Genomic DNA, 62,865 nt, shown 5'->3' with positions numbered 1-62,865 from the left:
TATTTTGAAGGACAAAAGGTTAGTACATACGTGTAGGAACCATTATGATATATGCAAATCAGCCTTTTGTCGCAATTGCAACAGGATTTAAATAGGCTTCTCATCTGGGGATTGTGATAAATTGGGAGAAGTCGAATCTCATCCACAAGCAGAGATATAATCTGGGCATATTGATAAGGACAGCCTCAGCGAGCCTTTACATCAGATGATAGAATGCGTATGTTCAAAGAAGTAGCATGACCGCTTCTGTCCCAAAAAGTACTTCCAGCTCAGCTCTGGCTAAGTTTTCCCCGCCACTATTCCTCCATAGGAAAGTTCATTCAACACTGGCACCTCCAGAGATCCCTTCAGTTGTGTTTGAAGGATAACTGATCAGCCTCCTGAGATCCCTCAAACTATCCTATTCCAGTGACACAGGTAAAATGAAAGCATCTACTGTACACATCAACATCCTGGAAATGTAAGCAGTGTTTCTAGCTCTGTAAGCATTCCAAGAATGTTTGAGGAGGCACTTGGTAAAGGAGGTCCTTGGGTTACGAAAGTCTTGAGTTACGACGATTCGCCGTAACAAATGGGCTCTCATATGGTACAGTATATAGAAAAATCATCGTAATCCAATTTCAAGTTATGATATTTGGTTCATTAATACGATGAACTATTTGCCAATGCGGAGAACAGCTACCACTGTTGCCTGGCCACAGAATAATGCATTACTCATCGCTTTAACTTTAGTTTGTCATCTTTATTTATGATATGCATTCAGGATTTCAGTGTTGCTCCTTAGCAGATATTTTTGTGCCTTTTTGTTGCTGTGCATCATGTCTGGAAAGTGTAAGGGAAACTCTTCTGATGGCAGTACATCCAAGAAGAGGAAAGCCATTATGATGAAACAAAAAGTGGACATAGTGAAGGAAAACGAAAAATGGTAATAAAGTTAAGGAATTGTTTTACAGGAATGTATTACTTATTATTTACAAGTACTATATTAGTGTAGATAGACTACTATGCACGATACCGTAATCTATGAATGGTAAGGGATTGTTTTCTCTCTTCATTTTTTAAAGTAGGCTATATCATACAGTGTATACAGTACTGTATGTATGTATATATGTACATTATATATGTATGTAAGTACAATATGTTATGTATATAAAATCTGACTTATGATGCATAATAAGAATAGATCTCATTCGTAACTCGAGGACCTGATTGATGAGCAACAACAGCTCAGTAGCAGTCTATGTCAACAAGCAAGGGGGGACGGTTTTGCAACTTGACAAAGCAGATGCACCTCTGGGTGGTGTATCATGTGGCAGAGCTGTCAGCCAAGTACATTCTGGGCAAGAATAATGCATTAGCACATGTTCGGTCAATGGGCAGGTTGATTTTGGAGTGGTCCTTCAGCTCCTTAGTTCTGGGCCCTGTAGTGGTGGCTTTAGTAGTTGTTTAGCTAGCCCAGCTCCCATACAGGACAGGAAGCATCTTGTCTAAAGTAATGTGTTTCATGTACTGTAAGTCTGGAGGAAAGGTATAATGACTAGCTCTTCTGTTTCTTCTTTCTTTCTGCTTTCGTACCATTACATGCTGGGTCTGACATTGAAGCTGGCAGGCTACATTTCTGATCATCGTTATCAATAGATTGGATTTATAAGAAGCTGTCCTCCACCATCTTCCCTTTATGTGAGTGAGGATGGTTAAATGGATACCTTTATTGGCCATATTACGCCAATTATTTTATTGCAGACTGTCTCTCCCCCTCAGGGTAGAAAGATTCAGTCATCGACAAAGTATCAGATACTAACCAAGTAATACCCAGGCCCTATCAGCATAATCATCCCTATGATGAGATGATAGGAGGTTGCTGGAGTTATCGCGCTCACTCCTGAATGGGACCAGGAAGGCTGGCATTTTCCAGAGAATAAAATGAACCACAAATAAATTAGCCTACCTACTTCAAAAGATGAAACTGTTTGTATGCACGTAGGAACAAATAACAAACATTTTAAAGGTAACCGAAGGTCAAGAATGAAGTTTATGAATGAAAAGTGGGTGGCTACTTTTGCCAATGTGAGCTCACCACCTATCGTTAAATACCTTGCTAACAATTTCAACAGCTGTTCCAGCTTAGCTGAAGATATTCTCTATTTTAAAGAACTCGGGTTTGTCTAGCCCAGTGAAATACAAATTTCTTTTAAAATTTGTCTCATATGAACTTTGTTCATTTCACAAGAAAAAAAATATATTTTAACAAGTGAATAAGTTTCCTTCAAATCTTGAATCTTAACAATAAATGTTTTCTCTTAAGAACTACTTGATTTTTATGAAAAATAATAACTGCTATATAAAGTCCATTATTTATTATCTCATAATGAATTCAGTATTATTAAAACACCTGAACAAAGTGTTAACAGTACAACTGAGTTTGAAATCTGAACTCGTCTGATTTCCCTTATCTTTAGTAGCTTCATTATTGTATGTAAAAATGGTATAAATCAAAATCTACAATGTTATGAAGCTTGAGGTATGCAGTTTACAAGTCAGGAAAAGTTTTCTCTATTTTGTAACTTGAACCTAATTTTCAAGAATTTGTGTTTGACATACCAAATTAACAAGTGCTAGAAGGATGAATCTCACCTGGAGATTGATTTTAAAAATGGAAAAAATAACCAATTACAAAAAAGAAAATAGAAAGGCAAATAGAAAGAATATCACATTTTATAACTGTGCTTTAAAACACTAAACAAATTTCTAATTTAAAAATACATGTACTTCAAATTAGCTGCTTTGGAAATTTTACAATACTGTGGTACCTCGGAGATCAAACATAATCCTTACTAGAACTGTGTTCAAACACTGAATCAATTTCCACAATTAAAAATTAATGGAAATAGCATTAATTGATTCTTCACCAAGTGTTAACATTATCTAAGTACAGTAGCTGAAAGCATCTATACAAATAATGCAATACTGTACAGCACTAGATTTCAGTGCAGTACAGAAAAATATACTTAAAAACAAGAAAAGTTATAATTGATAAAATAAATGAATAGAATAAATTACCACTGTACTTGACTTTACTTGTAGTAAGGATAAGGAATGGCTTGAGTGGAAAGTGGTGTTAATATTGCTTAAAAGAGGTTCTTTATTTTTGCCTTTTTCTGGTACTAACTGTCCAAAGACCTTTTTACTAAAGACTGATCAACACAAGATAGTTTCTGCTTGTTTTTCTGAAATGACTGGATGTATTAGTAAAATAAAAAACACCTGCTCTGCAGGCTACTGTCTTGTCTGTATAACTCAGCCCATTTTGCCAGCACTTACCATTGCGTATGGACAGAAAAAACACCAAATTATATGAAATTAATGAAAAGGTTAACAGAAACATGTTTTGCAGTCCTGAACTGGCCAATAATAATACGTAAATTGGCTCGGTTGAATATGTCTCAGTTCATACAGGTTCTATTAAGCCGTTTGACCAAATTTTTATTTTATCCATGTTAGAAAACTTTCTTGATCACCAGATTGTTCGAGTTCTGGGACATTCAATCCCCAAGGTACATATTAATGTATGGAGCTAAATAAATATAGTAACAAATAAATTTTTGTCTACAAGTTGACATGTCTGTAATGAAATAAAAATGAAGTATCATTATCTATGTAGCTGAAAACATCTGTACAAATAAAAACTTGCAAATGCATGCATTACATGTATCTTCCTTTGCTCTTAAATTGCACAAACCCTTTTTTAAACATAAAAAACTTTACAGTATTGACTTGTTCTCTTCAATTAGAGCATTGCTGCTTTGCAACAATTGCAACATCACCATAGTGTTGTCATCATCTAGTGAAACACTTTATATTTTTGTATAAAAAAAAACAATCTTTAACTGCCCTACAAATCTAGAAACTCTTAAACAACCTATTATACAACAAAAGATAAACATTTCATAAAATAGTATCAAAGAAAACAAGTATATCCAAGCTAAGGTTATTACCATTAAACATTAGATTGTCACTATATTGTAAGAGAGGCCTATTCCTATTGAAAGGTAAGTGTAAAAGGGAAAATTTTAGTTTCAGGGTAAGCATCAGTATAAAACCAGGCTCTCAGAGAAAAGCATTATGAACATCAGAGTTTCATAGAAATAATATGGATATATCTCTTTCCATTTACAATATCATTTTTAATGCTGATATAATAAATGCTATGCAGACTTAAATTGGAGAACAAACAAAAATATAATTCCTTAAATCCCTGATTTATAAACTAACACATGTAGGCAGAATTTCCTCATTTCATAAATACAAACTACAGCATTGCTTTCCAATACCCTTTTATGACAAAATTTTCAGACAAAGTTTAGAATTCTGTACATTTTCACGAATAGTGGTTGAAGTTACCCCATAGAGCCAACCTCCCATTTGATGATTACTTTTTCCCTGCACTTTCAGAACACAATACAGTACAGCCTTCAAGTCCCACAAAGTGATAAAAGGGAAGCTTCCAGTGATGTAGAGGGCTAATGTAAAGTCCCACAAAGTGATAAAAGGGAAGCTTCCAGTGATGTAGAGGGCTAATGTGAAAGCCTGGATAACGAGAGAGTTTTTTGTAGAGTGGGTAAATCTGGAAGAGAACCACCTCCCTCTGAAATGTCTGCTGGTGCTGGACAACACCCCTGCTCACCTTCCTGACCTCGAGGATGATATCCCCCCCAGAATATTCCTTTATCAAGGTTCTCTTCCTTCCACCTAACACCACCCCTCTCCTCCAGCCCACGGACCAGCAAGTGATTTCGAATTTCAAGAAACTCTATACGAAATATCTCCAAAATCACTGACAGCTCAAACCTCACCCTTCGTTAATTTTGAAAAGAGCATACAGATATTTAGATATGCCTCAGATTCATCAATCAAGCTTGGCAGAAGGCTTCGAGGCGCACCTTGAACTCTTCATGGAAGAAGCTGTGGCCTGAGGTCATCTGCGCACGAGACTTCCAGGGATTCTACATAGGCCTAGCTGAAGGCAAAGCCAAAACCATTGACGATCCTGAACCTGTCCTGCAACCTGAGGTTGAGAAAATAGTTAACCTAGGTAGGTGCAGGTTCCTGAACATTTATGAGGACAACATTAATGAGCTTCGTGAGGACTACCAAGAGGAATTTATGACGGACGACATGAAGGAGCTGGAGGCCATGCAACTGGACGTCATTCACGAACAGTTCTCTAGCGGTGAGGAGGAGGACAGAGGTATGACTACGACTACGGCAGATATTAAGGAGATGCTATCTTTGTATCATACAGTGGCATATTTCATAGAAAAGAAACACCCTGAAAAGGTTCACACAGGTCATCTTCTTGTGCAGTTTAAGGACATTTGCCCAAGTTATTTCAGGAACATTTTAAAAAGTAGGCAGAAACAATCTTCCTTGGATCGTTAAACAATCTTCCTTGGATCGTTATTTTTCAAAGAGGCCAATAGAAAGCCAAGGTGAAGGTCAAAGTGATCCGAAAATAAAGGAGATGTGGAAGTGGAGAAGAAATTGATGAAATATAGATACTGTAGTGCAAAACATAAAGTGATAAAAATAAATAAATTAGAAAAAAAGCAAAAATAATTCAATTTTAAGTGTTTCATAAAGTTGTGTTAATGTTTTCTGCCATTTGTTAATGTGTTTCCTAAGTTAAGTGTTAATATTTTTTACCATTTGTTAACATTCTCTTCCATTTGCACTCCTCTGTCGCCACTTTCGCTTTTAGATATCACCTCGCTTGAAAGGTAAGGTTCCACATTTTTGTATTATTGTTTTTCATTTATTATTACATTATGCTCTATCTACTTCATTTACAGGTATTAATGGTTAGGTATATGTATTGAATGATTCAAATGTATTTGGCTCTACTGTATTTCATTCTAGTTTTATCTTTACTGTATTATAAAATTAAATGTGGTGTTTTCAAAGGGCTTGGAATGGGCATTGCTGCTTAAAATTGTGTGATTGAAGACATTATCTATTGCATAACAAAACACGCTGATGTTTTACCCAACCTTTCAAGGGGCTATCGTTGATTTGCAAAGTTAAAAGGAAATTATCTTATGAAGAATAAAAATTAGCAGCCTGCACCACATGCTAGGGGAAAAGAAGGTAAAATGACAGATAAACTTAGCAATTTAGATATGGACTGTTAGCACAGTAAGAGCCCTTGATCTTCAATGAACTGAAAAATCTTGATTAAGATAGCAATTGAGCTTTTAAGGAGGTCACTGATGGAGCCAAGAAAGCAGGAACTCAAACGCCTTACTGAAGAAGAAAAGGTACATTTTTGCTTGTAGAAAGATGAATCTAAAAGGTATCCATGGTTCCCAGTAGATGGACAAATAATTGAAGTGAGGAAATTTAATAACCTTACACTTCCAACTGCATGGTCTAAAGTAGACTGAGTTTACGGTATCTGTCAATAAAATAATTTGATTCATTTGACGAAAGTGTTACTTAGTCAGTAAATTGATGAGTTGCAGTCTCAAATAGGCCAAGGAAGTAGTACACTTCTTGGATGATGAAAGCTTACATTCAATAGGTCATTGCCATTCATAAGCTTGGGCCAAATCACAAGCAGATGAGTGTGGCATGAGAAAAATTGGCCACTATTTCTGTCATGTAGTCTTTGTGACTGTAAAGGTCCTTTATTAGGATTTGTACTTCTACCACAGAGGATCTTGCAGTTATTTACTGCATGGTATATATTAATTACAGGATGTAGTCCAGATGGATTGGAAGCCCATCACATGGCTTCCGTTACAAGAGTTCCTCTAAAACCTTATGTTATATGGAAATTTTGTTCATCTTCCTTCAACTGGTTGTTAAGAATCTAAGTAATAGATAAAAAGGGATTTTGATGAAGGAAAAATCTATTTCTGGGCGAGGCACCTGTGTCGCCAAGTGAAATGCTCCTCTAGCACCATTTCTAAGGCTTAGTTATTGCTGAATATACCAGAGAAAAAGAGATGCATGGAATGCAGGGAATAAACCTAGCTCACTCACTCATTGAGTGTCGGTGTAGAAAACTGGGGTGTGATTGAACCACGACCATAGATCCCTCACCAATTAGACTTCTTCATCAACATACCCTCTCTCTACCCCTACATCTCCCCACCCCCCATCCACATTCCTCTTCAGCACTTGCATTGGTCAGAAGTGTTTACTTTTGGCTAATGCAAATAAACTCCAAGTGACACAAGATGCTCTTAGCCACATCCCCATACCAACCTAGGTCATTGGAGAGGTACAGAAAAACTGATATATGCAATATATCAGTTCAAGAAATCATATTCATTGGTGGCAGTTTTTGGGGTGTAATCACGAACATTCTGTGAAACTATAGAAATGCAAGTAATCAGTGACAACCTAGAATACTGATGAGTATTTCTCATTCTGTAAAACTCTGCTTTGATGGTTTATTCATTCGTGTCAGTCCAAGATGTACACTTTAAGACTCCAAAAGAGTTCCCGACTCTATAATAAAAAATGTGTGATGCTATAAATAGCCATTGTAAACAATAGGCCTACTACCGAGATGAGAGAAGATCAGTACCCAGTACCCAGGATTAATCTTCGTATAGTTTATACATTGTAACCATAAAGATGTACAGAACAGTGATGGATTCCTTCTTAACTGAGATATGAAAAAAAAAAAACATTAATATTAAAATGAGTTGAACATTTGACAGCAGATACCAAAGGGAGCATATCAAGAGTAAAATGCAGAGAAGTGTAGCAAGGAGTGGGGGTTACTGCAATGAATAGCCCGTATTGTTTAAATGTACTACACAAGTTAATGTGTAACTAAAATTCTCCTAAAAGAGAGAAGATAACCAAAGGGTTGTCTTGTAAAATAAAAACAGTATTACTGATACTCACAGCAAGCTTTAATGGTCTGGAGCTAAGGTAATTAATTCTAATATGGCCCAAACAAAATAAATTAAGAGTAGAGGTTCCGTACAAAAACAGCTTTCTATGAAAACCATCAAAACAAGAAGCTATGTATCTGAATGGCACTTCTTACAAACATAAAGCAATCAATGCTCAAGCATAGAAAAGAACAAAAATTAGTTCATGAGCCAGGTCAAAAGGAAAAACAAAAACAGATTGGCAGTATAAAATTAATGCTTAGATGCAGGTAAAGTAAGAACTATTCAAGTTTTTAAGGGAAATTACACGTATGTCCACAGGCTTTTTTTTTTCAATTTCTGTGGATAGAAACAACCAAAGAAATAAAACTAAAAGACAGCACTGATAAAAATAGCAAAACACACAAAAGAGCAGAGCCTTGTGATTTGTAGATGAAAAAAAAGCAAAAATTCTATTTATGAAAGCAAGAGAGAAAGGAACCACCTCTAATGAAACTGTTTAGAATTCTGAACTTAGTCTGATATGCTAATAATAGCAAAGATGCACATGAAATACAGCTGTAATGTGCATGAACCTATTATATTCAATGCCTTTTATGATTTATGTGACCAGCACTTACTGACTAGGTTAGTTTTACTGATAAAAGTTATAATAATAGATGAACACTGTAGATCAATACTTCATACTAAAACAAAAATTATTCATATTTTCAAAGCTAAATTGTCCTAACTGATTATCCAAACCAGTGAGCTGCCATGCACTCCCTAGTCCACTCAGTTTGGCAAACCCAACACCAATGAAAAGCACAAGAAGCGCGAGTACACACCATATGCATGCAACCGCCGTCTCGTTCCGTTGGTGTTCTGCATTTTGGACAAGGTTTAGTAGTAACACGTATTGCTAATGACGAAGCTTCATCCCACCTTGAGCTTGCTGCTCTTGATGGGTCTACGTTAAATCCACTACTATTTCCAACAGCAATGGGGCCATTTCCATCTTCTGGGTTACATTCACCTATGTGATATCCCTGTAAACATAATCGACAAAACACATACCCACATCCATTGAGACATGCAACTCTACGGCAATCTTGGTCAGGAATAATACCTTGTCCACACCCAGGATAAGGACACAACACACCACCAAGTGCCAGAACTGCTTCCTCTGCACCAAATCTTTGATATCTTTCATAATGATTATCACCCATTAACTTGAAATGATGAACTTCACGAACAAGTGAGTCAGGACAGCTGATTGGGCATGATAATGTATATCCAATTGTAGGATCATGCACAAATTGACGTTCATTGAGTCTTGACACTGAAAATGTTACAAAACAATCAAGGCACATAACATGAGACTCTTCACATTCAAAGACTACAACTGGAGACGAAACATCAGTACATGCTAAGCATGATACAGCTGGGAGATTAGCACGTACTAAATACAAGGCAACAGCCGTATCATCTTCTCCACTAGTCTCATGGTCTCGACACTTGAAGAAAAACTCAGCCTTGGAGCCATCACATCCTAATGTTTCACATGTTGCTGTAATCTGAAAAAAAAATGTAATGTACTTCACTAATGACAAGAATCCTAATTTCAATAAAAAAAATTCTTATTTCTATATTCACCTGATAATCATATTGCTTCTTCTCCAGAAGCTCGGTTTAATCGACATTTACCCGTAAAAAAATCTTTAATTATAAAATTTTCTGATTTTCTTACCTTCCAACAAACACATGCCTAGCAAAGGAAGAAACCTTTAAGTGGTAAGTGGTAACTGACGCACCAGTATTTCTTTGTCTTGTACTTCGGTTTCTCAGTCATGTACTTAGATATTACCATGCATTAATATGTCTTCACCTGGTTTTGTTAGCAATTAATGCATGGTCTGAACAGAAATTGTTTCTGAGAGATCATGATCCACATTCCTTTTTGTGTATCTTGTTTGGAGCTATCAATGATTTGAATAACTGTTGTGAAAACTGTTTCCCTCACGGTACCTCTCACGGACATGTATGTTTCAATGGTTTCCGATCAAGTTACGGTTGAAAGCGCAAAAGGAAACTTGCAGTTAGTTCAGGGAAAAAGCCAGGAAAGACTAGGCTACTTGACTACAGCGGGATGACGACGATAATGATGGGCCTCCACCTTTAGACAATTCTTTCAATAGTGATGAGCTTCATAAGCTCTTGACATCACTAGCTTCCTTTGTTTAAGTTCAAAAGTCCAGTGAATCTCTCTTAAAAGCAGTAACTCTGGTCCTACCTGCTTCATTGCCAAACCTAATCTAATTCCCTAAGTTGAGACTAATGTTAATACTGTTTCTTTCAGTAAGGGTTCTGAAAGTTCGTTGCACAGTACAGATTTGAAAGCCTCTCACAGAGCCTCAAATTCTTTAGATAATTGTGCTACTAAACCATTGCAATACTGCAATCCTAGTCACTTTACAATACAACTGAGTTTTCAGGCAGAAGACTGAGTGGTTAGTTTGGATCCTAATATTCCTCTACTCACTGAAGTAAGCACTCCTAAACTATATCGTATTGCATCGATGGGTGGCGTAGCATATTGTATGATTCCTTTAAATCTTGTTAGGGTGAACAGAGTTTCAACTAAACTCAATATTTTGTATCATGTTTTGGATGGCAGTGTGTTCTGTTTGCTTACAAGCTCAGCCACTAGCTCATCAGGGGTTAACTCAAGAAGGGTAAATGTAGGCGCTTCAACATCTGCTGATGAAACGATTCCTCTGAACACATGAGGGTATGCACAGCATCCTCTATATCCACTCCAGCTGTGAAAAAACTGCAAAAATCATCTGATTTTCACTCAGTTAGATCTACGATACAGAAAGATGAAGAGTAAGAAAATATGGAGACCAATCTTAAAAGACGACAAATTTGGGAGTTATTTGTATTTTTCCTAACTATAAATACCCGAGTTCTTTACATACAAATAATTATAACTGTGAAGTTGGAACACTGCTATAAAAACTTTTAATGAGCTATCAACAACCATTTGTGTTGCTACCAGTCAGTAGCGAGGAAGCACCACCTCCTCACTCACTCTTTAGTACACCACTTTGATTGCAGATGGACCTTCTGGAGATAGTTGATGGCTGGTAAATTTATGTAAAGAACTTAGATTTGTATACAGTAGTTAGCAAAAATGTTATTTTCCTTAGTAAAATAAATTTTTGAATATACTTACCCGGTGATCATGTAGCTGCAACTCTGTTGCCCGACAGAAAAAACCTACGGGCGGGATACGCCAGCGATCGCTATACAGGTGGGGGTGTACAACAACAGCGCCATCTGTCGAGTAGGTACTCAGGTACTTCTTGTCAACAAGAACCAATTTTCTCCTCGGTCCACTGGGTCTCTATGGGGAGGAAGGGAGGGTCCTTTAATTCATGATCACCGGGTAAGTATATTCAAAAATTTATTTTACTAAGGAAAATAAAATTTTTCAATATTAATCTTACCCGGTGATCATGTAGCTGATTCACACCCAGGGGGGTGGGTGGAGACCAGCATACATGTTAACATTAGAAGCTAAGTATCCCGTATTTCATTTTAGCAGTTATTCAAAATAACAGACATAAAATTAATAAGTACCTGGTAAGGAAGTCGACTTGAACCATTACTCTGCCTTTTTAAGTACGTCTTCCTTACTGAGCCTCGCGATCCTCTTAGGATGTTGAACGACTTCTAGGTGCTGAAGTATGAAGGGCTGCAACCCATACTAAAGGACCTCATCACAACCTCTAATCTAGGCGCTTCTCAAGAAAGAATTTGACCACCCGCCAAATCAACCAGGATGCGAAAGGCTTCTTAGCCTTCCGTACAACCCAAAAACAACAATAAAAAGCATTTCAAGAGAAAGATTAAAAAAGGTTATGGGATTATGGGAATGTAGTGGTTGAGCCCTCACCTACTACTGCACTCGCTGCTACGAATGGTCCCAGGGTGTAGCAGTTCTCGTAAAGAGACTGGACATCTTTAAGGTAAAATGATGCGAACACTGACTTGCTTCTCCAATAGGTTGCATCCATTACACTCTGCAGAGAACGGTTCTGTTTGAAGGCCACTGAAGTAGCGACAGCTCTAACTTCATGTGTCCTTACCTTCAGCAAAGCATGGTCTTCCTCATTCAGATGAGAATGGGCTTCTCTAATCAAAAGTCTGATGTAATAAGAAACTGCGTTCTTTGACATCGGTAAAGTAGGTTTCTTAATAGAACACCATAAAGCTTCTGATTGTCCTCGTAATGGCTTCGAACGTCTTAAATGGTACTTAAGAGCTCTTACTGGGCATAGTACTCTCTCTTGTTCGTTTCCAACCAAACTGGACAGACTTGGGATCTCAAACGATTTGGGCCAAGGACGAGAAGGAAGTTCGTTTTTAGCTAAAAAACCAAGCTGTAAGGAACATGTAGCCGTTTCAGATGTAAATCCTATGTTCCTGCTGAAGGCGTGTATCTCACTGACTCTTTTAGCTGTTGCCAAGCAAACGAGGAAAAGGGTCTTCAAGGTGAGATCTTTAAAAGAGGCTGATTGAAGCAGTTCGAACCTTGCTGACATCAGGAACCTTAAAACCACGTCTAAGTTCCAACCTGGTGTGGCTAACCGACGCTCCTTTGAGGTCTCAAAAGACTTAAGGAGGTCCTGTAGATCTTTGTTGTTGGAAAGATCTAAGCCTCTGTGGCGGAAGACTGCTGCCAACATGCTTCTGTAACCTTTGATCGTAGGAGCTGATAGGGATCTTACCTTCCTTAGGTGTAAAAGGAAGTCAGCTATCTGCGTTACAGAGGTACTGGTTGAGGATACTGAATTCGCCTTGCACCAGCTTCGGAAGACTTCCCATTTTGACTGGTAGACCTTGAGAGTGGATGTCCTCCTTGCTCTGGCAATCGCTCTGGCTGCCTCCTTCGAAAAGCCTCTAGCTCTTGAGAGTCTTTCGATAGTCTGAAGGCAGTCAGACGAAGAGCGTGGAGGCTTGGGTGTACCTTCTTTACGTGCGGCTGACGCAGAAGGTCCACTCTTAGAGGAAGAGTCCTGGGAACGTCTACTAGCCATTGCAGTACCTCGGTGAACCATTCTCTCGCGGGCCAGAGGGGAGCAACCAACGTCAACCTTGTCCCTTCGTGAGAGGCGAACTTCTGCAGTACCTTGTTGACAATCTTGAACGGGGGGACCGCGTAAAGGTCTAGATGGGACCAATCCAGAAGAAAGGCATCTACGTGAACTGCTGCTGGGTCCGGAATCGGTGAGCAATAATTTGGGAGCCTCTTGGTCATCGAGGTAGCGAACAGATCTATGGTGGGCTGACCCCACAGGGCCCATAGTCTGTTGCAAACATTCTTGTGAAGGGTCCATTCTGTAGGGATGATCTGACCCTTCCGGCTGAGGCAGTCTGCCATGACATTCATGTCGCCTTGAATGAACCTCGTTACAAGCGATATCTTTCGATCTCTTGACCAGGTGAGGAGGTCCCTTGCGATCTCGAACAACGTCATCGAATGAGTCCCTCCTTGCTTGGAGATGTACGCCAAGGCTGTAGTGTTGTCGGAGTTCACCTCCACCACCTTGCCTAGAAGGAGGGACTTGAAGCTTCTCAAGGCCAGATGAACTGCCAGTAGCTCCTTGCAGTTGATGTGTAGTGCTCTTTGATCCGGATTCCACGTGCCCGAGCATTCCCGACCGTCCAGTGTCGCACCCCAGCCCGTGTCCGATGCGTCCGAGAAGAGAAGGTGGTCGGGGGTCTGAACAGCCAGTGGTAGACCTTCCTTGAGAAGAATGCTGTTCTTCCACCAAGTCAGTGCAGACTTCATCTCTTCGGATATAGGAACTGAGACCGCTTCTAGCGTCATGTCCTTTCTCCAGTGAGCAGCTAGGTGATACTGAAGGGGTCGGAGGTGGAGTCTCCCTAACGCGATGAACTGGTCCAGCGATGAAAGCGTCCCTATTAGACTCACCCACTGTCTGACTGAACATCGGTTCCTTTTCAGCATGCTCTGGATGCATTCTTGGGCTTGACTGATTCTGGGGGCCGACGGAAAAGCCCGAAAAGCTCGACTCTGAATCTCCATACATAGATAGACTATAGTTTGGGATGGGACGAGTTGGGACTTTTCTATATTGACCAGGAGACCCAATTCCTTGGTCAGATCCATAGTCCATTTGAGATTCTCCAGACAGCGACGACTTGACGCAGCTCTTAAAAGCCAGTCGTCCAAATAGAGGGAGGCTCTGATGTCTGCCAAATGCAGAAATTTGGCAATATTCCTCATCAGTTTGGTAAACACTAGAGGTGCCGTGCTTAGGCCAAAGCACAGGGCTTGGAACTGGTAAACCACCTTCCCAAAGACGAACCTTAGGAAAGGTTGGGAGTCTGGGTGGACGGGGACGTGAAAGTACGCGTCCTTTAGGTCTAACGAGACCATCCAGTCTTCCTTCCTGACCGATGCTAGCACCGACTTCGTCGTCTCCATGGTAAACGTCTGCTTGGTGACAAAGACATTTAGAGCACTGACGTCCAGCACCGGTCTCCACCCTCCTGTCTTCTTCGCTACTAAGAAGAGACGGTTGTAGAAGCCCGGGGATTGATGGTCCCGGACTATGACTACCGCTCCCTTTTGTAGCAAGAGAGACACCTCTTGCTGTAAAGCTAGCCTCTTGTCCTCCTCTCTGTACCTGGGAGAGAGGTCGATGGGAGTAGTTGCTAGAGGGGGCTTGCGCAAGAATGGAATCCTGTACCCCTCTCTGAGCAACTTCACAGACTGTGCGTCTGCACCCCTGTTCTCCCAGGCCTGCCAGTAGTTCTTGAGCCTGGCTCCCACTGCTGTCTGGAGAAGATGGCAGTCAGACTCTGCCTTTTGAGGACTTGGAACCCTTCTTCTTTTTGCCACGTTGACTATCGGCACGGGTACCTCCTCTGTTGGAGGTTCTGCCACGAAAGGGCGGAATGAACCTAGACGCTGGTGTGTCCATCCTAGGTCTAGGCACGGAAGGTAAAGCTGTGACTTTACGTGCGGATGACGCCACCAGGTCATGGGTGTCTTTCTGGATCAACGAGGCGGCAATCCCCTTGATCAGCTCTTCAGGAAAGAGACACTTGGATAGCGGAGCAAACATCAACTCTGATTTCTGACATGGTGTGATCCCCGCCGACAAGAAGGAGCAAAGGTGATCTCGCTTCTTAAGAACTCCAGACACGAAAGAAGCCGCAAGCTCGCCAGACCCATCCCGAATGGCTTTGTCCATGCATGACATGATGAGCATGGCAGAGTCCTTATCCGAAGGGGAGGTCTTTCTGCTTAACGCTCCCAAACACCAGTCCAGGAAGTTGAAGATCTCAAACGCACGAAAAACTCCCTTCAAAAGATGGTCCATGTCCGAAAAGGTCCAGCAAATCTTGGAGCGTCTCATAGCCAGTCTGCGGGGAGAGTCTACCAGACTTGAGAAGTCGCCCTGGGCAGAGGCAGGAACTCCCAAGCCGAGATCTTCTCCCGTGGCATACCAGACGCTAGATTTGGAAGCAAGCTTGGTGGGGGGAAAGATGAAGGACGTCTTCCCAAGTTGCTTCTTGGCCTGCAACCACTCTCCCAGTACCCTTAAAGCTCTCTTGGATGAGCGCGCGAGTACGAGCTTCGTAAAGGCAGGAGCTGCTGACTGCATGCCTAAAGCGAACTCAGAGGGAGGTGAGCGTGGGGCTGCAGACACAAACTGGTCCGGATACAACTCCCTAAACAGAGCAAGGACTTTCCTAAAGTCTAAGGAGGGAGGCGTAGTCTTGGGTTCATCTATGTCGGAGTGTTGATCGTCCAAATGAGCAGCTTCGTCGTCATCAGAGATTCCTTCATCCGAATGCTGAGGAGGAAGCAGCAAAGGAGGAGAAGAAAGCTGAACGGCTGAATCCGGCAGCACGGGTGCATGCGTAGCTGCACTGGATCCAACATCATGCCCCTGCTGGTCAGTCTGAGAGCTGGCAACAACAAAAGCGGAGTGGAGGTGCGTGGTGGGGACTGCCGTGGGTTGCGGAGACTGCCGCATTGCGTCAAAACACGGCAGCTTGACAGCACCTTCCCACTGCTGATGCGGTAGCTCACGCATGTCAACGGAGGGTGCCACATGTCGGCTAACGTCAACATGCGTCTGGCAGGGTCGACTGCGCATCGGTGGTGGAGCTCTCACAGCCGGAGTGTGGGAGCAGGCAGCCGCAGTGTCAGCTGAGCGCACAACCGTGGCAGGTTGTGGGTTAACGGGTGCAGCTTCAACCTTCTCAGCACGATACTCCTGCATGAAGGAAGCTAGCTGAGTCTGCATAGACTGCAGCAAAGACCACTTAGGGTCTACAGCGGTAGGTGCAGCAACAGACGGAGTTATTGCCTGCTGCAGAACCACTCTACCTCTCTTGGGAGGTGTGCAGTCTTCGGAAGACTGCGGCGAGTCCGAACTGACCCAGTGGCTACACCTGGGCCGTTGGACTCGCTCGGTAGGGACCTTGCGCTTGAGAGGTCGTGAGACCTTGGTCCAGCGTTTCTGACGAGAAACTACTTCCGCAGACGAGGAATGAATGGGCTCACTCGTCTGTTTGTGGGTGGGACGATCTCTGCAAGATACGTCCGCAACCACTGAGGGTACATCTGTACGCTGATCAAGGCCTGTCGAACCCTTTGGTCCTTCGACATTGCTTCTCCCCTGGGCTTGGGAGCTTGCAAGAGGTCCCGGACTGGGAGGACGACTGGCACGAACAGATGCACCCTCATGCGTAACACTGACACTTTTCACAGCACTTGCACTCACTACACTTCCCACTGCACTTTTCTCCTTCAACTCTTTGACGTCGGCTAAGAGCTGATTGCGGTCATTCGCTAATGACTCAACTCGGTCACCAAGAGCCTGAATGGCACGCAACATGTCCGCCATCGAGGGTTGCTGCGAGCTAGTAGAAGGGTCAGGTGTAACCACTACAGGGGAAGGAATAGGTTGAGGGGCATGGGGAGAGGAAAAATCAAAAGAGCGAGAAGAACTCCTCCTGATCCTATCCTTCTCTAGCCTACGTGCATTCTTAAGGAATTCTTGAAAATCGAATTCCGAAAGCCCAGCGCATTCCTCACATCGATCTTCCAATTGACAGGCTTTACCCCTACAATTGGAACAAACGGTGTGAGGATCGATAGAGGCCTTCGGAAGACGCCTAGAACAGTCCCTAGCGCTACACTGCCTGTACTTGGGGACTTGAGTAGGGTCAGACATCTTGAATTAGTCAAAGGGGGAAATCCAAAATCTATCCAAGTCGTCAACAAATAATCCAAAATCTAATCAATAAAGCTTGATAAGGTATTGATGATAACTCCTGTACAGCGAAAGCTAATAACTAGAGAGAATACATCACCAAATAGCGTGAAAATCAACTCCAGAAACAACAGCGTATCAAGTAGGTCTTGTCGGTGGCACGACAGAGAGAAAATTGGTTCTTGTTGACAAGAAGTACCTGAGTACCTACTCGACAGATGGCGCTGTTGTTGTACACCCCCACCTGTATAGCGATCGCTGGCGTATCCCGCCCGTAGGTTTTTTTCTGTCGGGCAACAGAGTTGCAGCTACATGATCACCGGGTAAGATTAATATTGAAAAATATATATTACTTCCAAATTTGTCATTTGTTCCTACACAAATATTATCCTTCATTCTTTACATAAGAGATTCATCCTTAGGAGTGTGAAAGTCCCCATTCCATCAGGCTGGAAACTTTTACCAGGGGTGCCTACGCTCGAGCATGATGATTCGTAGAGAGTGAGAATCCTGACACCATGTTAACCAGTTGCTTGACAATGCCAGCGGATTGATGGCACGTGCACTTGCGATAAGCAAGTGAAAGAACATTTCCATGACTGTATTCAAGGCAAATTATAAGCAAAAGGTGTGGGAATATAAAATTGTGGACTTAGACATGCCATACTTCCCTCGCAAGGAATGTGCGGACAACACTTCTATGTTATATATAGAACAGCTAAGCTACATTGGTCCTACCTGCAGTCAAATCGAGACCATCAGACAGGGTGTTGGATGCTGTGCCTCAGGAAAGGGGAAGATGAAGAAATGAAAAAGGCCAGTTCTTCTTTACATTCATCCCAGACTAAAACCATAACCTCTGTCCTCGATCAACGGCTAAATAGTCCTGTGAGAGGAGCTAGGGTAGCTAGACTACTTGCTGAGCACCTATACTAGGCTATAGCGTGAACGTATCTAGGAACCTGTGAAGGTGGTTTGAAGCTTCCAAACGCACGCTTGTAAAACCTGCATCACAAAAAGCTTCTTTCTGAATGCAAGGAACACACTGACGCCCCTGACATCAGGAACTCTGGGTTGTACCCTTTCTTGGGGAGAAGAAAAAGGATTGACAGCCCAGTCGATGACCTGTCTAATCCAAAGGGATATTGTGTTCTTCATCCCCTTCCTCTTAACTCTTCCAGTGCTAACGAAGAGATGTTTCATTTGGGGACAAACTCCTCGTGTATGCTTAAGTGAGCGCCTTAGCACTCTCACAAAACTGGACACAAAAGCAGCCAATCAGCATCATCAGCTAGCCCCAAAGACTCAAATTCCGAGTCTTAGCAGCAAACTCAGGGACAAAGCTGAAGGCGACCTGTCCCCATTCCCTTGGATGAGCATGTTGTAGGAGAGACCATGAAACTCACTGACCCTTTTAGCAGAGACCAAAGCAGGCAAAAAGACCATTTTCATTATAAAGTTGTGGTTTGAAGCCAGCTTAAGTAGCTCGTAAGGGCACGGACATCAGTCATGTTCCACGGAGGTGATCTCACTTCTGACTGTGGGCAGGCATATTCAAAACTCCATATGAGCATTGAAAGTACTACCGAAGAAGAAATATCAACTCCTTTCAGCCTAAAGACCTAGCTTAAGGCCGAGCGATAGCCTTTCACCGCTGAACCTGAGGTGAGTTTTTCCTCTCGTAGATAAGGCAAAAACAGAACAATTGACATAAATTTTCATAATGACTGAGGAAAGTATATCCTTATAACCATCTAGAAAGCAAATAAAAGTTTATACCTAAATATATAAGTTAAAAAGAATCATGGGTTATGTTTACACAAAGCCATGATTTTCAACATTTTAATTCATTCATGAAATACGGCATAAATCTTGCAAATGAGACCATATGTGATTTTTTTCCAAAAGAGTCCAATTTTTTCATGCAAAAATTACAGGTAATCAACCAATTTCATGCATACAAAATCATTTCTGCTGTATCATTTCCACTTAAGGTAAGATAATATGTATTCTACAATAATATAATTACTTACAATCAGCCATAATTGCAATTTAGGTGGTAAGGATCATGTAACTAAACACCTAAGCTGCCCCTCATAGGAATACTACATGTTTCCTTCTCAAATTATAGAAAACCACAAATTTTAGGTAATTTGTATTTTTCCTAACAGGACTTACCTCGAACTACTTTCTTAGGAGTATCTGGGATCTCCTCCCATCCGACCAGAGTCTTGTGTAGTTTACCCTAAACCCATTTTCTATGAGGGGTAACCTCAGGCGGAGTGATACGCACCCTGAGGCTAACCCCAGGTCAGAGAGCATGCTTGCTCAGGTCTCGACCTCCAGTAAGTTCTGGTTGCTAAGGTCTCTAAGAAAACCAGGGGACACTCGGGGAAGGCAGGGTGGGCCATTACCCGAAAGTAGTTCGAGGTAAGTACTGTTAGGAAAAATACAAATTACCTAAAATTTGTGATTTGTTCCAACACGAAGTACTTACCTCGAACTACTTTCTTAGAAGACTTATACTTTAGGAGGTGGGCGTGGCCCTAAAAAGTTCTTGAGACCGTGCTGAGGAATATCCAGAGACCTAGAAAGTGGCTAGGTCATGTTGACCCCATAGAAAACGATTGAGAGGAAACTACACAAATAACCCATCTTAGTGTCTAAGAAACTCACCTGTGCAAGAAATCCTAGGGGACATGTCTTCCTCTTGTTGAGGTACTCGTCTCTGGCTCAGGGCCCTCACAGAGCCCACTTGAAGTGGAAAAAGGGGGAAGGAAGTACAAGGGGGTTTAAGGAACGAACCTGTGTCTCTTGTGCTTGTTACCCGCGGTTATCACTGAGGCTATGCCTTTAAACCGTTTGGAGCGCTAAAATGACGGTACCTATCGAGAACCCGTCCAGGGATTTTCTTGAATAGTCCTTCAAATAGTGAGCCGTGAAGGTAGACTGGTTGGCCCAGGTGCCTGCCCTTAGGATCTGGCCCACTGCCATATTTTTCTTGAAGGCCAACGTAGTACTCAGGCCCCTAATGTCATGGGGCTTGGGTTTCCCCAGCAGGGGGATTCCCACCTTACTGTAGGCCCTGATGATGACCTGCCGCAACCCGAAGGAGATGGTATTCTTCGAGACTGGCTTCTTCACGAGGGCAGTGGAAACAAAAAGACTCTTGATCCCGGGCCGGAGTCTTGCTGTTCTTTCCAAGTATTTCCTCACTTCCCTGACGGGGCATAGGCGCAAATCCTTCACGTCGTCCGACCGGGGGATTGCCGGAATAAAGACACCCTCAAACCTGGGGTCCTATACGGCAGGGTTCTGGGTCTTAGCTACGAAGGAAGGGACGAACTTGAACGTGACTTCTCGCCAACCTTTCGAGTGAGCAACTTCGTAGGACAGACCATGAATCTCGCCTAGCCATTTAGCTGAAGCTAACGCCAGCATGAAAACTGTCTTGAGAGTGAGATCCTTGTCCACGATGTCTTTCAGGGGCTCGAACGGAGGCTCGGATAACATTTTCAGGACCCTTGCCACGCTCCATTGTGGTACCTTCACAGCTTGCGGGGGGCATGATTGCTCAAAGCTCTTAATGAGCATTGAGATATGTCTGGAGTTACCCAGGTCTATGCCCTTCAGGAGAAAAACTTGGCCCAAAGCCGCGCTGATTCCCTTGATGGCTGGAATGGACATGTTGACCACGTCCCTGAGGTAAACTAGGAAGTCCACTACTTGCGGGATGGAGGCCTTCAGGGGCTCGATGTTCCTAGTGGCGCACCATTTGGTAAAGGTGGCCCACTTAGCCTGGTATACAGCTGTTAATGACCGTCTCAGGTAGCCCGACATCCTCATTGCTGTACTCGACGAATAGCCTTCCCTCCTCAGGAGACGCTCGATAACCTCCACGCGTGAAGGCGGAGGGACCGAGGATTCTCGTGGAACCTTTGGAAGTGTGGTTGCCGGAGAAGATCTGGCCTGTCCGGAAGGGGCCAAGGCAGCTGTTGTGTTAGTTCCCTTAGGTCCACGAACAACTCTCTCTCTCTCTGTAGGTTGCTCGTCCCTCTCACCCTGTTGAGGACCTGACTGAGCATCCCGAAGGGGGGAAAAGCGTACACGTCGAGATTGTCCCACGGATGTTGGAAGGCATCCTCGAACGCCACTTTTGGGTCTGGAACAGGAGAACAGAACACGGGGAGCTGCGTGTTCAGCCTCGTTGCGAAGAGGTCCATCACCGGCGAACCCCATTTCTGAATGACGGACCTGGCTACTTCCGGGTGTAGAGACCATTCGGATCCTACCACTTGCCCCTTCCTGCTGAGGCCATCGGCGAGGACATTCCTTTTCCCAGGGATGAACCTCGCTGATATTCTTATCTGCTCCACTTCGGCCCATTCCAGAAGTTGTAATGTGAGGACGCACAGCTCCTTCGACCTTAGGCCTCCCTGCTTCTTTATGTAAGCTACTACCGTGGCGTTGTTGCACATCAACGCTACGGTGTTTCCCCGGAGTAGGTGTACAAACTCCAGGCACGCTCTTTGTACTGCCCTCAACTCTAGAACGTTGATGTTCTGGGACTTCTCTAGGGCTGTCCAGTTTCCTCTTGCTGATTTCCCTAAGAAATGAGCACCCTACCCCTCCTTCGACACGTCTGTGAACAGGAACATCTCCGGAGGGTCGGCTGCAAAGGGCATCCCTTTAAGTGTGTTCATCCTGCAGCTCCACCATTCCAGGACCCGTTTCATGTTCAGAAACACCAGGACCACTCTGTGGGGGGAATCCGTTTGGATCCAGTTCTCCTTGAGGTTCCATTGGACCTCCCTGAGCCTTAGCCTGCCCTGGGGGACCAGTTTCTCCAGAGACACAAGGTGACCTATTAGTCTCTGCCAGTCCTTTGCCCTCCTGGGTTGGTCCGTCAGGAAGGGGCGGAGGACCTGGTCTAAGTTGTCCAGTCTGTCCACGGAAGGGAAGGCTTTCACTAACCGGAGTCCAGAATCATCCCGAGGTAGGTCATCCTGGTGGAGGGAATCAGTTGAGACTTCTTTAGGTTGATGGTGATTCCCAGAACGTTGCAGAACTGCAGTAACATCGCGCCTTGCTCCTTCAGTACTTCCTCTGAGGCTGAAAGTAGCAACCAGTCGTCCAGGTAACGGATCAGGCGGATGCCCTGTTCGTGTGCCCAGACTGAGACCGTTGTGAAGACCCTCGTGAAGACTTGGGGAGCAGTGGACAGCCCGAAGCAGAGGGTTTTGAACTGCAACGTCTGGTTCTCCCATTTCACCCGTAGGTACTTCCTGCTGGAGGGATGAACCAGGATCTGGAAGTAGGCATCCTTGAGCTCTACTGACATCATGAAGTCCCCTTCTCTCAAGGACGCCAATACTGATTTTGGAGTGTCCATTTTGAAGTCCGTCTTGCAGACAAACTTGTTGAGGGCTGAGAGGTCTATGACTGGTCTCCATCCTCCTGTTGCTTTCTCCACCAGGAACAGCCTGCTGTAGAACCCCGGACCTGGGCCCCAAACAGGTTCCATTGCCCCTTTCGCCAACATCGCTGAGACCTTTCCTTGCAGAGCTGTCCGTTTCAGGGGATCCTTGGGGGATAGCCACTCCGCCTGCTGATCTGGTATCAGAGGAGGAGAGTCCGCTAGGAAGGGCAATCTGTACCCTTCTTTCAGAACTGTCACTGTCCACGGGTCTTCTCCGTGTTTTTCCCATGCTTGCCAAAAAAGTTTGAGGCATCCCCCCACCTGAAGCTCCGGCAGGAGTAGGGGGCCTCCCTCCCCATCTCCTCCTCGATGAGCGGCCTGAACGACCTCTTCTGGATGCGGAGAAGGACGGTCTATAGGAGGTTTGATTCGGGGCTGATCCCCTACGGGAGGGCTGAGACAACTGGGACCATGTTGTCGCCGAGTTGTCTCTCCAAGGGTGGTTAGGAGCGGGCTGAGGAGGGCGAGGCGAGTCGACGGAGGGTCTTCTAAACGTCGGCCTCCTGACCGGGTGGGGCCTGGTCTCGAACGGCTCCTTCATCCTCCGAATTCTCTCCATCGCTTCCTCCGCTGCCTTCGGGGGAAAGATTGAGTCATCCCACAGGGTCAGGTTCCTCAGAGATCTGGCCTCTCTGTCCGGCAGCCTCCTGGATATCTTGCTCAGAACAGTGTCCCTCCTTCGTAGGACCCAGTTGGCGGACATGGCTAACGACTGGTAAGACAAGAATTTTAGGGCCTTGCCTCCTGAGCTGATGAGTTCCTTGAGCAAGGCCTGGGTCTCCGGAACTGACTGGTTGTATGACGACTGAACGCCCACCAAGGTGGCGGCCCACCAGTCTAACCAGGAGGAGACGTTGACAAGGTCCTTCGACATCTCCTCCATCATGACCGCCTCCGAAGGAGAGAAGCAGATCGGAGCCGCGGACGCCCTTTCTTCTGAGGCTCCTTGCCCTAGTACGGTGAGTGCTGGCTCCAGTGCACAGGCGCCCGCTCGCTGTCCCTCTGGGAGGTAGAACCTGCTCTGGGACTTCAGGCCCTGGTGCAGCTTGGAGGAGCTCTGGCTCTTGGGCGCTTCGGCGTGGTTCGCCACTATCCTCTCCACGTGAGCCTTACCCAAATAAACGTCCCTCGCCAAAGGGAGGGCCAAGGAGGGGCGCTGCTGGACTGGGGCGTCCACTATTCTATTTAGGCTGGAACGCCAAGCATCTTTGGAGGAGGGTTCCGGTATGTCCAGCCTGTGGTGACTTCTGATGAGGCCTATCACCCTCCAATAGGCCGATACGTCCGCTGCTGACCCCTCTCCATGGTCGTCGAGCTTCTCCGACAAGGGTGCTGGTGCAAGTGACGAGGGTACCACGACGGAGGACCTCGCACGTGGGGGAATCCTGGACTGACGCTCACGCGGGGGCTCCCGACGAAGGACGGGCATCTCCGTCGGAACGGTGGCCTCCATCCTGGGCCTAACGTCTCTCCTGAAGGTCCTCGAATCTACGGGCCTGCTCGTTAAGGAAGGCCGAGGGCTGGGCTCGTGCCGAGCTAGGAGGCCCTTGGAGGTCAGGACTCGGCTGCCAGACCGAAGGGGCGACTCTCTCCGCTGGGCGGATGGAGTTGGAACCTTCGCGGTCTTATGCCTGTCAACTGTAACCTGCCATGAGGAATCCCTCCGTCGGGTGCCGCTGCTGCCGGAGGAGTATCTATCGGGGAGGCCGTCCTCGGATGCCAACCTGAGGGGCCCGGTGCCGCAGCTAGTTCCAGAAGTCTGTCTCGGAGAACCATCACCCATTCGTTGTTCTTGGGGGATCTTGGGCGCCGACTCTCGTGGCGTGACCTCGAGGGGGAGCGGGAACGCGACAACTTCCTGCGGGACTTCCCTTTTCGCCTCCTGAGGTTCCTCAGCGCCTCATCCTCCGAAGAGCAGGAAGGATCCTCCACCAATGAGACCGACGACTTATAGGCCCTCTTCGAAGGCCTCGGCTCCCGCGGTGATGTAGGAGGATTCCTGCGACGCTCCGTGGACGACGACGCCTGCAGAAAAACCTCTGGGAAGACAGCCGACGGCGCTGGGGGGGAGCGAGGAGGCTGTCCTGTGGGAGCCCAGGTCCCGAAGTCATCCTCCATCCTCATCGGGGACCTGAAGGGCGTCTTAGGGGGAACCCAACCAGTGGGGTCCAACGGCAGGGAATGCTCCTTCTCGACGTCGCCCTCGGCTGCTGAACCACCTGAAATGCACGCCCAAGAGGCTGGGGAGAAATTAGTAGCATTATTACCCCACAGGGGGTCATCATAGGAGATGTGACGAGCAGGCACCAGGTCACCATCTCCCGAAAACACTCCCGCCCCTCCCTCAGGCCCCTCACTTGCCTGAAAAGACGCCACAACCCCACTGTCATGAAGATCAGACTCCTGGGGAAGGGCCGCGGGCCTCTTCCCCGCAATGGACTTACCTCGTTCCCTACTCTGGGTAGGGAAAGCTAGGAGAGAAGCTCGGACCGCCGAGGCGCTCGTCGAAGCAAGGGGGGAGGGGACGTTGGTCTTCTTAGGCGACTTCTTTGCCGCCTACTTTTTCTTGGTGCTATACCGCACCCACTGCACCTCGTTCCATAACTCGCATTCCGGACACGTGTCGGAAGGGGAACACACGCTGCCCCGGCACGATGAACACAAGGAGTGCGGGTCAACTTCTGGTTTCGAAAGGAACGCTCCACACGATTTGCCGGCCATAGGCCCAGGACAACGGCGAGGATGCTCCATGATGAAGGAGAAACACTACGAGACACAAGCCCGCACAGAGAAAGCACAAGGAGAAAGCACAAAGGGACCACGTAGGAAGCGCGTGGGACACAAAGGGTCGGGGACACACAAGTCACACTGGGATAAGGAGAGCGGCGAGATGATATCGCGACGCGACCAGAGAACTTACTGGAGGTCGAGACCTGAGCAAGCATGCTCTCTGACCCGGGGTTAGCCTCAGGGAGCGTATCACTCCACCTGAGGTTAATCCTCATAGAAAATGGGTTTATGGTAAACTACACAAAACTCTGGTCGGATGGGAGGAGATCCCAGATACTCCTAAGAAAGTAGTTCGAGGTAAGTACTTCGTGTTGGAACAAATAACATTTTCAAAGTAATTTGTATTTTTCCTTTCTATACAAACCTGAGTCATTTAAAATAGTGTCACTCAAACAGCACTGTAAAGTTACTTGAGAACTATACACCTCACGTACGATCATCACAGCCTCCTCATTAGCCCTCGCAGAAACAAGAAGGAAATGTCCAAATACTGTTCCTTATTGCTTTGTGAGGTTGTTTGTTTAGTAGATGCGACTTTGGTCAATGTGTACCTTTGCGATCTTAAGTAAGAACTCAAATCGTAGGCCTGTCAGTAGCCTTTTGGTTTACCTGTCATCATACTTGAAGCTCAAGGTTGGTCTGAAGGTGTTGAACCACCTTTTCTTCTGTATATTGTGGATGTTATTCATAGACCCCTAGGGATGCAGCAGCTGCAACCTCTACACAATTGTTGGATTTCTGATATTAGAGAGTTATACAATGAAGCATCTTCATTGCAGGCTATTTCTGCCATGAAGAAGCTCCTCCATCATCTTGGCATAGGGGAGGATGGGTCAGTATCTTAGCCAGCATTTCTATTGATGTACTGGGTTTGACACTCCCAAAGATAACCTCCCTGTTAGAAAGATAGGCTTTGTCCTAGTATCAGCATGCTTTTGGCCAGTGCTGACCAAGGCTCTAACTACTAATACATCCTTATGAATAGCTGTTAAAAGGTTGTTGGAGTTACCCTCCTCTCTCCCATATGGGACTGGGAAAGATGACATGTACAGGGAAGAAAAAGCCTTTCTGTTTGGTTTCAGCGAACTTCCTCCCACCAATGAGTGAGTCTTTCTATTTTGAATGATGAAATGTATGTATACTATTAGCATCAAATAAAAAAAATTTTAAAATCCATTTTTCCAAGCTTCACAAACCTGAATCCTTTAAACCAAATTTCCCACGTCAACCACCCGTTTTTAAGTTGTAGGCCTAAGAGCAAAAGGGGATATTCTGTAACAAGCAGGTGTGCAGGGCTTCTCCCTTGTGCCGCCTGTTGTTGACCAACTACTGCACCTTGTTAAGGATTCGATGGCTATTCCAGCATTGCTGAAGGCATATCCATACTTTAAAGGACAAAACTTTTATATATGCCTAAGAACAAACATGATTAACCCTACACCACAGTACTATATTATCAACAAAGCTCTGAGCCCTTAAAGGGAAGTATACAGGCTACTCCAGCATCATATTAAAGCATACCATGCCTGTCCCATATTACATGTATAGCCTGTCACAGATATATAATGTGCCCTCTGTAGTTACATACATAGAGAAGATCATGTCAGTCCCATATGCTTCAAATAGCTTGTCACCAATGTAGCTATTATGTTCCCCAGTCATTGAGGATGAGGGTGTCTTGTTCCTTTATAGAGGGACCTCTCAATACTACTCTATCAGAGTCAAATGTTGGAACAAAGTATTACACAGCATTTTTGACACTTCTGCTGGTACAGTATGCCTAATTGTATGTGACACTGATTCAGCTCACAGTTACTATTACTAGCCAAGCTACAACCCTAGTTGACTAATCCTAATGCTACAAGCCCAAGGGATCTAATATGAAAAGTAGCCCAGTATGGATAGGAAAAAAAGAAATAATGAATAAACTATACAGAGAATTAATGAAACAGAAATATAAAATATTCTGTAATCAGTAACAATGTTAAAACAGATCAGTCATATATAAACTATGAAACAAGACTTGTGTCAACCTTTTTAACAGAAAAGCATTTGCAACAAGTTTGAACTTCTGAAGTTCCACTAACTACACTGCCGAAGTAGGGATATCATTTCACAATCTGGTCACAGCTAGAATAAAACATCTAGAATAGTGTGTCGTATTGAGCCTTATGATGAAGAAGGAAAGACTGTTAGAATTGACAGCACATCTGATACAGTACTACATACAAGATATGACAGTCTGGGAAGATATGTAGGCAAATAATGGTCAAAATCATGAAAAAATCTATTCAACATGCACAAAGAACTAACTGAACAATGGTTCCAGAGATTAATATAACAAATCTTAAAAGTATTTTGCATTTTTCCTTTAAAATAGGCAATATACTTTCAACAGAGCTGGAACTGCTGTTGAATTCGTTAACAAGGTATTTAACAAAAGGTAGTGAATGCGTGTGAGTAGCCCCACCCCTAACCTGTTGGAAGTACGTCATATTTGACCTTCGGCTCATGATTAAGAGGGGTGGTTGAGGTGGGAAGTTTAACTTTAAAAGCCTCAGGTTTGTATAGCTAGGAAAAATACAAAACAGTTTTAAAATCTGTTATTAGTTCATACAAGTATACAAACCTTTCATCCTTTAAAATAAGGGGACTCCAAATTGGTTGGTCAGAAATTCCCTTAGAACTGAATTGTTTGGTTATTTTTCTTCCCTGAAAGTGTCAGTCAGTCGGAAGCAAAGACAATGACTCAAGCAGCCTCCTATCTGTCTATCATAGGGATAAATAGACTAATAAGGCCTGGCCTGTGCAATAAGACTGGTGCATGGTCAAATGAGGGATCCTTTTCCCTGAATGGGATATTGGTCAGGAATTATATACCTTGCATATGATGATCAATGGGTTGGTATAAATTCCATCACCCTCTCCCTCATTGGGCAGCTCTGACAATGATGACAGACTACTGTATCAAGTCAACAGTACAAATCCATAAGCCTCACTACCAATTATGGCATATTATGTAAAAGTTACTAGTAAACCATTCATTCACAACTGAAGACATCCTTTCAATGTAACCACACAAGAGATCTTTGCAAAAAAAAAACAGGAATAAGTGAAAATATTTGATTAATAGCTTTATTACTAAACCTAAAATGTAATAAAAAAAACTCAGCATAGAAATATTCATCCCTGAAAAAGAATCTGTATATTTATTAAATCTAAAGCTAAGCACTTACCTGTCTTGGGTTTAGAACATCCTGCCAGTTACATGGATCCCGATGTAAAGTTAAAGCCCCTTGTTTGCATGTTGCACATCGTACTCTTAGCTTTCCAACTCTCACCGAGTTACATGGCTTTACACAATAAACATAAAAATGAGGACGTTCTCCAATGCCATCGTTTGTCTGCAAAATTAAAGAAAAATGGAATTAAAAAAAATAAAATCTATTATATTTACAAAGTACTCAACAGATGTTCAAAAGGCTCCTCTCTCAAAGCCAGGTTTTATATCAACATATATACAGCATCCTAAAACTGAAAATTTCCCATTTTCTTTCCTTTCAATTTGGCGGTTAATGGCAATAACATCAGTTTCCGTACACAGCAGCCCCTCTGTCTTTTAAATCTCAAAGTCAAAACTAAATCCATATCCTTTTGACATTACTAGTCAGTGGGAACAAGAGGGGCATGTATATGGACATCAAGTGAGTATAGAGATGACAATTTTTTTTTATTTTTTATGAAACTCCCCTGATGTTCATAATGTTCATTCCCACACTCTGATTGAGGTGGGTCAAGGAAGGAAAGTAATAGGAAATATAAGGTCGTAAACTAATAAACTAACTAATCCTGAAATTCATCTTTTGGTCTTGCACCACAGTAACCAATCATCACTAAATAAGAGGTAATAACTTGAGCCTCCAGATTGTGAACCAAATACAAGCCCACTATCAAACTACAATTTTATAACTTACCCAACACTGTATTTTCAAAATTAAAAGCTAATACTATGACTTGATTATATTTACACAAATAAAAGACCAGAAATCTTGATAAGAAAATCATGTTTCTCTAAGATATTCCTTAGCAAAAACCATCTTGATACGCCATTGAACTACCACTAAATTCTTTCCTTAGACAGATTACTAAAGAAATCAAGAGATGTAGGTGCACTTTCAATATCATAAAACCTAACCTTCAAGTGTTTGATACTACTTGGATCCAACTTTCTGTGAGCCCCTATGGCTAGACTTTTAACAAGAAATGACTAGTATTTGTGGTGGAAAGAGGACAATTCAAAATCCTAACCCAACAAAATAAATCAAGAACCTTTCTCCTAATACATTCAGTCTTGTCTAAATAACACTTAACAGCTCTCACAGGGCAAAGAAATCTATTCTCTGACAAATCACCATATTTATTTTTCCAAAAAGGAATGTGTATGAAGTTTACGGCAAACCTTTCACCTTTTAACAATTCTTAGCTCAGAATTGTAACATTTCTCTTGTCAATTATGACCTCTTGAAGAATAGATATTCTTATCCATATCAATGCTCCTTTAATAATGCACATCATATAATTTTAAATGGCTTCCAGATACTCTATAATAATACATTTGAATTTGGGAAGTACAGATGCAGTGTACCTTATTGTAGACTACCGTATATTGTTGGGTTGTAGAGAGTCCCGAGTAAGTAACGAGCTACACCCTATGTGAATATTTATAATCTCCATAAACATTATAGCGACTCGTAATTTTCTAATTTACATTAGTAATGCCAAAGTACATCAAATCTTATACACATTTAATGTTTTATATATGACTGAAAAATCAAGAGATGACTTAAAGAAATAGCAGTACAGTATCAGAGCTTACCTCAAGTAACTTATCTGGATACCATCAAGAAATGTTTCCTTAAAAATTAGTTACCTCATAAGACTTGAGCTTATCCTCCTTAATATCCTCACAAAACGGTGACTTCTAAAAAGATAACTAAAGGCTTTCCTTTGTTTACTTCTAACTCTAGCTTTTGCATCTGCACTAGGCAAGGAACTTATTTTAGTATGGTACTAGCATCTGTGACCAAGTTGTGGAATGATCCTCCTAATCGGGTAGTTGAATCAGAAAAACTTCAAAAGTTCAAACTCGCAGCAAATATTTTTATGTTGAACAGGCTTACATTAGTCCTTTTATAGTTTATAAATCAAATAATTATTTTAATGTTGGTGTTTTCTTCTCATATCGTTTATTTATTTCCCTGCTTCCTTTCCTCACTGGGCTATTTTTTCCTGTTGAAGCCCTTGAGCTTGTAGCATCTTACGTTTCCAACTAGGGTTATGGCATAGCTTAGCAATAATAATAGTGACAGAATTTGGAAGTGTGTGTGAGAGAAGGAAATTGAGAGTTAATGTGGGTAAGAGTAAGGTTATGAGATGTACGAGAAGGGAAGGTGGTGCAAGGTTGAATGTCATGTTGAATGGAGAGTTACTTGAGGAGGTGGATCAGTTTAAGTACTTGGGGTCTGTTGTTGCAGCAAATGGTGGAGTGGAAGCAGATGTACGTCAGAGAGTGAATGAAGGTTGCAAAGTGTTGGGGGCAGTTAAGGGAGTAGTAAAAAATAGAGGGTTGGGAATGAATGTAAAGAGAGTTCTATATGAGAAAGTGATTGTACCAACTGTGATGTATGGATCGGAGTTGTGGGGAATGAAAGTGATGGAGAGACAGAAATTGAATGTGTTTGAGATGAAGTGTCTAAGGAGTATGGCTGGTGTATCTCGAATAGATAGGGTTAGGAACGAAGTGGTGAGGGTGAGAACGGGTGTAAGAAATGAGTTAGCGGCTAGAGTGGATATGAATGTGTTGAGGTGGTTTGGCCATGTTGAGAGAATGGAAAATGGCTGTCTGCTAAAGAAGGTAATGAATGCAAGAGTTGATGGGAGAAGTACGAGAGGAAGGCCAAGGTTTGGGTGGATGGATGGAGTAAAGGAAGCTCTGGGTGATAGGAGGATAGATGTGAGCGAGGCAAGAGAGCGTGCTAGAAATAGGAATGAATGGCGAGCGATTGTGACGCAGTTCCGGTAGGCCCTGATGCTGCCTCCGATGCCTTAGATGACCGCGGAGGTAGCAGCAGTAGGGGATTCAGCATTATGAAGCTTCATCTGTGGTGGATAATGTGGGAGGGTGGGCTGTGACACCCTAGCAGTACCAGCTGAACTCGGTTGAGTCCCTTGTTAGGCTGGGAGGAACGTAGAGAGTAGAGGTCCCCTTTTTGTTTTTGTTTCTTTGTTGATGTCGGCTACCCCCCAAAATTGGGGGAAGTGCCTTGGTATATGTATGTACTAGCACCTACTTTAATGTCGCTAGGGAAAAGCCAAGATGTGCTGGTGGCAGAGCCTACATTAACCCAAACTCACTGCTATCCTATACATGATTCATCCCCTCCGCACACTTTGAAGCTTTAAAAGATTAATCTAAAAATGATCTTAACTGTTCTGATGAAATTGTACTATATTTGACCACATTAATATAGGTACAGTATAAAGTGGTTAATCATGAAAGCTTACTTCAAGGGAGCAGAGGGATATAAAATCGAGTCTAACAGCTCGGTTTTCTATCGTAAAATTCAAAAGCCTCAAAATTCAGACCAGATCACAAAATTATGATTGCATCGCTACATTATTATTATTATTATCATTACTTGCTAAGCTACAATCCTAGTTGGAAAAGCAGGATGCTACAAGCCCAGGATTCCCAATAGGGAAAATAGCCCAGTGAGGAAAAGGAACTGAAGTAACTTGAAAGTGTGAGGCTCATGTGGAGGCGATCAAGCTCATCAGCGCTTTGCACCATCAGAAGTCTTACCAAATGGTGCACTAGAACCACTTGACAAAACTTAAATCGGTTAGCCTGGGTTCAAAGTAGAGCAGTATAGGCTAGAAACACTGCATTTGCACAAAGAATCAGAGGTCTTAGATTTAACAATCATAGCAAAATAGGTAAAAATCTAGTGACGTTCATTTCCACTAAACCCTGAAAGCTTGCTAAAGCTAGAGAGAATATCTTCTCCTCACCGAGACCAACGAGCCTAGTCTTCACTGGATTTTCCCCTCAACTAAATGTTAATCCATTTCTTTTTATGTTCGGAACTATTAACATAGTCAACTACCATCTGAACAAACATCTCTACACGAGGAACAATAAATGGATACATTCTTCACAATGATTATCTAAACCACAATAATCTGGCAGGAGACAGAGAATGAAGATCAGACTCTCCTAGCAAAAACATTCTTGAACAATTTTCACAGGAATTACTAACAAATACAGAAAAAGATAATTATTATTATTACTCATAAACTACTAAATCCACAAAACTACTCAATCTGGAAGGGGTACAAATCGTTACTAGTAACTAATACAAAGACGAGAGAACTGAAAAGACAATGGGGCATACCCAAGCAAAGGTTATTGCCAATAAGTGCATGATTAACTCAATACGGGTACTGAAAGTATAGAAAACAAAAAAGTTTTAGTTTTAGGGTATACATTGATATAAAACCAGGCTTTGAGAGTAATAACAAAATATTACTGCTATATAAGAAAAACAATTACTGCTGTAGTACTTGTTTAGAAATAAAAAACAATTAATTACCTTTAAGTCTCTAAGTTTCTTCTGCTCTGCTTCTGTCATCTGTATTGTAATAACAGTGGATGCATCACAAAGTAACCTGCCACATGTTTTTCTTGGTATGGGTGACACTCCCGGACTTCCATCGGATGCCAATGAGTGTGGCTCGTCATTGTGAAGTGATGAATGGGAAGTTTCAGGGGAAGCAACCTATAAGCGACACAAGAGGCATAGAATATTATATCAAATATCATAAATCATCCGCAGAATAATAATACATTTTCAATTTTATCTCAGGCATGAAAAATTTTGCCTAAGGAAGTACTGTATAGCAAGGAAAGTTACTTTTTAGATTGATAAGCCCCAACTTCTCATTAAGAGTAAATCTTATTTATAAACCTACATAACAAGTAACTCAGTAGCAAGCGCTTCACGCTTTTCCAAAATAATGCACCCCATTTACTTTACTTGTAGCTGCCGGTGACCATAAAACTATTGTTCTTAACTGTGGGTTGTTTCATAACTTCTCTACCATGGCTTTTCAAGCACCCTTTCTTGCGGATACAATCTCACACTCTCTTCAATCTCTTTTTTTACTCTATCTTCTTTAATCTCTTTTCTTTTTTCACATATGGTGAAGTTCTTGCATTCTATTGTGGAAGCTTGTTATCCAAGTTTTCATCATTTGGCTCCTTCCACATGAATGCAAGCCCACTATGAATAACCATAATAATAATAATAGAGATGTGATCTTTTCATAAGCATACACAAGTAAAAGACAACTAAGGATAATAAAAAAGGGATTTTGACGAAAGAAAAATCTATTTCTGGGGAGAGACCTGTATCTCCCGGTGAAAAGGTCCTTCTTGTCACTTTTCTGATATAAATAACTTCCAAATATACCAGAGAAAGTTAAAGCATGGAATGCAGAGGTTACTACCCTCGCGCGAGCACCCCTAAGGGCGTCGTGTATAAAGGAAGGGCGTGTGAAAACCACTATTCACAGGTCGTCTTCCATTTAGAGAATTCCTTTGTCAATATATATGGGGTGAGCCGACACAGCGGCCCTAACCATACCAACCAATTACACAAAAGATGTTATAAAAAGATTAGTTGAATATGCCAGTCCACACATTCCTGATAAACAACATGCAAACATGCTACTCTTAATCAAAATATATTTTCTGGAAATCTGTTTAACTGCTCTCAATAACCTCTAAATCCTAAAATTTAATATTATACAGTACTGTAATAATTATTTTTGTTGAAAGCAATTAAATTCGGAGAATATTAACTGTACTTCTGATCAGATGAAAGAGGACTGGTTCTCACATACCTTCTTAACCAAATAAATAATGAAAATTATAACTATCAAAGGTGAGAGAGCAGGACAGAGTTTTCACTCTGCCACGCTTATCATTTCAACAAGTAATTCAATTTCGTAAACTGGGACTGAACAAACATAATGGCCTTTTAATCAGTAATCAATCAGCTTGTAATTTACATTTACACGTGCAATGAGCTCATTAGTATTTCAAATCATATGTACAAACTTATAAAATATAAATAAACTTAGTACAGATCTTCCTTTAAGGATAACTTACTTGTACATTTTTCGGGGAGGAACTTGCACCTTTTGCTTCGTCACTAATATTCAATTTGGTCTCAACATTTGGAGTGGGTGTACTGGTTTTGTTGGCAACCACACGGATGGCATGAAGAGTAGAATGATGACCTAGATCACACTGACCAATTACCTAGATTATGGGAAATCAAATATAAACATAAGCTAACTAGTTTAAAGGTTTAAAGGTCACTCATGAATGGCAGAGGCAAGGGACAGTGACATTGCCCTAGCAATCAGGACAATCCGCTAGAGACTGACCATATATTATATGATCACCGCCCAAGACTCCTCTCCACCCAAGCTAGGACAAGGGAAGGCCAGGCAGTGGCTGCTGATGACTCAGCAGATAGACCTATAGGCTCCCCCAAACCTTAGCTCACAAGGATGGTAAGGTTGCAGACACTAATGGCACTAACGAGTCTGAGCGGGACTCAAACCCCCGACTGGCAAACACCAGGCAGAGACATTACCAATCAGGCCAGCTCATTCTTTCTTTACATTACTAAATGTTTCTAATACAGTTTCAATATCATTTCATTTTATCGATTCATGACAAAATATTCTTTGCTTCTATCACTATCAATGATCTACTTGTCTTGTAATAAGAAGTAACTTTGACATAGCTGAGACATTAAAAATAAACCCTTGGAACTACAGTACAACTAATCTGATACACTAATCCTCAATTCAGGTTGGACAATTTCTTCAGCTTTTCAGTGAATTTTTAATGGAAATATTTGATAAGGATCTCAAAAGCATAAAAAAAAAATATGAAAGTAAACTTAAACAAGCATATCATTACTGTAATTTTAATCAAAACGCCAAGTTCAAATTAACCTAATTATTAAAATAAAATTATATCTATTTTAACACTTACCCAAAATTCATTGCTAGTCATTCAATGAAGTTTAAAAAATTCAATCATAGTAGTGTAAAAGAAAAAACAGTTCCCAATGACCAGGCACAGTCCTCACCCGTGTGAAGAGTGAACATGCTGTTAGCTCATGGCTTCATTTTCCTCAGCTGCCTTACAGGTAAACAAACCAATTCATGAAGTATAATTTAATGAGGATTACCTAAAAAACACTGATCACTGCTATATTAACAGAAAAGCCAGTTAATGGTAACTATTACAACAAATATATAAGTTGTCTTAAAGCCTCTAAAATATTTCATAATTGAGCCAATCACAAGTCTGTCATACACCAGCATTTCTTAGCAAAACTTGGCATTGTGAAAGGGGGTATGTAGGTAAGACCACTACTCCTACAAGCAAGATCTTGTTATAAGGCACAAAAACAAAATGCTACGAGAGACTGTCCGACCTCGCCCATGTATGCTTGAGAGGGCCAATGCCAAACCAGTGAAGAGTAATTGTATCACTCTCCAAAAGGAAAGAAGCAAACAAAGAAGTATATCTCTACTGCATCACCTTAAAAACCTTAACTATAGTTAGGTTCCAAGCAAACTGCTAAGATTACTCCTGTATCCAAAGCTTTCTGCTACGAAAAAGTGGAGACAAAAATTTCAGCTGACAAGGATATTAATAAAGAGCTTTTCTCAACAAATATGTTCAAGGAATTTTCTGACCCTGGGCCATACTCCTCATCTTCTATTCACCTTATTCAAGAATGGTAGGAACTGAAAAGTTATGGTAAAACGTGTTGCCAAAAGTTAAAAGTCAACAGTAACTAATGTACCTGGGAGCATCACTTATTCAAGAACTGTACATACTACATATTATCATTATTATTATTATTACTAGCCAAGCTATAACCCTAGTTGGAAAAGCAAGATGCTATAAGCCCAAGGGCTACAACAGGGAAAAATAGCCCAGTGAGGAAAGGAAATAAGGAAATAAATAAATGATGAGAAAAACTTAACAATATATCATTCTAAAAACAGTAACAGCGTCAAAACAGATATGTCCTATATAAACTATTAACAACGTCAAAAACAGATATGTCATATATAAATAACAAAAAGACTCATGTCAGCCTGGTCAACATCAAAACATTTGCTCCAACTTTGAACTTTTGAAGTTCTACTGATTCAACTACCCGATTAGGAAGATCATTCCACAACTTGGTAACAGCTGGAATAAAACTTCTAGAATACTGTGTAGTATTGAGCCTCATGATGGAGAAGGCCTGGCTATTAGAATTAACTGCCTGCCTAGTATTACGAACAGGATAGAATTGTCCAGGGAGATCTGAATGTAAAGGATGGTCAGAGTTATGAAAAATCTTATGCAACATGCATAATAAACTAATTAAACGACGATGCCTAAGATTAATATCTAGATCAGGAATAAGAAATTTAATTTAATAGACCGTAAGTTTCTGTCCAACAAATTAAGATGAGAATCAGCAGCTGAATGCCAGACAGGAGAACAGTACTTGAAACAAGGTAGAATGAAAGAATTAAAACACTTCTTCAGAATAGATTGATCACCGAAAATCTTGTAAGACTTTCTCAATAAGCCAATTTTTTGTGCAATTGAAGAAGACACAGACCTAATGTGTTTCTCAAAAGTAAATTTGCTGTCGAGAATCACACCTAAAATTTTAAGAGAGTCATACAAATTCTGAGATCCAGATGCTGAGGAGCCCCCGTCCTTGACCTACTTACAATCATACTTTGAGTTTTGTTAAGATTCAATTTCATACCCCATAATTTGCACCATGCACTAACTTTAGCTAAATCTCTATTAAGGGATTCACCAACCCCAGATCTACATTCAGGGGATGGAATTGATGCAAAGAGAGTAGCATCATCTGCATATGCAACAAGCTTGTTTTCTAGGCCAAACCACATGTCATGTGTATATAGTATGAAAATTAATGGGCCAAAAACACTACCCTGTGGAACACCAGATATCACATTCCTATACTCACTATGGTGCCCCATCAACAACAACTCTTTGAGATCTATTACTTAAAAAAAATCAATAATAATGCTAAGAAACAACCCAGGGCCTCATGATTAACACGGTCAAAGGCAGCACTGAAATCAAGGCCAATCATACGAACTTCCTGACCACAATCATATCCCATGATTTTGATGAATGGACTAGAATTGATGTTTCAAAATTATTATTTGGGATCAAGACAAGCCTTCAGAAGGTTCCCTTTCCAGAGTTACCCTCCTTTAGCCTGGATACTGACCTGGCTGCCATGCTATCCTTCGGCAACAGGGACAATTCCTGTGCCACTGAGGGGATGACACTCTCATTCTCCGATGGTCTCAAAGAGCTCAAGATATTGGAATGTTTAACGTAAGAGGACTTAACTCTAGGGCCACGAGGAGGACTCTCCCTAGTGCAAGGATCATACCTAATTTTTGGCTATGTCCTCCTACCTTTTCTCTCTCTCCTGCACTCCCTCTGAGAAAGGACAGCTTCAAGGATTTGTGTTTTATCAGGTACACAAACTCCCTTAAGGCTGTATAGTTCTGCTGTTATAGATCACCTGACCCTCTGATTCTCGATGGGTGAGAGCTTACAACAGTCCATGATATAGGAGAGAGTTCCTGGACCTTATCCCAAGAAGACTGTGGCATCCATTCCCCTTCTAGCAAATGCGTTCACCTATATTGAGAGCAAATCGGAGAATTCTCTGGGGACCGGGACTCGACCGGAGAGCCTACATACCTGTGTTCCAAAGTTCTTGTCTTGAAACTGGTGGGGGTCCTTATGTCTCCTCATGAAACTGACTGTCCGAGACACGTGATTATCTTATTATTAACTGTGTAGGTAGCCTGTTGCCATCAAAGAGCACAGTAATGGACAAGCATGTTCAAAGATCTATAAACAAACGCATGTCATCAGAAGCAGGTGGGCATACTAGAATAACTTCTAATATTGAGGTATCTACTTCCCATGGCAAACCAATGAGAGATTTATTTAGTGTGATCATAAAATTGTGTGCTCGTTCTATACTGGATGCAAGTGAACGTTAACTCTCTCTCATCATATGCCAATTCAAGATTAGATGAGTGTGTGGCATTTGGGCGCAATGGTGTGTGCATCTTGCACCCTGCTCATAATTCTGTGCATACTGACTCGCTAAGGAGCTCACGATAACAGGACCGAAGTCTTGCACTTGTTCACTACAGTGTGGGCGAGCTCTCGTGGGAGTTTATGAACAGATGAGTGTATTAACTTTGAAGTACAGTACTACTGCGTGTAGGGGCACTAGAACAAGCATAAGCAGGATCCCATTCATTGGTTTGTGTCTTTGATGAGGTGTGTTGGCGAGACCTACTATGCTCATAATCCTGCGTGTGCTGATGTGCTAAGGCGAAAGCAGTGACAGGAGAAAGAGCAGAGTCTTATACAAACTAAAAGTGAGCTCTCATGGGTGCTAGTAGGCACACACAGAAGAAGCATAAATGTTTGCAGGAAAGCTGTAAGTAAGAATCATGTTCCTCCTCAAAATATGGGAATTTATGTTTTTTCCATTTGGGTGGTGAAGGATCCTTCAGAAAATTAGGTTATTCCACAAGTTCATTAGATCTTTTCGCAGATGGAAAGGAGTCCTTCTTATACAGTATCCCAAAGGACAAAGGAGAGACAACAGGCGAGCAGGAATTACCTGCCGCCTGCCAGTAACTACCGAGACCTCATTAAAATTGTAAAAGACAAGATTCCAGCTCCACTTTAATCATACCTCTATTGAAGGACAAAGGTTTCTATTCCTGTAGGAAAAATAAGAATGGTCTATATTTCTATACGATAAAACTACAATCTATAAATGGAAATTTTACACAGGGTGTACCCTAATTCAAAATGACTCCCTTGATAAAACTTCCAGAGAAACAAGAGTAAATGAAATCTACAATACAAAATGCAGTTATAAGTATTACACACCATATCATTGGGAAGTTCCTTTCCAGCAAATATAATCCTTAAATCTTCTTCTGAACTGTTGAGTTTTGGAGCCAGTGACTTTTTTATTTGGAAAATATTCCAGGTTGTTCTGAGGCAAACATTTATCTGCAAATACAAAAATTCTAAGCGTGCTGAATTATGGAAAACAGTATATATCAGGTATTATTTTCTATTCTATTACAAGACACATGTCACATACAGAGAAGGTAAACTTGTAATAATGAAGTCAATGCTACTGAAACAGTTTGGCAATAATGTTTTAAATAATTTATGTAGCTTCTGTGGTGTCAAAAAAAGGACAAATTTGACGATAATTTGTATAATTTGTATTTTTCCCAACTAAACAAACCTGAGACCTTTACACAGAAGAGAATATCCACAAAACTGGAGAACACAGTAGTTAAACTTTTAAAACAAGGTGTAAACAGGTCGCCAGAAGCGGAAAGCCCTATCCCGCTGCTTGTCCATCGAGCACTCGTTTTGATTGCATCCGGACTTTCTAGGGGATAGGTGATGGCGGGAAAGTATGAGGAAAGGACTCACTTTTAAATACAAATTATCTTTAAATCTGTCATTTGCTCGGCAAAAAATATATAAACCTCGTCATTACACAGGAGACTTATCCTTGGTGGGGAGGAAGTCCCTACTCCAACTGGCTAGGTACTTATCCCAGGCTACCAAAAACTCAGACCCTTGTGAGAGGTGCAGAGTCACTGCTCTTTACACCTGATTCACCAATGATTTGGCAGTACAATCGGGTCTACAGCCCATGCAATAAAGGATGCGGAGCAGAAAGTCTCTGAATAGTAACATTGAAGATTTCCAGAGGTATTCAGACATCTCTCACATAACTGCGTCAACAGACTTTCTCTAAGAGGAGATGTTGGATAACCTCCATGCATGAAGCCAAAGTGATTACACCTAGGTGTGGAATATCTAGATGTGTGGTTGGAACAAGAAGTGAGAGAGAGGAGGTAATTCTCTCGGAGTCTCTATTAGAAGGATTAGAATGTCCGGACACCAATCTACTTTGGGGTTATTGGAGTCATTTTAAGGTTGGGAGTAGACCGGACTTGGTTCAAGATACTACTTATCAGGCAGATCGGTGAAAAACATAAGACATTGAGACCATCCCAGGGATGCTGGAAGGCATCCTCGAATGCCACTTATGAGTCTGGCACTGGTGAGTAGTACAGTACTGTATAGTGGAAGCTTGCGATTTAGTAATGTTGCGAATAGATTGATTGTCGGTGAACCACACAGTCAGGATGTTGTTCGCTATACGGAAATGCAAAGACCATTAGTGAAGGAATGAGATAGGAAAGTAAAAAGCTATGTCACCATATCTCTGGCGCACAGGTCCCTTTGCTTCGAACTTATGATCTTCCATTGCATGCAAGTGAGTAATTACAGCTTTAAGCTGTGCCATCCTCTTAATTCAGACTTCCAAAGTATCATAACCTGAGAGGGGAGCATGAGCCTATTGTCCAGGTAGAAAGAGTGAGGGAGGGCGGGGAAGCTCCTCCAACACCTAGGGAACAGATGCACAAGGCCGGACACTTCTGGCCTGCCTGGTTATCAGGGTAGCCGAGGAAATACGGGTCACTGGCACGAGTTATAAAACAGGGTCCGAAATTAGGGGCCCGTGGCTCCAGCCAGACTCGGGTATCACCCACCCACCCCAAAAGAGATGTGGTTTCATAAGAAGCACTTTTCATATGACTGGACTAGCTTTCCTGGACTTCATCAACCTCTTCCTCTTCTAAGAATAAGTGTCAGAATCCAAGTTGGAAGACAAAGAGGAGTAGGTGAAAGAAGAAAGCACACATTTCATCCTCTTACCAACCCTCACCTTAGGCTCTCTCTACAAGCATATGAGTCGAGGTCTGAGCAACCATGGATGCTCCAACAGAAACCACAACACTGGGAAACACTGTCACAGGGGAGGGGATAGGCACATACACTGGGGCTTGCAACACACACACACACAGGGGTTGGGATTACAGGCACAGTGGGAAAGGGGGCACAACATTTGGGGTGACAAGTACAAGGGTAACAGAAGCATACACAGGGGTGATACAGGGGGGTGACACCTGGCACTAAGGAAACACACACATTCAGCCCTGGAGCTGACTTACGCCCAATTTTAGGCATGGCAACAACTTGTGCCAGAACTTTTCCTCCTGGCACTGACACTGGTGTAGAAGGGTGTGCCTTTAGTCCTTTTGGCTTTAAGGATATAAGAGGGCACCACTAAAGGGAGGATCACTGGGGTCACACCCGATACACCCTTAGTCACTGGCATCACCATGGGAGACACTGACACTAGGGACACCAGAGGTGAGGTAGCCTTCAGTACCTAAGGAGGCCTAAACCTTCCTTAGGTCCTAATCGGTAGCAAGCTGCACTGTAACACAAGAAGAGCCCGCAACTTCTACTGGGGTGAGGTGATCACTGAGGGAACCCAACACAAAACCTTTATCTGAAAACCCAACTAACATAAATCCGGGGTCTCCTCACTCCTGACGTATACTTCCCAGGAACTAAGCCAGAGGCTTATGGCCAGAAGCAGCGGTAGCAGTTGCACTTAATGAGGGAACAAAAGAGGTGAAAGACTTCCTTTGGGGTCTTCTTGGGTGTTGCCAAAAGAAATGCTAGAGAAGGCTTATCTCACTTCCTCCCCTACAAGGCATACGCCTGCCACTGCACAGGATGCCACATCCTACAGTTGGAACACCAGGACGATTACAAACATTCCTGCATCCTAAAAGACGTAAAAAGAGTATGGATCAACAGCCAGTTTAGCCAAAACCCATTGCAATATTCACCCTTTCCCCAGCAAGGACGAATCTCTTTCACATTCATATTTACCAACAGTAACAGTCAACATTCACTTTCTGCAACCAAAATTGAAAGATCAAGACTTTTGGTTTAGAGCGCAACAGTACCATACAGTACATTAGTACTCGTTGTCAAAGACAAAAGTGGAGAGCTTCAGACAAGTGGGGGAATGGGGTTACTTACCTTGCTCACTACCTGTTATTATCTACAGCGCATTGCTAACGAATTTAACAACCATTCCAGCTCTGCTGATGACATTTTCCTATTACTATGGATGAAAGGTTTATATACAAGCAGAAACAAAAAAAAGGATTCCCAGTAAAAACAGAGTTGAGCCAAAGGTTACATTGAATAAGACTAACTTGAGTAGGCAGCAAGATGTCTCCCCATCACTTACAAAATCGATGCCAGAACCTCCTGTATACCTTCTTGAAAATTATGGAACATTCTCTGAGGTATAAACAAATGAAACATTTATGCTACACAAAAAGCATACAAAACTAACAGGAGCTATTATAGTAGTGCATCATAAAGTCAAATATTTTTATTCATTCACATCTACATAATAATGGCACCTATAGCATGAGAATAAACTTAAACAGTGAACTTTTATGAAAAGCAAAAGAATAAAACTAGTTGTTAACTAAAAATCATACTTGGTTCATGTTTACAGCTAAAACCACCATATAAAGCTCACTAATTAAAGGAAGTTTGTGACAATATACTGTGCATGTAAACATTTAGTAGAGCAATAAGTCATCCTCAATTAGCTTACCAACATTAGCAGCACCACAACATACGGTGATACTCGCATAGTGCATATTTCAGATGAGTGTTCAAACTGGTGCATGACTACAATTAAATTTTCAATGTTATACCTTTAATCAATAAAACACTGAGGAGATATTGAAACACCATTCTTACCTTTTCACCTGTATTTGTTCTGACAAAGACTTCCAGCTGATCTGTGACGGCTGGCTGGGAACTGCTAAAGCCAAACATAGCCAGCAAAGACTTCCAGAGCCCATCAAGAAGAGTTAAGAGAAACCTCAGCATAGCAAATGATAGTATACTTATTCAACACATCACCCTGTAAAAATGATTATCATGTAGTGCTAAATGCCACTGATAAATAGATAACTTGAAAATAATAAATGTACTATAATAATAACCTGTTATTAGCCGTGATGGAATGCTTAACTTAATAGGGATAAATCAATGAATCTAGCCACGCAACTAGTCCATTACTGAAGCAATAGCAATATGTCAAAAAATTTTTAATCAATTTGTATTTTTCCTAACCATACAAACCTGAATCTGGGGTCCGAGACCCCCAGATTTTGAGCATTCACAATAAACTCTGGGAAGAAATTGAACGAAACCTGGCCCTTTCCCCTTGAATTGGCAATGTCATAGGAAAGACCATACAACTCACTGACTCTCTTAGCTCAGGGCGAACAAAAAGACTGTCTAATGGGCCAAGTCTCAGACAGAGGCTCGACTGAGCGGTTCATACGGGGCTCCTTTGAGGGAACACAGGACTTCCATAACATTCTACGGAGATGGTCCAACTTCAGACTGGGGGCAAACTTGCTCAAAGCTCCATATAAGCATAGACAACTCCACTGAAAGAAAATGTTGACTCCTTTCAATGTAATACCTCATTTAAAGCTGAGCAATAGCCTTTCACAGCTGACACTAAGCAGAGTTTTTCCTCCCAGAGGTAAAGGAAAAACTCAGCAATAAAAGGATAGTAGGTCCACGAGGAAAGACACCCTTTACCAACGACAAAAGATTTCTCATTTCACCTGGTAGATGAGGCCGATGACCTCTTTATGGAGCATCAACATTTTAATTTATTTTGTATTTTTTTTTCATTGTTTGCCAAATCCTTTTGAGAGAGAGAGAGAGAGAGAGAGAGAGAGAGAGAGAGAGAGAGAGAGAGAGAGAGAGAGAGAGAGAGAGAGAGAGAGACAAGCCAACGAGCAAGAGGTAATTGATGTAACAATTGTTTGTAGTGAGAAAGACTGTTGGTATAGTTGAGATTGTTTGTTTACATTTTTTTTTTGGTAGCTAGTTTAGGACAGTAATGAATGTCTTGGGCAGTCATTTTTGACTGACTGCAGGCAGAGGCAGTTGTGCTTGTGAGCGCTGGATTATAATTACTTTCAACCAACTTAGGAAGTGTCTATTCATATACAGTAATCAGTAGGTACAAGTATTGTTTACCTTTGCTTGGAGTGATTGTGAATGATAGAAACAATCAATCATTTATTTTTTATTATAGTGTGATATCTAAGTTAGCTAGGAGTGTTGTTTTTTGTTTTTGTTTTTTTCCAGGCCATAATTCCTCCTTTGGAGAGAGAATTTTTTTGAATGTGGACTTGTTGTTGATCAGGCCTGTGATAGAAGATTGTTATTAGACTGCTCGTGAGGACTGTACAACAGTAGATGACCCGGCCTGTTTATTTATATTCCATTAGGTGATGATGATATCCACGACCCTAATCAATTGAAACAGTTGTTGCAGAATGCCAGAAAGTGTTCTGTTTTCCACATAAATAGGTATTATTATAGAACAACACAGGAAAACCTTTACTAATAAAGAAATGGAGTTTTATATAGAAAAACTTATGTTTTCTTCAAAAAAGACCATTATTTCCATTGCAAATAAAGTCAATAAAATATACCCTAATATATTCTAAGGTAATGGGAGCTACCCAGTGGGAACCAGGGTTTTGGGTGGGGAAAATTTACTGGGAAATCTATAAATAATGGTAAAACTAACACTTCCATTTCTATACATTATTCTCTGGGACGCATAATAAATCCACACAAAAATTACACAAAATATTTGCCTTCTATGCTCCCGAGTTATTTCTCGTTTGTTTGTTTACATACCACTGTTCGCATACATCCGCAGGTAAGGTAAGACATTATTTGTAATTCACTATTAAGACCCTATTGTAGTTACAATGTTAGTGCATATAAAGGAAATAAGGCAGGGCTTTATTTATGATTTACTTTTAGGGTTTGTGACCTGGGAAGGGGGTCCGGGAGACTTGCCTCCCCCCCTGCTAGGTCTGTGATATGGGAAGGCTGCCGGGCTAGGTCTGCAAACCTGGGAACTACTAGGTTAGGTTAGGTGGCTGTGTGTTAGGTTTTGTGGCCTTTTGAATGAATCATGATATTTTAATTATAAAATAAATTTTTGAATATACTTACCCGGTGAATATATAATAGCTGCTGCTCCAGCGGCTCGACAGAAAACACACACAAAAACTCGCGAGCGATCGCTATGAAGGTTGCGGGTGTGCCCACCAGCGCCAACTATCGGCCAGATACCACACATGCATGTAAACAAGCCTTCAATTCTTCTCGTCCCGCTGCGTCTCTATTGGGGAGGAAGGGAGGGCCTTTAATTTATATATTCACCGGGTAAGTATATTCAAAAATTTATTTTATAATTAAAATATAATTTTTAAATATTTAACTTAGCCGGTGAATATATAATAGCTGATTCACACCCAAGGCGGTGGGTAGAGACCAGAGTTAATTAAGTTTACAGCGTATATGCTTAGAGTTTTTGACAGTTATCAATATAACAAAACCCAAATATATAGGTACCTGGTAAGGAAGTTGACTTGGACGATTACTCTGCCTTGTAAGTCTGTCTTCCTCACGAAGCCCAGCGATCCTCTTAGGATGCTGAAAGACTCCCAGGAGCTGAAGTATCAAGGGTTGCAACCCATACAAACAGGACCTCATCAAACCCCTAATCTGGGCGCTCTCAAGAAATGACTTTGACCACCCGCCAAATCAACCAGGATGCGAAAGGCTTCTTAGCCTTCCGTACAACCCAAAAAACAATATTAAAAACATTTCAAGAGACAGATTAAAAAGGATATTGGAATTAGGGAAGTGTAGTGGTAGAACCCTCACCCACTACTGCACTCGCTGCAACGAATGGACCCAGTGTGTAGCAGTCCTCGTAAAGAGTCTGGACATCTTTTAAGTAAAATGACGCGAACACTGACTTGCTTCTCCAAAAAGTCGCGTCCATCATACTTTGCAGAGATCTATTTTGCTTGAAGGCCACGGAGGTTGCTATAGCTCTAACTTCGTGCGTCTTAACCTTAAGCAAACATCGGTCTTTTTCATTCAAGTGAGAATGAGCTTCTCGTATTAAAAATCTGATAAAATATGACAAAGCATTCTTTGACATAGGCAATGATGGTTTCTTAACTGAGCACCATAATGCCTCAGATTCACCTCGTAATGACTTAGTACGAGCTAAATAGAACTTAAGAGCTCTAACAAGACATAATACTCTTTCCAGTTCGTTGCCTACGATCTCTGATAAGCAAGGAATATCAAAAGATTTAGGCCAAGGACGAGAAGGCAGTTCATTTTTGGCCAGGAAACCAAGTTGAAGAGAACAAGTGGCTTTTTCTGTAGAAAAGCCGATGTTCTTACTGAAGGCATGAAGTTCACTGACTCTTTTAGCCGAGGCCAAGCACACTAGGAAAAGTGTCTTGAGAGTGAGATCCTTCAGGGAGGCTGAATGTAATGGCTCAAACCTGTCTGACATGAGGAACCTTAGGACCACGTCTAAGTTCCATCCAAGAGTTGCCAAACGACGTTCCTTAGAGGTCTCAAAAGACTTAAGGAGATCTTGGAGATCTTTATTGTTGGAAAGATCTAAGCCTCTATGCCGAAAGACCGAAGCCAACATGCTCCTGTAGCCCTTGATCGTGGGAGCTGAAAGGGAGCGAACCTTTCTCAGATGTAAGAGAAAATCAGCGATTTGGGCTACAGAGGTACTGGACGAGGACACAGATGCTGACTTGCACCAGTCTCGAAAGACTTCCCACTTCGACTGGTATACTCTAATGGTAGAAGCTCTCCTCGCTCTTGCAATCGCACTGGCTGCCTCCTTCGAAAAGCCTCGAGCTCTTGAGAGTCTTTCGATAGTCTGAAGGCAGTCAGACGAAGAGCGGGGAGGTTTAGGTGTACATTCTTTACGTGGGGCTGACGTAACAGATCTACCCTTAGAGGAAGACTTCTTGGAAAGTCTACCAGCCATCGAAGTACCTCGGTGAACCACTCTCTCGCGGGCCAGAGGGGAGCAACCTTGTCCCTTCGTGAGAGGCGAACTTCTGCAGTACTTTGTTGACAATCTTGAATGGTGGGAATGCATATAAGTCCAGATGAGACCAATCTAGGAGAAATGCGTCTGTGTATTGCTGCTGGGTCTGGGACTGGAGAGCAATAGATTGGAAGTCTCTTGGTCATCGAGGTTGCAAAGAGGTCTATGGTGGGTTGACCCCAAGTCGCCCAAAGACTCTTGCACACGTCCTTGTGGAGGGTCCATTCCGTAGGAATTACCTGACCCCTCCGAATGAGGCAGTCTGCTAAGACGTTCAAGTCGCCCTGGATAAACCTCGTTAACAGGGAGATGCCTCGATCTCTTGACCAAATGAGCAGGTCCCTTGCGATCTCGTACAGCGTGAGGGAGTGGGTGCCTCCTTGCTTGGAGATGTACGCCAAGGCTGTGGTATTGTCGGAGTTGATCTCTACCACTTTGTTTCGAAGGAGACTCTCGAATTTCATCAAGGCCAAGTGGACTGCCAAAAGCTCCTTGCCGTTGATGTGCATGCTCCTCTGACTTGAGGTCCACAGACCTGAGCATTCCCGACCGTCCAGGGTCGCACCCCAACCCAAATCCGACGCGTCTGAGAATAGTACGTGGTTTGGGTTCTGAACTGCTAGGGAAAGTCCCTCTCTCAGACTGATATTGTCGTTCCACCAAATCAGGCATGCCTTTACTGGTTCGGAGAACGGGATTGAGACCGTCTCTAACGTCTTGTCCTTCTTCCAGTGAAAGGCTAGATGGAACTGGAGAGGTCGAAGGTGTAGCCTTCCTAGCGAGACAAACTGCTCCAGGGATGATAGAGTTCCTACTAGACTCATCCAATTCCTGACTGAGCACCGTTCTCTCTTCAACATCAGTTGGACTTTGAGCAGGGCTTGCTCTATTCGGGTGGCAGACGGAAAAGCCCGAAAAACTGGACTGCGAATCTCCATCCCTGAATACAGTATAGTTTGGGATGGAGTCAGCTGGGACTTTTCTAGGTTGACCAAAAGTCCCAATTCCTTGGTCAGATCCAATGTCCAATGAAGATCCTGCAGACAGCGATGACTGGACGAGGCTCTGAGAAGCCAGTCGTCCAAGTACAGGGAGGCTCGGATTCCCGATAAATGGAGGAATTTTGCTACATTCCTCATAAGCCTCGTAAACACGAGAGGAGCAGGACTTAGGCCAAAGCACAGGGCCCGAAACTGGTATACTGTACCACATTTTTTAAAACAAACCTCAGAAACAGTTGGGAATCTGGGTGTATAGGGATGTGGAAGTACGCGTCTCTTAGGTCGAGAGAGACCATCCAGTCTCCCTTTCTGACCGCTGCTAAGACTGATTTCGTGGTCTCCATGGTGAACTTTGTTTTCGTAACAAAGACGTTGAGCGCACTGACGTCTAGCACCGGTCTCCAACCTCCTGTCTTCTTCGGGACTAGGAAGAGACGGTTGTAAAACCCCGGTGATTGAAGGTCCGAGACTTTCACCACCGCTCCCTTCTCTAGCAATAGAGACACTTCTAGGTTTAGGGCTTGTCTCTTTGACTCCTCTCGGTACCTGGGAGAGAGGTCGATGGGGGAAGTCGCTAGAGGAGGTTTGCGTACAAATGGAATTTTGTACCCCTCTCTGAGCAACCGAACAGACTGTTGGTCTGCGCCCCTCTTCTCCCAGGCCTGCCAGAAGCTATTCAATCTGGCTCCTACTGCTGTCTGAGGCTGTGGGCAGTCAGACTCTGCCACGTGAGGACTTGGCTCCTCTCTTCTTTCCTCTCTTTCCCTCGGCACGAGTACTTCCCCTGCTGGGAGCTCTGGACGCCGGAGTGTCGATCCTGGGTCTAGCAGAAAAGGATGTAGAAGGAGTCCCTTTGCGAGCAGAGGACGCCACCAAGTCATGGGTGTCCTTCTGCACGAGTGAAGAAGCTATGTCCTTAACCAATTGTTGCGGGAACAAAAACTTTGATAAAGGAGCAAAGAGCAGTTCTGATCTCTGACAGGGAGTAACTCCTGCCGAAAGAAAAGAGCAAAGGGACTCTCGCTTCTTTAAGACTCCCGACGTAAAAGAGGAGGCGAGTTCATTGGAACCATCGCGGATGGCTTTATCCATACAGGACATAATCAGTAAGGAGACATCTCTATCAGCCGATGAGATTTTCCTACTTAAGGCTCCCAAAGACCAGTCAAGGAAGTTGAAAACTTCAAAGGCTCTGTATACGCCTTTCAGCAGATGGTCAAGGTCCGAGGAGGACCAACTAATCTTCGAGCGTCTCATGGCTAGGCGGCGGGGAGAGTCTACGAGGCTTGAGAAGTCACCCTGGGCAGAGGCAGGGACTCCCAAGCCGAGAACTTCTCCCGTGGCATACCAGACGCTCGATCTAGACGAGAGCTTTGACGGAGGGAAGGCAAAGGCCGTCTTCCCCAAACTCCTCCTGGTTTCCAACCAGTCGCCTAAAAGTCGTAAAGCTCTCTTGGAAGAGCGAGAGAGCACTAGCTTTGTAAAGGCTGGCATGTTAGTAGGTAAGCCTAGAGCAAACTCAGACGGTGGCGAACGAGGAGCAACAGTGACGAAGTGATCGGGAAAAAGCTCCTTGAAAATTAACATGACTTTCTTAAAGTCCATTGATGGAGGAACCGTTCTAGGTTCATCTACATCCGAAGGATGATCATCATGATGAGGGTCAGCAACGTCCTCATCTGAAGGATCCTCATCCGACAACTGCTGAGTAACAAGCAAAGGGGTTAGCAATGCTTGACACGCAGAGTCCACATGCACTGGTGCATTAGTAGCAGTCCAGGACGCTACGTCATGTAACTGTTTAACAGCCTGTGAATTGTCAACAACAACAGGAGCGGGAGGACGCTCGACGTCAACTCGAGACTGTTTTGACTGCCTAGTCTGAGCAGTCAAAACAACTCTAGACTGCGGTGGTTGACGCTCAGCGTCAAAACAAGTCAACTCCGCTGGTTGGTGAACGTCCTGAACGTCAACAAGAGCATTAGGAAGTGGCTGAACGTCCATATGCGGCTGAAAGTCAACCCGTGACTGCATCGAGTGAGGCTCTACAAAGCGAGACTGACGTGACTTAGCTACGCTAACGTCAACAGGACGAGCAAAGGCTCGTTTTGGCGGCTGAAGGCCAGGATCTCGATGAGTTAAGCGGCGAGGATCATCGTGAACCTTATCGGCAGAATAGTCTTCCATAAGGGAGGCGAGCTTAATCTGCATGTCTTGCAGCACAACCCATTTAGGATCAACGGGAATGGGTGCGGTAAAAGACGGGGTTAACGTCTGAGACGGCACAACCTTGCCTACACCAAGACTCTCTGAGCCTGTGTAACGTTGCTGCTTAGGCGGCGAGCAGTCTTCCAATGACTGCAAAGGGTCAGAGCTGTCCCAATGGCTACAGCCAGGACGCTGGACCTGTCCTGAAGGGACCGACTTTCGCTTAAGGGGCCTAGAAACCTTGCTCCACGGTTTCTTATGCGAAAAGCCTTCGGATGACGAGGAGAAAATGGTCTCTCTCGTCTTATGGTAGGGGCGATCTTGGTGAGACACGCCTGATACCATAGAGGGAACGTCTGTTCGCTGATCAAGGCCTCTCGAACCCATAAGTCGTACGACATTACTTCTCCCCAGGGCTTGGGAGCTTGCAAGAGGTCTCGGACTAGGTGAACGACAGGCACGAACAGACGAACCCTCGGTCGCAACACTGTTCACAACACTTTGCGCACTAATCACTTTCCCACGATTTTCCGCTGTGGCACTCTGACACTTAAGTTCTTTAACGTCAGCCATGAGTTGATTACGATCTGTTGCTAACGATTCAACTCTTTCACCCAAGGCATGAATGGCACGTAACATGTCACGCATCGATGGTTCCTGAGTGCCAGTAGGGGGTTCAGGCACAACCACTACAGGGGAAGGATTAGGTTCAGGGGCATGTGGAGAGGAAAAATCTACTGACCTAGAGGAACTCCTCCTTACCCTGTCTCTCTCTAGCTTACGAGAATACTTGTCGTATTCGAGCCAATCGAATTCCGAAAGGCCCACGCATTCCTCACACCGATCTCCTAATTGACAGGTTTTACCCCGACAATTAGAACACACAGTATGTGGGTCGAGAGAGGCCTTTGGAAGACGCCTATTGCAATCCCTAGCATTACACTTACGAAATCTAGGGGCTTGTGAAGCGTCAGCCATTTTGAATTAGTCAAAGAAAGTAAAAAAAACAATCCAAGTCATCAACAATTAAATCTGTCCAATAAAGAGTTCAAGAGTTTAAGTTGAGGAAAAACACCTGCACTGCGAAAGCTCAAACCAAAATGAAGTACTTCACCAAATATGTTGAGAAAACTCCAGGTTATACAGCGAGTATTGATACGTCTTGTCGTCAAGGTCGACAGAGAAGAATTGAAGGCTTGTTTACATGCATGTGTGGTATCTGGCCGATAGTTGGCGCTGGTGGGCACACCCGCAACCTTCATAGCGATCGCTCGCGAGTTTTTGTGTGTGTTTTCTGTCGAGCCGCTGGAGCAGCAGCTACTATATATTCACCGGCTAAGTTAAATATTTAAAATTTAAATTTATACTTTCGTTCAAAAAAAATCCTTACGGGACAAACTGTTTTTCCTGTACTGTAGCTCATAGTGTGTTTGCTATTAATTTTACCTTTATTTTAGTCATAAATGATCATGTTTTTTTCCTGTTTACCCTCACCCAAAGCTCCGTGTTCCCATCAGTGTCCGTTGGGAAGGTGGGGATAACTGGAGAATAGCTTATTTGCGGCAGAAATAAAGGTCAAATTCGTTGAAGGAGCACTATTTACTGTAGGAAAAACTATTTTTTCTATTAGAAATATTGTCCCATGTTAAACTATAATTTTAACCATACTGTATACTATATATAATACTTACTCTTATACTGTATTTATATGGTTGTGGTGGATTTTATTTTTAAGTTTTATTTGTGTTCTTCATGGGATTATGTGGATGTTTATCTTATTTACATTAGGTAAAGATTGTAGTACTAAGAATGGTTGTTTGTTGATGTTTAGTTATAAGAAATGTAGTACTGTATTAAGGTTATGAGTAGTTCTAATTTCCCTTCTGTCCAAGAGTCTGGTTTGTGATAATGTAAGGGGGAAAAGTTTGTCCTGCAGAAATTAGAATCGATAACTATTACAGATATACACCTGTATTTTTACACACGCTTATCTTGTGGATTAATTTCTTACCTTTACAGTCGATGTGATTCATTTACTTTGGTTTTACCCAACTCATACACACAAGTTTCCACACTAGGTCACACTTGATTGTTAAATATACTGGACTGGTAAAACACAAAAAAAGACAGGTATGATCCAATAACAATGGTAAAAAATCCATAATCTTTGAGATAAGCAGCCATTAAAATACAATTTTCATACAATAATGTATACTGTATTATGTTTTTGGGGCTAATCTTTACTGGCGCACCATAACTAGTAGACATCGAGCCCATCCTTTCTCCCTAAACACAACAGAAGTTGCTGTGTCCTTACTCTGGGTACACTGATATATCCCTGAATACTACCACTATTTTTTCAGTAGCTTTCTTCATGATCTGAGCATAACCTGCCATTGACTAGGCCTATTTTCATCTTTATTGTTAGTACTTTAAATACAATAGCATTTTCTCCTTTTTTTGTTTTTCCAATTCCCCAACCACAAACACTGGTTTCTCACTGCAGTTCTTCCACTGTTGTAAAGCAGAAGGGTAGTTAGTAGCAGGTTGGATACATCATACAATTTCTTTAATAGTTAGGGTTGGTTAGGATAGGTTAGATTAGGGTACATTAGGTTAGAATGTTTTAACATTTTGAACAATGATCCCAAATGCTAAAGGCATTGGATTTATGGATCTGGTGTATATAGCCCAGTGCTGGGACAGGGAGGTCCTTCAGCATCCCAGTGCATCCAGGGTAAAACCTACAGTTACACTACAGTATTTAATAAAATTGGAGGAGATTGGACACCAAGATGGATAAAATCAAGCAACAATGGAGGTAAACTATAAAAATATAAAACAGGTCCATCTAGGGATCGACGAAAGGCTGCAGAGACCCTTAGCTTGCTGCACTGGCAGTACTACCATCTATGGGAGCGTGAAATCAGAGGGAAACACGAAACAGGGAGTTTGCACCAGAGTAAGAGATGAATGCATATTTCGGGGGTGAATTTAGTTCATTGGAACAGGCATAAATTTTCTTATTGTGAAATTAATTTACTTTACGGGGGAAATATTTTTCTTAATCAGAAATTTGATATGAATCTAGTTTTACAATTTATATTATGATTTAGTGTTACGTTGGCAGGAGTGAAGCTGGTTGGGAAGCAAACAGGGTTGAGATTTATTTTTAGGGTAACCTTAGGATATGGCTGTCTAATAAGGGGTCTCATAGGGGGCTTAGTCCCTCGTAAGTAAGTAAGTAAGCAAGGAGGTTAGGAGGGGCACCTTAGGTTAAGCAGCGTTCTTGTGTTTGTTTCCCTTTTTAAAAGGGGGGGTTGTATGTATGATAGCAGCCACTTGTATGTATGATGATGACTGACTAAGAATACGGCAGTGTAAGGGGAGGTCGCAGGGGGGCATTAGGGTAAAGGTTTACAATACTACAAAGTGGTTTTTTCCCTAGGTTACATTACCCTGTAATACAGTACAATAATACCGGCATTAGCACCCCACTTAGGAGGTAAGTAGGTAAGGACAAAGCTTGTAGGTTAGGTTAGTGAGGGGGGAGGGGAGAGTCCATTTTTATATGCAAGCTGGAGGAACTGGCCGCTAACATACAAAGGCTCCAAATGTGGTTTTCCAGTGAAGACTTGAAATTTCAAACACAGCTTCTCCTAATCAACTACAAAGTCTCTCATAATTCAAACTGTAGAGGAAACATAGCCTACAGTATGATATGGTTTCAACATATGGCTAAAAAATTTACCGTAGTACTATGTTAATGGTTATAAATGTACAGTAGATTACAGATAATAATTTTATTACAACCTTAGTTGGAAAAGCAGGATGTTAAAGGACCAAGGGCTAATAATAGTCCGTTTTTAAAGGCCTCTAAATTTGGGCATCTAGTTTCTACCAGTACTGGTCTGTTGTCTTAGAGAAAATGTCAGTTTCCTTTTATAACTGACTTTCAAAATAACATTTAAATCGCACAGCAATAATACCTTTCACGGCAATCCATGTCTACCTTGGCAATCTGCAACTTTCCTAGTCTCCTTTGCCGTCAGCTGATCTTTGTTTACAAATTGCACGACTGGATTATCGTACAGGAGCCTTAAAATTGTCGTTTTTCAGCCAAAATTATCGTACACAGTTTCAGTATAATTATTAATAAATTACATGATTGACTTATTTCAAAATATTTTGATATATTTTTTAATTGAACACACACATGTATATACCTAAGGTATGTATCGTACATCGTACTGGACCTAAAATAATCGTACATGTACGATAATTATCGTACGAATGGCACCCCTGACGCAGCACAATCTACCTCTTCTTCGTCTTCTATTTTAGAATGAGAGTAAATACTTCTTTTACCAACTTTGCACAACTTGAGCCGGGGTGAATTAACATTTCTATGTGTATTTCACTTTTGTAACGTATTGGATAACATATAAATAAGAGAAATGTATAAATTATAACTCTTTATTGGTAATCACTGGTAATCATTGAAGAGTTCAGAAAGGGTGAAGGAGAGTAACTACTTTTACCAACTTTGCACAACTTGAACCGGATTGAATTAACATTTCTTTATATAGTTATCTTTTGTAACGTATTGGATAACAAACAAATAAGAGATATATGAATAATAACTCTTTTACTGATAATCACTAGTAATCATTTAAGAGTTCAGAAAGGGTGAAGGAGAGTAACTACTTTTACCAACTTTGCACAGCTTGAACCGATGTAATGGTATGTTCTTCCCCCCGTCCGAAATTTCCCCCGGGGGAAATATGGCCCAGGATATATATCCCCCCGGGGGAACTTTGGCCCAGGATAATATTTCCCCCCTCTGGACCAAGATTCCCCCTTTGCTTGGTGGAGGTGACCATTATTTCGGGCGGGGTGGGGTGGGGGGAACAGGCCATTACACCGGGTCATAAAAGTAAGTCATTAATTTCTTTCATTTCAATGTTTTTAGAGTGCGCAATTCAACATTACCTATTGCCAGTACAAGTTTGTACCTGGGAAGGGGGTCCGGGGGCTTGCCCACGGCTAGGGGTTGTGACCTGGGAAATGAGTCCGGGGTCTTGCCCCCAGCTAGGGGTTGTGACCTGGGAACTTCTAGGTCAGGTTAGGTGAGTTTCTTAGGTTCTGTACCCTTTTGTACCTTTTTATATTTTGTGTAAAGGGTATATGAAAAAAATGCTTTAAAATACACATGTTAATATTATCGTAGCATCGCCAACGTTAACAATGGCATCGTAACGTTGCGTAACATTGTAGGCTATATATATATATATATATATATATATCCTAATATTTTGTCAAACTTACCGTTGATTATTTAATTCATCAAAATAGTTTCTCTGTAAGGGGAGGGTGTGTGAGAAATGGCCTAGGGCGGGGGGGGGGGAATACCTTAGGGCTGAAATTCCCCCTGGGGGAATAACAGCCCGGGCTGCTTTTTCCGGGGGGAAATCGATCGTAGGCTAATTTTCCCGGGGGGAATTTCAGTCAGGAGAGAAAAATTTCTTGCTACACCGGGTTGAATTAACATTTCTTTATATAGTTATCTTTTGTAACGTATTGGATGACATAGAAATAAGAGATATATAAATAATAACTCTTTTACTGATAACCACCAGTAATCATTGAAGAGTTTAGAAAGGGTGAAGGAGAGTAACTACTTTTACCAACTTTGCACAGCTTGAACCAGGTTGAATTAACTTTTCTTTATATAGTTATCTTTCGTAACGTATTGGATAACATAAGAATAAGACATATATAAATAATAACTCTTTACTGATAATCACTACTGATCACTGAAGAGTTCAGAAAGGGTGAAGACGTTTTTCCAGAGTTCTCTTTGAGCGGATCAAAGATTTTTCATGGTCTAGTTTTGCTATATATAGCCTAAATTCAATATAAGAGACAAGTAATGACGTACCTGCATTATAGTTGACAAAATTAAACGTTTATTTGCCCGGTGAGTGAAATGTGAAAAAGGTAGAGACAAAAAAGTTAGGATGGTGTGTGAATGTGAGTGCTGGGATCATTGTATTTGCATTTGATATGAATTCAAGGAAATGTCGTGGCATTCTCCTGGATGTATCATTGACATGGATTTAGCAAAGAGAGAAGGCAACTTTTTTTTTTTTCTTTTTTTTTTTGTACCTAGATATTCAAACGTAGTTTTAGTAGATATTACTGTTTCCAGGCTAGGCGGTTGTCCTACCCTAGTATTGATTTTGACTTGGTAAAAATTGAATATATTCGTTGTTTAAATACACACCTGTGCATATATATATATATATATATATATATATATATATATATATATATATATATATATATATATGTATATATATATATATATGTATATATGTATATATATATATGTATATATGTATATGTATATATATATGTATATATATATATATATATATATATATATATATATATATATATATATATGTATATATATATATATGTATATATATATATATGTATATATATATATGTATATATATATATATATATATATATATATATATATATATATATATATATATATATATATATATATATATGTGTGTGTATGTGTAGGTCTGCATATATATGAAAGAAATTAAGAATTTATATAAATAACAAACAAGAACTCACACACGAATACATGCATAGGTCTATACCATCTTAATTAACTATACGTGATACCAAATCCTTGACTGTTGAATCAGAAGTTTTAAGATTTTTTTTTTCTGAGTATTTAGAGCAGCAGCGTCAGGTAGATCAGAAAACCACCAGTACAGCTGCGGATGCTGTATTATGAGCTCATAAAGAACATCATGTACTGAGAGGCGTAGGAGTAGGGGGCAGGGGGCAATAGACCCCCACTTTTTGTGGAAAAATTTACTTTTCTATATTTTACTTCAGAAAAGTTTAGAAAATAATAAAATGCATGAGTTTAGTAACTCGGAAAGGATTCAAAAATATTAAATTACATAAATTTGATAACTCATTCTTCATAAGAATTATCATTCAAAAGCAATCTCAAATAAAAGGTTTTTGTTAACATGCATTTCGAACTATTCTAAATGTATGTATATATTTACTTCATATATATATACATATATATATATACATATATATATATATATATATATATATATATATACATATATATATATATATATATATATATATATATATATATATATATATATATTATATATATATATATATATATATATATATATATGTATATATATATATATATATATATATAATATATATATATATATATATATATATATATATATATATATATATATATATACGCACATGATTTTATTCATACTCGTATGAATATAATAACATATTATATATATTTGATACATATATACACACACACACACACACATATATATATATATATATATATATTAGATTATAGTCAATGTCTATAAATTGTAATCAGTCACATAAAAATCGTCCCCAAAAATATTTTGTTCCTTCAATCTGCTATCAGATAGGAAATCGCATGTAAGGTTGTTTCCTAGTAAAGACTTTCTCATACAGAAAAATTTCTGGGTGAATGTCCCCAAGACACCGCCCCCCCCCCCTTAACCGTCAGTGCCTTTGCAAACTTTAGGCCCACAACTGAAAATAAACGCCCTCCCACGCCCTAAATGTAACAGGACATACTTTATAGAGGATTGATATCTATAATTGGGCTTATGATTAGCTAACAACGTATTTGCTACGGAAATGAATATATTTTGGTTAAATTTGTGGTTTTTTAATTTTATGGCTGAGTTTCAACTCTGCTTTTAGAACTTTGGGATCTTTTCTATATGTGTTTTTAGTACATATGATCTGTTTTTCACATATAATTACCATAACTTGGAGCCTAAAAATCAGAAGAAAAATAGTAGGCTATCATTGGAATTATGAATTTTTGGTGCATTAGTTGAAAAAAAAACTATCAAAAAGTATGTTTTAGTAATCACAGGCTTCTACAAATTTGAATAGAATCCAAGTGTTTCTACTTCTTGTGTAAAGATGGCAGCACACGTCCCTTGTTCCATTCATGTGAATGATTTTGCCCAACTGGAGAAGGGTCATAGATTGATACATATGTAGAAATATGTGAGGCAGGTATAAATTGTATAGATTATATTCAGATCCAATTAAGTAGGCTATTTTTTGGCTATTTTTTAAACCAAAATGACGTCATGGAAGGTTCCAGAATGCAAGGATTAAAGAGCTTTACCCCTTGTTTATTTTCATGGCCAATAGATGGCCTTAGCAGTAGAGAACCAAATTGCTAATTATCCCCATCATCCACTCATTTTGATTTTTATTACTTCCTTTCTGTTGCTATTTGTGCGCAATATTGCTATAAAACAGACGCACATGAACTTGATGTTACTTCTTGTGTGGCCACAACTCAATTCTTAGGAAATTACAAATTTCACAATAAATGTCTTAGAAATATTTCCTCAGCAAACAATCATTGGTTCAATTACAATTGGGGGTCAGGGGCGGGGCCTGGCAGACGTGCCACATATATTGAAATCGGTGAGACAATCAAGTAATTACACACTTGTTAGATCAAATTTTCAATTACTTTATTAATGAAAATGAAAGATTATTAATGTTTCATGGTATGATATGTATTGTTAGTAAAAACCGCGTAGGATAACAATACTGTTACCTTACGAAAGGCATAGTTATGCAACTCCCCCCTCCCCTAGCTCCCTCCCTTACATGGTAACGAGTTTTACTTTACCGCCAATAGATGGCATCAGAGGTATCGAAGTTGTCCCAATTAATATAGTCAATTATTTGATGACCACGTGTGTCAAAAAAGTGTGGTAGGAAGGTAGAGGCTAGAGAATTAGTAGTTGGTTAATTGTCCAACGATCGTTCCCTCATTATAAATGGATATTTTTATCAGAAAATGGCGTGAATTTTTCATATGCTATCGGAAGTATCCTGAGTTTACTTAAGAAAGTGTTTAGTATTTAATTTCTTCATCAAAACACATAGATAGTAAGTCATTTACCTGTACAAGTGACCGAGGTAACAATCATCAGCATAGTTAACATTGGTGGGACGAGTTTGGGACAGCGCTGCCAAATGGAATTTCTTTGAATAGAGAATATCATTATTCATTACAGATTCAAATCATTTAAGGAGTGATAGTTTTATGCCAGAAGGTGCATGACTATAGTGTAAGTTGATGTTATAATCAGCGTAATCAACATAGACAAATCGAATAAGGAAAAAGAAAATTGTCACATTTCTGTGTCTTCGCCAACGCCTGACTGTGTTGCGTCATCCAATAGCGAATTTGTATTTGTTCATAAGAGCGTTCCAGGGGGTAAATCCTTTATGAAATAAACCTTAGCATAATTTCTACAGTAAATTTATGCACGTCAGTAAAGCTGTTTTCTGGTTAAATATAGGTTAAAAGAATCCATTTTTTTTTACTTTTATTAAGAAAATATAGTTTACAAGTTCAGTTTTGCAAATACATATTCATAATATAAACATAAATACTTTAATGTTTGTTTTTCTCGATGTGTTTTATAATTCATCATTTACATACACTAACATTAGTCATTTAGATAAATATTTACAGAACATAATAAAACAAGACAATCTGATAATGCAATAAATAATGATTTCTACAATTTATATATCTTAACTTGAATTATTATTAAGGAATTTCTCAGTTACACAATGTTACTCATTTTTCTCGAAATTAACATATTCTTTAGTAAAATTTAACAGACATTTATCCTCTAGTGACTTTAACAATATAAATCTTGTCTTGAATACTCTACTCTTAATAAGTATATATATACATACTATATATAACATGAATTTTTTCTTTTACCAATAACATCCACCTCTTTTCTAAACCGATGAGAGAGAGAGAGAGAGAGAGAGAGAGAGAGAGAGAGAGAGAGAGAGAGAGAGAGATTCTGATGATCTCTGCAAATAAATCGGTAGAGACAGAGTACACCAATAACAGTAAGAGCCAATGCTCTTTTATGTAGGTGACGTGTGGATGTTATATTATTATCATTATTATTATTATTAAATGCTAAGCTACAACCTTAGTTGGAAAAGCAGGATAATATAAGCCCTGGGGCCCCAACAGGGAAAATACCCCAGTGAGGAAATGAAACAAGGAAAAATAAAATATTTTAGGAACAGTAACAACATTAAAATAAATATTTCCTATATAAACTATAAAAAACTTTAACAGAACAAGAGGAAGAAAAATTAGATAGAATAGTGTGCCCGAGTGTACCCTCAAGCAAGAGAACTCTAACCCAAGACAGTAGAACACCATGGTACAGAGGCTATGGCACTACCCAAGAATAGAGAACAATGGTTTGATTTTGAAGTGTCCTTCTCCTAGAAGAGCTGCTTACCATAACTAAAGTGTCTCTTCTACCCTTGCCAAGAGGAAAGTAGCCACAGAACAATTACAGTGCAGTTGCTAACTCCTTGGGTGACGAAGAATTGTTTGGTAATCTTAGTATTGTTGGGTGTATGAGGACAGAGGAGAATCTGTAAAGAATAGGCCAGACTACTCGGTGTCTGTGTAGGCAAAAGGAAAGAACCGTAACCAGAGAGTGGGATCTAATGTAGTACTGTCTGGCTAGTCAAAGGACCCCGTAATTCCCTAGCGGTAGTATCTCAACGGGCGGCTGGTGCCCTGGCCAACCTACAACCTATTAAGCTATTAAAGATATTTTTTTTTATTAGTACAAATACTGATCGTGATGAATATAAGGAATTAGGTGGTGGGCGTAGAGTTGTAGATGCTAGTTAGGAGAGATGGAAATGTAGGCATGTATAATTATAATGTCTCTGGGATTAATGAGGATATAAATAAAGATTTGCTCTATACAGAAGTTTGTTTCAAAGGAAGACGTTTCTTCTGTGACTATATCAAAGTCAGTTTAAACCATTGCCATTAAATCACTATAAAGGTTTCCCTTTTTTAAATTTTTAATTCGATGGAAAGGTTAACAAAGATGATAGGTTGTTGGATGTCAAGAAAGGTTGAGATATTGTTTCAAATTATTAAAAAGGTTTTTCAAATAAGTTACAAATACCGTAGGATCGATCAAAATGGGAATAAAGGTTAGGCTGATCTGATGTCAAATGTTTATCCTTATCTCTATCGGTCATAGGTTCGAGTCCTTGGCCGGGCAGAAATATATATCATTTAAGAGTAAAAATCACAAGAAAACGTGATGCTCAGATGCAGAAGAACCACAGGGTAAATGAAAATACGAAATATACGATTTAGTCCTGACTAGTTTCGTGATACTTCTTCAGAGGGTAAATGAAAATACGAAATATACGATTAAGTCCTGACTAGTTTCGTGATACTTCTTCAGAGGACCTCTGAAGAAGTATTACGAAACTAGTCAGGACTTAATCGTATATTTCGTATTTTCATTTTCCCTGTGGTTCTTCTGCATATATATATATATATATATATATATATATATATATATATATATATATATATATATATGTATGTATTTTTATTTTCTATTTCACTTTGTACCCTGAAGTGTACATAAAACACGAAAGCGCTTGGTACCTGGTCTTTTCCTTTCCTGTTTCCTGTGGATTTTACACTTTAATATCTGTCACGTGCAGTTTTGTGACTGATAAGTAATATATATATATATATATATATATATATATATATATATATATATATATATATATATATATATATATATATATATATGTATGTATATATATATATGTATGTATATATATATATATATATATATATATATATATATATATATATATATATATATATATATATATATATATATATATATATATATATTATATATATATATTCAGTATGTATCACTAACCCGCATGATTTTAATCAATGTAAAAATCCACCACAATGGCATTTAATATCGAATTCTACCTTTGGGAATGCATATCCAATAGAAATTCATTTATGATAAATGCATCTGGTTGGACAAG

The 62,865-nt window shown here is 41.2% G+C and overlaps 1 protein-coding gene across 5 annotated transcripts; it reads right to left on the bottom strand.

Annotated features, from left to right (window-relative positions):
* Positions 1 to 2,342: 2,342 nt before the first annotated feature.
* On the bottom strand, positions 2,343 to 54,903 carry park (parkin). Of its 5 annotated transcripts, none has more exons than XM_068376517.1 (7): positions 54,816 to 54,903; positions 43,393 to 43,558; positions 39,607 to 39,732; positions 34,714 to 34,866; positions 33,134 to 33,319; positions 28,718 to 28,885; positions 2,343 to 9,463 (listed from the first exon to the last, which is right to left on the bottom strand). In XM_068376517.1, exons 2-7 carry the CDS (start codon positions 43,522 to 43,524, stop codon positions 8,642 to 8,644), a joined length of 1,587 nt encoding a protein of 528 aa, XP_068232618.1. In that variant the 5' UTR covers positions 43,525 to 43,558; positions 54,816 to 54,903; the 3' UTR covers positions 2,343 to 8,641. The 5 variants fall into 5 exon arrangements, with proteins under 5 accessions (XP_068232618.1, XP_068232619.1, XP_068232620.1 ...); XM_068376518.1 differs by having other exon boundaries at positions 54,839 to 54,903; XM_068376519.1 differs by lacking the exon at positions 54,816 to 54,903 and adding an exon at positions 42,831 to 42,918 and having other exon boundaries at positions 43,393 to 43,522.
* Between the last annotated feature and the right edge of the window lie 7,962 nt (positions 54,904 to 62,865).

The sequence above is a fragment of the Palaemon carinicauda genome, chromosome 7, assembly GCF_036898095.1.
Source record: "Palaemon carinicauda isolate YSFRI2023 chromosome 7, ASM3689809v2, whole genome shotgun sequence".
Classification (NCBI taxonomy): Eukaryota; Metazoa; Arthropoda; class Malacostraca; order Decapoda; family Palaemonidae; genus Palaemon; species Palaemon carinicauda.
This window is presented reverse-complemented; position numbering and strand designations above follow the sequence as displayed.

What these genes read in the sequence shown, in the direction of transcription:
- park (XM_068376517.1), bottom strand. Translation starts at nt 43,524, where the DNA reads ATGCTGAGGTTTCTCTTAACTCTTCTTGATGGGCTCTGGAAGTCTTTG. An exon ending in GAACAAATACAGGTGAAAAG is followed by an intron (nt 39,733 to 43,392) that starts GTAAGAATGGTG and finishes TTGTATTTGCAG; the next exon opens with ATAAATGTTTGCCTCAGAAC. An exon ending in AGAAACTTAGAGACTTAAAG is followed by an intron (nt 28,886 to 33,133) that starts GTAATTAATTGT and finishes TTAATTTTGCAG; the next exon opens with ACAAACGATGGCATTGGAGA.